Source organism: Arachis hypogaea, chromosome 11 (genome assembly GCF_003086295.3).
Source record: "Arachis hypogaea cultivar Tifrunner chromosome 11, arahy.Tifrunner.gnm2.J5K5, whole genome shotgun sequence".
In the NCBI taxonomy this organism is placed as follows: Eukaryota; Viridiplantae; Streptophyta; class Magnoliopsida; order Fabales; family Fabaceae; genus Arachis; species Arachis hypogaea.
Genome location: NC_092046.1, coordinates 84615823 through 84687911, shown reverse-complemented (window position 1 = coordinate 84687911; position 72089 = coordinate 84615823). Strand labels below are relative to the sequence as shown.

General features: G+C 39.1%; 3 non-coding genes across 3 annotated transcripts; all 3 read left to right on the top strand.

The window, feature by feature from the left end:
• Positions 1-25868: 25868 nt before the first annotated feature.
• Positions 25869-25976, top strand: LOC112724331 (small nucleolar RNA R71). The gene has a single exon (XR_003163499.1). It is a non-coding gene; the product is annotated as a small nucleolar RNA R71 (small nucleolar RNA).
• A 20721-nt stretch (positions 25977-46697) lies between these two features.
• LOC112724619 (small nucleolar RNA R71) lies at positions 46698-46805 on the top strand. The gene has a single exon (XR_003163774.1). It is a non-coding gene; the product is annotated as a small nucleolar RNA R71 (small nucleolar RNA).
• A 12798-nt stretch (positions 46806-59603) lies between these two features.
• Positions 59604-59711, top strand: LOC112725649 (small nucleolar RNA R71). The gene has a single exon (XR_003164742.1). It is a non-coding gene; the product is annotated as a small nucleolar RNA R71 (small nucleolar RNA).
• The last annotated feature ends 12378 nt before the right edge of the window (positions 59712-72089 follow it).

The following is a 72089-nucleotide window of genomic DNA, read 5'->3' as shown; positions in this document are numbered from 1 at the left end:
TGCGTTGGAAAGTAGACATCTTGGTCTTTCTAGCAATGTATAATTGTCCATACTTTGCCCCAGATTTGATGGCCCAAACTCGCGTTCAACGCCAGCCAGAGACCATTTTCTGGCGTAAAACGCCAGAACTGGCACCAGAACTGGAGTTAAACGCCCAAACAGGAATCCAAGCTGGCGTTTAACTCCAAAAAAGGCCTATGCACATGTAGAGCTCAATGCTCAGCCCAAGCACACACCAAGTGGGCCACGGAAGTGGATTTCTGCACTCTCTGCACTTAGTTACTCATTTTCTGTAAACCTAAGTTACTAGTTTAGTATAAAAACTACTTTTAGAGATTCATTTTGGTAACTTATGACATTTTACATCTCATATTGTATCTTCTACAGCATGAGTATCTAAACCCCATAGGTGGGGGTGAGGAGCACTGTTGTGTCTCAATGGATTAATGCAATTACTACTGTTTTCTTTTCGATCACGCTTGATTCTGTTCTAAGATACTCACTCGTACTTCAATACAAAGAATATGATGATCCGTGACACTCATCATCATTCTCAACTTTATGAACACGTGCTTGACAACCACTCCCATTCTATCTGAGCTCAACGTAGTCATTGGGCGACAGATTGAGTGCATATCTCTTGGGTCTCTGATCCACAGATTTGACTTACCTCTCCTGACAACAGAGCATTCAAATCCATGAGATTATAACCTTTGTGGTAGAGGCTAGACCCAATTGGCAGCATTCCTGAGATCCAGAAAGTCTAAACCTTGTCTGTGGTAGTCCGAGTAGGATCTGGGATGGGATGACTGTGACGAGCTTCAAACTCACGAATGTTGGGTGCAATGACAGTGTGCAAAAGGATAGAGAGATCCTATTCTGACACAAGTGAGAACCGACAGATGATTAGCTATGCGATAGCTGTGCCTGGTATTTTTCATCCGAGACGAGAGATCCGACAGTTGATTAGCCGTACAGAAACTATACCTGGACCATTTTCACTGAGAGAACGTATGGTAGCCATTGACAACGGTGATCCACCAACATACAGCTTGCCATGGAAGGAAGCCATGTGTGATTGGAGAAGAAGACAGTAGGAAAACAGAGATTCAGACGACAGAGCATCTCCGGAACCTCAACCTGTTCCTCATTACTGAATCACAAGTATCATTCATTTCATGTTATTTACTTTTCATAAACAAAATCATTTTTATCACTAATCTTCTGACTAAGATTTACAAGATAACTATAGCTTGCTTTAAGCTGGAAATCTCCATGGGATTGACCATTACTCACGTAAGGAATTACTTGGACGATCTAGTGCACCTGGTGGTTAGTTGTGCAAAGTTGCAAATGTGTGATTGCAATTCCGTGCACCAGTGTCCTATCTCTAGAGCATGTAGAGCTCATCCATGAGAGGACAGGAAGAAGATTCACTGTAAGGGACAAAATTCTGAGCCCATACTCACCTCCGTAAGGAGCTAAAGGTTAAGTTAGTGACGTTAACGAAGCACTTGTTGGGAGGCAACCCAACCTTACACAACTATATTTATTTTCTTTCATTTTGTTTTTCTTTCAGTTGTTAGAGTCATGATCATATGCATCAGTCAAGAGACAGAATTTCACAGCAGTAAAAACAGAGCACTCTGGATGGAGTGTCAAAGTTGAACGCAAGTGAGGAAGCCCCCATTGGGTGTTTGATGCGGGCGGAAATTGGCGAGTTAAGAATGATTATAAAATATGCGTTGCAAGTATAGTTCTCAACCAACCAGAAATCCGCTTATCAATTTAGAAGGGTGTCACAGAAATTAAAATTAAAATACTGGGAGTATGAATCCCAGGTCGTCTCCCAACGAGTTGCAGAAAAGTGTGCTATTTTATTAATCAGATATTTTCAAAAAGGTTTGAGTTGAATGGCAGAAAATTAAATTAGAGAATTTATATAAATTTAAATAAAAGCCTTGACTGGGAGTTGATTAGCTGGAAGCCCTATTCTTGTTGGAGTACTCTCAAGATTAATTGACAATTGAGGGTTATTATGTTTAGTTGCCCCTCACTGAGTAAGGGAAAGTTAAACAAGTTGGAATGCTGTTCTATCCACAAGTTCCAATCCGCTCTTAGGGGGATTGGTATTAGTGACTAGAGAGCAATCCAACAATAAACCCAATTACAATCTTTCTCTTGAGCATCCTAACTCGAGGATTCCTTTCAATCAACTCCCCATCAAGTTAGGGAACTACTCGCTCATTGTAAATGCAAAATTCATAACATAAGAAAGGGAATTAAAGAAAGACATGATAAATAATAATCAAAAGATTAATTAAAAATAAAAGTGATTCTTGTATTAATAAATGCTAAAATAACCCAATAGTAAAATTAAGTAAATTAAGGAACATGGAAGAGTAAGAGACAAGTAAAGAGAACGAACTAGAATGTCGAAGTCTTGATGAGGCAATAACTCTTCTCAATATCCCAATGCAAAAACAATGAAAATAACAAATCCTAAAAACTATGAATGTGTAGAGAGAAAACCTAGGGGAGAGGAAAACTAGATCTAAAAACTAAAAACTATGCGGAATGAATGTTGTTCTTGGTTTCTGCATGTTCTCTGGCTCTAGTCTGCTTTTCTGGGCCGAAAACTGGGTCAAAATAAGGCCCGAAATCGCCCCCAGTGATTCTGCAGATTATGCAGATCGCGCATGTCACGCGGTCGCGTCATCTATGCGGCCGCGTCATTCACCTTTCTGCTTTGCCACGCGGTCGCGTCATCCATGCGGCCGCGTCGCTTCTTGCTGGTCATCTCTTCAATTTCTTGTGTTCCTTCCATTTTTGCAAGCTTCCTCTCCAGTCTCTGACTCATTCATGCCCTATAAAGCCTAAAACACTTAACACACAGATCACGGCATCGAATGGAATAAATGAGAAATAAAATACATAATTAAAAGTCTCTAGGAAGCAAGTTTTCAATCATGCAATAACTTTAGGAAGGAATTATAAATGCATGCTTATTTAATGAATAATTGGGTAAAGATCATGATAAAACCACATAATTAAACACAATATAAACCATAAAAGAGTGGTTTATCAGCGTTCAATGCCCATTATGGGCAGCATTGCTGGCGTTGAATGCCAGCCAGGGAGCAGCCCCTGGGTGCTCAAATGCCAATACAGAGAAACAGGAAAACTGAATTTCCTAGCCTCTCAGGACCTGTGGGTCCTACAACATCTTCACCTACCCTACCTACCCCACTTACTTTCACACCTCCCCATACACACTTCCCTATAAACCCTAGCCCAATCACATCCATACCACCTCCCCATGACCATCATAACTCCCACCTACCCCCACCCACTTCAAAATCAAATTTTCCACCCAAAACCCACCCTATGGCCAAACCCAAGCCCTACCCACTCCTATAAATACCCCTCTCCATAACCTTTCATACACACACCTCTCTTACCCTAATACACCCACAAGGCCAAGCCCTTTCTCTCCCTCTTTCTACTTCTATTTTCTTCTTCTTCTACTCCATTCTTCTCTCATACTTATTTTTTCTTGAGGACGAGCAAAATTTTAAGTTTGGTGTGAGAAAAGCATAGCTTTTTACTTTCCATTACCATTCATGGCACCTAAGTTTGGAGACTCCTCTAAGAAGAGGAAAGGAAAAGCAGTACCCACTCCCTCTGAATCTTGGGAGATGGAGAGATTCATCACAAAATCCTACCAAAGCCACTTCTATGAAGTAGTGGCTGAGAAGAAAGTGATCCCTAAGGTCCTTTTCAATCTCAAGAAGAATGAGTATCTGGAAATGGGAAGAGAGATTTGGAGAAGAGGTTGGGAAGTCCTAACCAATCCCATCCAGGATGTTGGGATTCTCATGGTGCAAGAGTTCTATACTACTGCATGGGTTACAAAAAACCATGACACTAGTGTGAACCCAAATCCAAGGAATTAGGTCACCATGGTCCGAGGAAGAATCTTAGATTTCAGCCCGAAAAGTGTAAGGTTGGCGTTCAACTTTCCTTTATTACAAGGAGATCCTCATCCTTATACTAGGAGAGTCAACTTTGATCAGAGATTGGATCAAGTACTCTCTGACATCTGTGTAGAAGGAGCATAGTGGAAAAGGGGTTCCCAAGGCAAGCCCATTCAACTAAGAAGGGTTTACCTTAAGCACATAGCTAGAGGATGGTTGGAATTCATCTAAAGATCTATCATCTCTACTAGCAATCAGTCAGAAGTGACTGTTGACAGAGCCATCATGATTCATTGCATCATGATTGGAACTGAGTTGGAAGTACATGAGGTGATTTCTCAAGAATTATACAAGGTAGTTGAGAAGCCTCACACCAATTCCAGGTTGGCATTCCCACACCTCACCTGTCATCTATGCAATTCAGCTGGAATTGTCATAAATGGAGATGTTTCCATTGAGGAGGATAAGCCCATCACTAAGAAGCAGATGGAGCAAACTAGAGAGCATGCACAAGAGCACGTGCAGCAACCTCTGTATGAGATCCCTGAGATGCCTCAAGGGATATATTTTCCTCCCCAAAGCTATTGGGATCAATGGCAAACTTCTCTTGGAGAATTGAGCATTAACATGGCAGAATTGAGGATGGAGCATCAAGAGCATATTACCACCCTCAATAAAATCAGAGAAGATCAAAGAGCCATACGGGAAGACCAAAGGGCTATGAGGGAAGAGCAACAATGGCAAAAGGATGATATAGAAGAGATCAAGCATCATATTGGATCCTCAAGGAGGAGCACTAGACGCTACCCTTAAAGGTGGATTTGTTCTCTTTACACCCCTTTCCTGTTATTTTTCTGTTTTCAGTCTGTTTATTTATTTGTTCTCTTGTTCTAGTTGCATGATCATTTGTATTGATGTCTTTAAGTTGTAAAATATTCCATATATCTCTCACCTTGCTTAAATAAAATTTTCTATAAAGAATTGAGAGATGCATGAATTTCAAGTTTCAAATAAGAATAGTTTAATTATGTTGATGTGGTGTCATTTGCTTTTGTTTTCTGAGTGTATGATTAAATAGTGATTCACTTAATGCAACTCGTACGCACGGTACGTGGATAAGGGTGCGCATGCGCACGGTACGCGTACGCACCGATGGGTGCACATGATTCACTTAATGCAACTCGTAGCTAGTGATTTTAGAAGCCATGTGAGCCCAATCCAACTCATTTCTAATGCTATTTAAGCCAAGGATTGAAGGGGAATTAACATACTTTTTATCATTAGTTTAGTTTAAGTTAGTTTTGGAGCGAGAGTTAGTTTCTAGAGAGAGAAGCTCTCACTTCTCTCTAGAATTAGGATTAGGTTTTAGATCTAGATCTACTTCTTCTTCTCTCTTCTAATTTCCCTTTCCTTTCCTTAATTGCTCTCTTGTAGTTGTAGAATTCTTCTTCTCTTGTAATTCCTTTGTATTGTTAGTTGTAGTTTATGAACTTTCTTTTGTAGATCTACATTTCTTCTTCAATTCAATTGGAAAGTTCTTTGTTGTTTCATGATTGTTTTCCTTTTCTATTGTTGATCCCTTGCTATTCTAGTTAGACCTCTCTTTAATTCTTACAATTCATGTTGTTTACTTTTATTGCCTTCTATGTGTTTGTTAAAATGCTTCTTTTAGTTATGAGTTTACTTTTCTATTGTTTTGCCTTTCTATTGTTAATCTCTTACTTTTGAGTTGTAGGTTCCTTTAATTCTTGCAATTTACTATACTTTTCTTTTGTGCCTTCCAAGTGTGTGATGAAATGCTTGGTTTGATTTTAGAGTAGATTTTAGTGCTCTTGGCTTGGGAAGGTAACTTAGGAACTCTTGAGTTACTAATGTCTAAGTGATTGACGATTGGGAGCCATTAACTCTAGATCTCACTAATTGATTTGGTGGAGAACTAGGACTTATGGACTTGGATTGATATAGCTCACTTGACTTTTTTCTACTATTAGTTAGGGGTTGACTTAGTGGAATTGATCCTTGCCAATTCTCATGTTGTAGTTAGTGATAAGGATAGAGATCCTTGACCACCAACCTTTGCCAAGACTTTTCTAGTTGTTAGTTTATTTTCATTGCCATTTATCTTTCATGTCTCTTATCCCCAAAAACCCCAAAACATACCTCATAACCAATAACAAGACACTCTATTGCAATTCCTATGGAGAACGACCCGAGGTTCCAATACTTCGGTTTATAAATTTAGGGGTTTGTTTTAGTGACAAACAATCTTTTGTATGAAAGGATTGTTGTTTGGTTTAGAAACTATACTTGCAACGAGAATTTATTGTGAATTCTAAACCACACAAAAGTCCTCTCATCAAAATGGTGCCGTTGCCGGGGAGTTGCAATGGTGTTGTGTTGTTGGTTATTGTATATATGTGAATATTGTGAATAGCTTTATTTTTGGATTGCTTGTTAGTTTTTGCTAGCTTTAGGAATTTGTTTCATTATTTCGTATTAGCTTTTGTTTCTTATTTTCTCTTTTCATCATGAATTCTCACTTTGGCGATGAGTTTGGTTCTAATTATGTTGTAGGAAATAAGGGTTACAATGAGGATGTGTATCAAGAATGGGACAATCAAAGGTGGGAGGAGCCATATGCATATGATCAATCTTCATGGCAACAACCTCCACCAATACACTATGAACAAGAGCCATTCTATGATGCATATCAATCCAATGGCTATGGTGAATCTCCTTGTGACTTTCAAAAACCGCCACCATATGCCTATGAGCCATATCCTCAACATGAACCTCAGCCATACTCACAAGCCTCTTTTCACCAAACATCTCCATGTGACCTTGATCCATATCCACCATACCAACTACATTTTGAACCATATGAGCCATACATGGAACCACTATTCCAATATCCATACTCCCAAGAACCACCTCAATACACACCACTATACCCTTACCAAGAAGAACCACCTTCCTATTATGAACCCTTTCTCCAAGACAATGAACCCTCTTATCCACCCCAATCTCTAATGGATGAAATCCTTAGCCTCATACTTCAAGGGCAAGGAGAAATGCAAAGGGAGACACTAGAATTTGTGGCTACCTTGACCAAGGTGGTAAGCACTTTAGCCTCCCAATACTTGAGCACTCAAAGCACTCCCATGGTCACATGTGGAGAATTAATTGAAAAGCATAGCATGAAGGAGAGATTGGACACTCCGGTGGAAAATGAGGGATGCCACTTTGTGTTAGAACAATTGGAGGAGCCTATGATCATTGAAGAAGATGAAGAAGTGGTTGAAGACTTAGGAGATAAGGAACCTCCATGGGAACCTAGAGTTGAAGACAACCTATCCAAGAAGATTGAATTGGATGTTGAGGGGGAGAGTGCACAACCTCTAAGAGAATTATTGAATGAAGACTTGGAAGGAATGGAGGAAAAATTGAGTTTCCTTGGTGATGAAGATCATGCATCCAACTTTCTTGGTGGTGAATCCTTTGAATTTGAAGAACCTTCTCCCAATGAGATAGAAAGCGATGTGGAGGTAGATTTCTCTCAACCTCCCATTTATGATTTGAGTGACGGAGAAGAGTTAGAAGAAATTGATGAACAAAGGATTGAAGTTGAAGAAATTTGTGAAGAGGTGGAGGTAACCAAGGAAGAACACAAGGGAGTAAAGCTTGCTAGCACATTGGAGATACCTCTCCCCAAGCCACCACCATCCATTCTTTCATTCAAGTGGGTAAATTCCTTATACTAAAGCTTTATTATTCTCCTTGAATATGGTTTGCTTGAGACGGATGGTCAACTTAGACATATTTGTGGCTTTAAGAGCAAAAGGGAGATTGTTAGTGGTTGGAAATATCATTCTAAGCTCATGGTGGTTGCACGTTTAAGGTTGAATAGTAATGGTTGGTGTAGAAGCCAATTGCAAGGGTATAGGATGTTGTTTGGTTGCTTAAATGAGAATTTCAAGATTATGCAACCCAAATAGAATAATGATAATCAACTCAAAGATGGGTGTGGCAACAAGATATGGGATCCGGGAATACATGAGGATCAATTTCGGGAGCCCATGGTTTGTGAAGAACTCCATCAAAGCTTGGAGCTACTGATTTTAAATGATGGAGCTTATTGGAAAATCAAGCATTGGTGGATGTTCAAGGATAGATTTAAGCACAAGCCACCTTGATGAGGAGCTCCCCCATAAGTCCAACTTAAGGACAATAAACAAAAGTGCTAGGTGGGAGACATCCTACCATGGTAAATTCTTTTCATTTTTTCCTTTTTGTACATATTGGTAAAGTAGGTTTAATTCCATGTTTTGATTAGTTTGTTGAGTTTATTTGGTAGTTTAGTATTTTAAATAAGGTTTTATGGTGTTTTGGTAGCTGTTTGGAGGTTTGGAATGCTTGGATTGGTGCAAAAACTTGGAAAAAATTTTGAAAATCAGAACACCATCCACGCGTACGCGCACTGTACACGTACGCGAGCCTCAAGCATTTTCGACTATCCACGCGCACGCGTACATGGCGCGTACGCGTGGATTCAAAAATTTCACCCCCAGCCAAAAACCCGAGAGTTAGGCCTGCACTGTGCGAATATTGGGCCTAAGGCACAAACCAACCCGCGCGTACGCATCCATCATGCTAATTGTGCAATGTGCGCGTACGCACGCTGTGCGCGCGCCGACAGCGCCACCTGCCCTCCTGGTACATATTCCAGAGAGTTGGGCCAATCTTGGGCTGACACTATGCGCCCAGCCTAGCCCACGCGTGCGCGCACCTGGCGCGTATGCGCCCTTTGGCCAAACTGCACATCGGCGCGTAAGCGTGCATGACGCGTCCGCGCCGGTTAAAAAAAAGAGTTTTTTTCTCCTCTTCCATTTTCTTTTGTTTATCGCATTCGTATACTTCTATTCTTTACATTTCAATTTTGTTTTTATAGCTTGTTTTCATTTTTTCTAAGTTCCTCATTTTAATAATGGTGTTGTATTTTCCTACTCAATTGTTGAGAATTTCTTGCATTATTTTGGTGCCTCTGGACTTGTTTGATATTGATGAGTGTTGAAACTTTTAAATCAATGCTTAATCTTGTCTGACTCTTGTGTCTTTGTGCATTGATATGACCTCATACTGCCTTCATGACCCACTTTTTCTTATTTGAACTTGATGCTCAATATGCTCTTCATGCTTTGACTTTACTCTTGCATCAAGCTTAATGATATGCCTTAAGCTTACATTGTTTTCTCACTAACATGTTGTAGCTACCATGTAGTAGAGAACTTTACTCTTATTTGGCATTAGCCCCGCCTATGTTCTACTTGCTTTGCTATCTTTGTTGTAGGCTTAATTCTCTTTCTTTTTCTTTCCTTTTAGGTTGTCCACTAAGAAAGAAGGAAAAGGAAAGTTTCTAAATGGGGCAACAACCAAGTCATCCGCACAACCTTTTGAAGAAGCTCATCAATTGTAGCAACCCATCCACATTGCTCTTCTTTGCATGCACCGAGAACGGTGCAATCTTCAAGTGTGGGGAGGTCGTCCGACCGATCTCCATGGGTAACAATTTCCTTTCACCACCAATTCTTAGTTTTCTTTGTTAGATTAGTTATTGCATTGCATGATAAGTTTCATGTTAGCTAGAATTTGTATATATTTTACCACTTCTTTCTTACTAGGACTACTTGGTTAGAATGATGATTTCTTTTCCAAGAAACCGTTTTAGGGCACCTTACCAATTTGAAAAATTTTTTTTGAACTTGCTTGAAAGAATTTATTTTGGAACATAGTTTTTGAGCTAAGAACACAAGCATGTGTAGGGATGGCAACGGGTCCCCCATGGGGGCGGGGACATGCCCCCTGCCCCCTGCCCCCGCCACCCATAATCCCTCCCCGTCCCCGCCTCATCTCCATGACAGGTAACGGGGACTCCGTATCCGCCGGGGAACGGAGTCTCCGCGGATATCCGCGGATTTTTGAATAACAATTTTAATTCAATTCCAATCTATGAATAGAAATAATACAATTATGTAGAACAATCAAATAATTTAAATTACATCATAAATAACCCATATTGGTTTCTAATTTCCATCACTTCGAAATCATCTTCCAGAAAAATACAATTCACAGCATAATAAAATAAAAAATATTCATACATTATATTAATAAAAACTACACAGAAGATATATAAATCAAACATTAACAATATATATAAATCAGAATAACATTTACATATATATCATAGATGATGATGATGATTATTAGGCAAAAAATCAAAACTTTTTGAATGATTATATAATTAAAAGAATGCAAACAGGTTATTGGCTATTGATGATGGCAGATCTGAAGAAAATGGATGCAGAACCATAGTTGGTGATGACAGATCTGAAAATGCTGGTGATGGCAGAGGCAGGGCTGGAACAGCTTCGTCTTCACAGAGCAGAGACGGCGACGCGTTGCAGAGGCGGCGACGCTGGTGCAGGCGGCGACGCTGGTGCAGGCGGCGACGCTGGTGCAAGCGGCGACGCGGGTGCCGGCAGCGGCAACGCTGTGAGAAGCAAGCATGGAGCGACATCGGCGACTCAGTGAGAGAAAGAAGGTGAGCGGCGACAAGGAAGGAAGGAAGAGGAAGAAAGACGGGGAAGGTGAGACCTGAGACATGATTAAGCTTGGGTTGTGAGACTGAGTGTGAACTGATGAGAGAGTGAGTGAGTGAGACAGAGGCGGCGTGAGAAATTGAAAATTAGGTTTTCTGATTCTATTATAACACACACACACACACACACACACACACACACACACACACATATATATTTATAAGGTTATTTATGTAATTTCATGTATACGGGTATTATGCGGGTATCACGGGGCGGGTACCACTCTCCCCGCCCCCGCCCCGTCTATTAAACGGATACCCGCCCCCCGTCCCCGCGGGGAGAAAATTACCCCCAAATCTGTCCCCCGGCAGGTAAATCCCCGCGGATACCCGCCTCGCCGGGGGAAATCGCCATCCCTAAGCATGTGAGTTTTGAGCCTAATGGTGTGGTTACATCTTATAACCACTTATTTTCCTTCTTGTGTGCATTATTCTCTTTCTATGATTGTAATCTTTGATTTGTTTGATTCTTTATGTCCATTATTTTGTGTATTCATGCATTTATCTGATTGAGGCCATCATTTCATTTAGCTCACTTATCCAAATAGCCTTACCTTTTATCTTCCATTGTTAGCCAATTTGAGCCTACGATTAACCCACTTTGTTCTAATTTTAGCATATTACAAGCCTTAAAGCGAAAAATAATAAAAGTCCTTATTTGGATCTTTGATTAGCTTAGGCTAGTGAGTGTGAGTATCATTCAAGTGTGGGAAATCTTGGGACATTGGGGGAATAAAAGGGTAGTTTGGTATTTTTATTGTAAATATTGGGAATTGGGTACATGCTCATTTATTGATTAAATGTATAGACCTTATGCATTGATGTTCTTGTATATAGTTGGAAAAAAGAAAAAAAATGAGAAAAACAAAAGAAAGGAAAGAAAAAAAATATATGTAGATATAAAAAAAATAGAAAAAGAAAGAAAAATAAGAAAAATAATAAAAAAGGGGGACAAAATGCCCCAAAGTAAAGTCCAATAAGAGTCAATGCATAAGTGTTGTAAAAATCAAAAGAAAATGCATGAGTATGTGAAAAAGTGAAGGATGGGTAGTTAGGTTAGTACCTAATTGTATAGGTTGCTATATAGGTTAGGTGGGAAGTTTAAGGTAATCAAAGATTCAAATTTCAAGTCCACTTGACCAAATATGCATCTGATGAGCGGATACTTTATACGCTTTTTGGGGTTAATTTCATGTAGTTTTTAGGATATTCTAGTTAGTTTTTAGTTTATTTCCATTAGTTTTTAGGAAAAATTCATAATTCTGGACTTTACTATGAGTTGTGTATTTTTCTGTAATTTCAGGTATTTTTCTGGCTGAAATTGAGGGAGTTGAGCAAAAATCTGATTCAGGCTAAAAAAGGACTGCTAATGTTGTTGGATTCTGACCTCCCTGCACTCAAAGTGGATTTTCTGGAGCTACAGAACTCGAAATGGCGCGCTTCCAATTGCATTGGAAAGTAGACATCCAGGGCTTTCCAGCAAAATATAATAGTCCATACTTTGCTCAAAGATAAATGGCGTAAACTGGCATTCAACACCAGTTCTCTGCCCAATTCTGGCGTCCAGCGCCAGAAACGGATTAAAAGTTGGAGTTCAACGCCAGAAATGGATCCAAACCTGGTGTTGAACGCCCAAAACAGCCTTATGCACGTGAATTGTTTAAGTCTCAGCCCCAGTACACACCAAGTGGGCCCCAGAAGTGGATCTCTGCACCACCCATCATAGTTTACTCATTTTTTGTAAACCTAGGCTACTAGTTTAGTATTTAAACAACTTTTAGAGACTTATTTTGTATCTCATGATATTTTAGATCTGAACTTTGTACTTTTTGACGGCATGAGTCTCTAAACTCCATTGTTGGAGGTGAGGAGCTTTGCTATGTCTCAATGAATTAATGCAAGTATTTCTGTTTTCTATTCAAACATGCGTGTTCCTATCTAAGATATCCATTCGCGCCTAACTATGGAGAAGGTGATGACCAGTGACACTCATCACCTTTCTCAATCCACGAACGTGTGTCTGACAATCACCTCCGTTCTACATCAGATTGAATGAATATCTCTTAGATTCCTTAATCAGAATCTCCGTGGTATAAGCTAGATTGATGGCGGCATTCATGAGAATCCGGAAAGTCTAAACCTTGTCTGTGGTATTCCGAGTAGGATTCAGGGATTGAATGACTGTGACGAGCTTCAAACTCACGAGTGCTGGGCGTAGTGACAGACGCAAAAGGAGGGTAAATCCTATTCCAGCATGATCGGGAACCTCAGATGATTAGTCGTGCTGTGACAAAGCATTTGGACCATTTTCACAAGAGGAGGGGATGTAACCATTGACAACGGTGATGCCCCAACATACAGCTTGCCATAGAAGGACGTGCGTGCGTGAATCAGAGGACAAAGGAAAGTAGAGATTCAGAAGACAAAGCATCTCCAAAACTCCGACATATTCTCCATTACTGCATAACAAGTAACCTTTAACCCATGCTCTCTTGTTTATTCTCAATTCAACTGATAAATACAATTGACTTCCTGACTAAGAATTGCAAGATAACCATAGATTGCTTCAAACCAACAATCTCCGTGGGTTTCGACCCTTACTCACGTAAGGTATTACTTGGACGACCCAGTGCACTTGCTGGTTAGTGGTACGAGTTGTGAAAAGTGTGATTCACAATTCGTGCACCAAGTTTTTGGCGCCGTTGCCGGGGATTGTTCGTGTTTGGACAACTAACGGTTTATTTTGTTGCTTAGATTAGGAAAAAAAAATTCTCCTTTTTGTTTTGAGTCTCTTATTGTTGTCGTATTAGAATTTTAGAATCCTTATTTTCCTTTTCTTAAAATCTTTTTCAAAAAAAAAAAAGAAAATAATTTTTCTATTAAATCCTGTGCCAAACTTTAAGTTTGGTGTTTTCTTGTTGATTTTTTTGTGTTTTTCGAAAATTTTAGTTTGATTTTCTAAAAATTTTAAGTTTGGTGTTCTTCCTTCATGTTCTTGTGTTCTTGTGAGTCTTCAAATTGTTCTTGAGTTTTCCTTGTGTCTTGATCTTAAAATTTTTAAGTTTGGTGTTCCTTGGTGTTTTTCCCTCCAAAAAAATTTTTGAAAACAAGGAGCATTAGATCTAAAAATTTTAAATCTTGTGCTATCTTATTGTTCTTCTCTCTCTTCTTAAAATTCAAAAATATCTTTACTCTCTATTTTAAAGCATCTTTTTTCAAAATCTACTTCTAAAATTCAGATTTTTATTTCAAAATTTAAAACTCTTCTTTTTAAAATCATCATATCCTTTTCAAAATCTCCTAATCACTTTCTCTCTCCTCACTTTTTCGAAAATCTTTCACTCATTTTTATTTATTTTATTTTGATTTATTTTGTTTTCGAAATAAATAAATAAATAAATAAATAAAAATATTTTTTCTATTTTACACCATCTCCATTTCTCCATCATGGACCTAAGCGGAAATGAACAGTCCAGGAGGACTCTGAGGTCATATTCTAACCCCTCTACGGCTTCATATGGGAGTAGTATCTGCATACCCTCCATTGGAGTCAGTAGCTTTGAGCTGAATCCTCAGCTCATTATCATGGTGCAGCAAAGTTGCCAATATTCCGGTCTTCCACAGGAAGAACTTACAGAGTTTCTGGCACAGTTTTTACAAATTGCTGACACAGTACATGATAAAGAAATAGATCAGGATGTCTACAGATTATTACTGTTTCCATTTGCTGTAAAAGATCAAGCTAAGAGGTGGTTGAATAACCAACCTAAAGCTAGCATAAGGATATGGAAATAGCTGACAGACAAATTCCTGAATCAATACTTTCCCCCAAAACGGATGACACAGCTAAGGCTGGACATCCAAGGCTTTAAACAAGGAGATAATGAATCTCTTTATGATGCCTGGGAGAGATACAGAGAGATGCTACGAAAATGCCCCTCTGAAATATTTTCAGAGTGGGTTCAGTTAGACATCTTCTATTATGGGCTTGCAGAGGGAGCTCAGATGTCTCTAGATTACTCAGCTGGTGGATCTATCCACATGAGAAAGACAATTGAAGAGGCTCAAGAGCTCATTGATACAGTTGCCAGGAATCAGCATCTGTACCTAAGCAGTAACCCTTCCATGAAAGAAGAGGTTAAAACAGTAACTGCTGAACTCAGCCCTGTAGAACAAGCTGCTGAATTCAATCAGCAATTGGATTTTCTAACAAAGCAGTTAGCCGAATTCAAGGATAAACTACAAGAGACAAGGATGGGTAATATAAATATGGAAGAACAATTGAAGCAAACAAACCAGCAGCTGTCAAGACAAATAACAGAAGAATGCCAAGCAGTTCAATTAAGAAGTGGGAAAACAGTAAATACCCCACCCCAAGGCAGCAAAGAGCTAAGGGATGAGTAAACCACCCAAAATTCACCTGAGGACAGTAAGAGCCCAGGGAAAAGTAATTCTGGCGTTAAAACGCCAGAAATCTGGTGGAAGGCTGGTGCTGAACGCCCAGACCATACCCAAGACTGGCGTTCAACGCCAGTAACAAGCAAGGACTTGCGTTCAACGCCAGAAACAAGCAAGGATCTGCCGTTGAACGCCCAAAATGGGCAAGACCTGGCGCTGAACGCCCAAAATGGGCACAGTTCTGGCGTTCAGACGCCAGGAACAGACAAGGAGCTGGCGTCCAATTTCACTCCAGCTTCTAACCCTGGCACTCAATTGCCAGTGAGGGATCAGACACACATAAATACTGATAACAACCCCTCTAAAAAGGCTTCTTCAACCACTTCTGTAAGCAATAAACCTGCAGCAACTAAGGTTGAGGAATATAAAGCCAAGATACCTTATCCTCAAAAACTCCGGAAAGAGGAGCAGGATAAGCAATTTGCTCGCTTTACAGATTACCTCAGGACTCTTGAAATAAAGATTTCATTCGCAGAAGCACTTGAGCAAATACCTTCTTATGCCAAGTTCATGAAAGAGATCTTGAGTCATAAAAAGGATTGGAGAGAAACAGAAAGAGTTCTCCTCACTGAAGAATGCAGTGCAGTCATTCTGAAGAGCTTTCCTGAAAAGCTTAAAGACCCTGGGAGTTTTCTGATACCATGCATATTAGAAAGTAATTGCACCAAGACAGCTTTATGCGATCTTGGGGCAAGCATCAACCTAATACATGCATCCACTATCAGAAAGCTTGGTTTAACTGAAGAAGTTAAACCAACCCGGATATGTCTCCAACTTGCTGATGGCTCCACTAAATACCCATCAGGCGTGATTGAAGACATGATTGTCAGGGTTGGGCCATTCGCCTTTCCCACAGACTTCGTTGTGTTGGAAATGGAGGAGCACAAGAGTGCTACTCTCATTTTAGGAAGACCCTTCCTAGCAACTGGACGATCCCTCATTGACGTCCAACAGGGGGAAATAACCCTGAGAGTCAATGATGATGAGTTTAAGTTGAACGCTGTCAAAGCCATACAGCATCCAGACACATCAACAGACTGCATGAAAGTTGATCTTATTGACTCCTTGGTAGAAGAGATCAACATGGTTGAGAGTCTCGAATCGGAGTTGGAAGACATCTTTAAAGATGTTCAGCCTGATTTGGAGGATTCAGAGGACATGAAAGAGCCTCTGAAATCTCTTCTGGAAGAGGAAAAACCTCCTAAACCCGAGCTCAAGCCATTACCACCATCCTTGAAATATGCATTTCTGGGAGAAGGTGACACTTTTCCAGTGATCATAAGCTCTGCTTTAAATTCACAAGAAGAGGAAGCACTTATTCAAGTGCTAAGGACACACAAGACAGCTCTTGGGTGGTCCATAGGTGACCTTAAGGGCATAAGCCCAGCTAGATGCATGCACAAAATCTTATTGGAGGATAATGCTAAACCAGTGGTTCAACCACAGAGACGGCTAAATCCAGCCATGAAGGAAGTGGTGCAGAAAGAGGTCACCAAATTACTAGAGGCTGGGATTATTTATCCTATTTCTGATAGCCCCTGGGTGAGCCCTGTCCAAGTCGTCCCAAAAAAAGGAGGCATGACAGTGATTCATAATGAAAAAAATGAACTGGTTCCTACAAGAACAGTTACAGGGTGGCGCATGTGTATTGACTACAGAAGGCTCAATACAGCCACCAGAAAGGATCATTTTCCTTTACCATTCATAGACCAGATGCTAGAAAGACTAGCAGGTCATGATTATTATTGCTTTTTGGACGGCTACTCAGGCTATAACCAGATTGCAGTAGATCCTCAAGATCAAGAGAAAACAGCATTCACATGTCCATCCGGAGTGTTTGCTTATAGAAGGATGCCGTTTGGGCTGTGTAATGCGCCTGCATCCTTCCAGAGATGCATGCTCTCTATTTTCTCTGATATGGTGGAAAAATTTCTGGAAGTCTTCATGGATGACTTCTCAGTATATGGAGACTCATTCAGCTCCTGTCTTGATCACTTGAAACTTGTTCTGAAAAGATGCCAAGAGACCAACCTAGTTTTAAACTGGGAAAAATGTCACTTCATGGTGACTGAAGGGATTGTTCTTGGGCATAAAATCTCAAACAAGGGAATAGAGGTGGATCAAGCAAAAATAGAGGTAATTGAAAAATTACCACCACCTGCCAATGTTAAGGCAATCAGAAGCTTTCTGGGGCATGCAGGATTCTATAGGAGGTTTATAAAGGATTTTTCAAAAATCGCAAAACCTCTAAGCAATCTGCTAGCTGCTGACACGCCATTTGTGTTTGACACAGAGTGCCTGCAGGCGTTTGAAACGCTGAAAGCTAAGCTGGTCACAACACCAGTTATTTCTGCACCAGACTGGACATTACCATTTGAGCTAATGTGTGATGCCAGTGATCACGCCATTGGTGCAGTGTTGGGACAGAGGCATGACAAGCTTCTGCACGTCATTTATTACGCTAGTCGCGTTCTAAATGATGCCCAGAAAAATTACACAACCACAGAAAAAGAATTACTTGCAGTGGTTTACGCCATTGACAAGTTCAGATCATACTTAGTAGGATCAAAAGTGATTGTGTATACTGATCATGCTGCTCTTAAATATCTACTCACAAAGCAAGATTCAAAACCCAGGCTCATCAGATGGGTGTTACTTCTGTAAGACTTTGATATAGAAATAAGAGACAGAAAAGGGACAGAGAACCAAGTGGCTGATCATCTGTCCTGGATAGAGCCAGTAGAAGGGACGCCCCTCCCCTCTCTTGAGATCTCTGAGACTTTTCCGGATGAGCATTTATTTGCCATTCAGGAAACACCATGGTTTGCCGATATTGCAAACTATAAAGCTGCAAGGTTCATACCCAAGGAGTACAACAGGATACAAAAGAAGAAATTAATTACTGATGCAAAGTACTACTTGTGGGATGAACCCTATCTCTTTAAGAGATGTGCAGACGGAATAATCCGTAGGTGTGTGCCTAGAGAAGAAGCACAGAGGATCCTGTGGCATTGCCATGGATCTCAATATGGAGGCCATTTTAGAGGTGAGCGAACAGCCACCAAGGTCTTCCAATGTGGCTTCTATTGGCCCACACTCTATAAAGATTCCCGAGAGTTTGTACGTAACTGTGACAGTTGCCAAAGAGCTGGTAATCTGCCTCATGGTTACGCCATGCCTCAACAAGGAATTGACTTCATGGGACACCTTTCCCACCATCATACTCAAACACTTATATTCTGGTGGCAGTTGACTATGTATCAAAATGGGTTGAGGCCATTGCCACACCCACTAATGATACTAAAATAGTGCTGAAGTTCCTCCAGAAACATATCTTTAGCAGGTTTAGTGTCCCTAGAGTACTAATCAGTGATGGGGGCACTCACTTCTGCAATAAACAGCTTTACTCTGCCATGGTTTGGTATGGAATTCGCCATAAGGTGGCTACTCCATATCATCCACAAACTAATGGGCAAGTTGAAGTCTCTAACAGAGAATTAAAGAGAATCCTAGAACGGACAGTAAGTACCCGTAGAAAGGATTGGGCACGGAGCTTGGATGATGCTCTGTGGGCTTACTGAACAGCATTCAAGACCCCTATAGGGACCTCTCCATACCAACTTGTGTATGGTAAGGCATGTCACCTGCCCGTGGAACTGGAACATAAAGCCTACTGGGCAACCAGATTCCTAAACTTTGATGCCAAATTAGCAGGAGAAAAAAGATTGCTCCAGCTAAATGAGCTAGAGGAATTCAGATTCACAGCTTTCGAAAATGCCAAGCTTTATAAAGAGAAATAAAAAAAGTGGCATGACAGAAAGCTGTCATCTAGAATCTTTGAGCCAGGACAGAAGATTCTGCTGTTCAACTCTAGACTCAGGCTATTCCCCGGGAAATTGAAATCCCGGTGGAGGGGACCATACGTGATTACAAGTGTATCACCATATGGTTATGTGGAGCTTCAAGATATTGATTCTGATAAGAGGTTCATTGTCAATGGACAGAGAATCAAGCACTATCTTGAAGGCAACGTTGAGCAAGAGTGCTCAAGGCTGAAGCTAGACTAAAAGCTCAGCAAGGTCCAGCTAAAGACAATAAAGAAGCGCTTGCTGGGAGGCAACCCAGCCATGGGGCATCAATCCTCTAAGCATTTTGCCCTATTTTTATTTTTATTTGTTTATATAGAGTTCATTGATAACAAGGTAAAGAATCAATTGCATAAGTTCACAGGGTTACAGAAGGAATCTGCACACAAAACAGAGAAAAAGAGCTCACTGGCAAGAAAACGCCAGTAAGAGCCTATTTTGGGTGTTCAGCGCCCAAAAAGGGCAGCCAGTGGGCGCTGAACGCCAGTAAGGATAGCAATCTGGCGTTCAACGCCAGAAAAGGGCAACAACTGGGCGTTGAACGCCCAGGAGAGCGGCATTTGGGCGTTGAACGCCCAAAACAGGCAGTGTTTGGGCGTTCAAACGCCAGGATGGCAGGGAGGAGGTAAATTCAATTTTTCTTCATATTTTTCATTTTAATCTTAATTTTCATGCTTCAATTCATGATTTCTTGCATAAACATGTTAAGAACCCTGATTTCTAAAATCCCTAATTTCTAAAGACCCTACCTTAAAAATATCAAATGTATCTTAATCCATAAGCACAAACCCTCTTTTGCAAATTCAATCCAACTCTTTTTCAAATTTTCAAAACAAATCTATTTTTTCAACTAATATCTTTTTCAAATCTCCACATTATCTTTTTCAAAATCTAGATTTATCTTTTTCAAAAATTTTTCATATCTTTTCAATTTTAAACTATATCCTCTCTTATCATATCTTCTATCTTATCTTTTCCAAATCAATCTTTTTATCATATCTTTTCAAAATTTACGAACCCACCCCCTCCCTTTATATATGGGTTCGGCCTCCACCCTCCTCCATCAACAATTGCACCTACCTCTCCTTCTATCCCTCTCTTTTCTTTTCTTTTGCTTGAGGACAAGCAAACCTCTAAGTTTGGTGTGTTTATCCGCGATCACTAAGATCATGGCTCCTAAAGGAAAACAACCCACTCCAAGAGGCAAGAAAGAGAGCGTTCCAAAACCACTTTGGAATCAAGGGAAGTTCTTATCTAAAGAACATTCAGACCATTATAACAAAATAATGGGTCTGAGATCAGTGATCCCGGAAGTTAGATTCGATCTGAAAGAAGATGAATATCCGGAGATCCATGAGCAAATTCGAATCAGGAACTGGGAAGTCCTAGCTAATCCTGAAACGAAAGTAGGGAGGAACATGGTTCAGGAGTTCTATGCTAATATGTGGCAAACTGACAAGCAAAAACTATCTGGGACTGCTTTCTATGACTATCGGACCATGGTCAGAGGAAAGATTGTTCATACCCACCCTGACAGGATCAGGGAGATTGGTGCACGAAATTGTGATCCATGTCCTTTGTACTCGTGTGAGAGTAACAATATATAATTGTATTGAATCCTCATTATGGCTCTATGTGTGGACACAACTTCGATACAACTAACCAGCAAGTGCACTGGGTCGTCCAAGTAATACCTTACGTGAGTAAGGGTCGAATCCCACGGAGATTGTTGGTATGAAGCAAGCTATGGTCACCTTGTAAATCTCAGTCAGGCGGATTTAAACATGATATTTTATTAGATTCAAATAAACAATAAAAGGGATAGAGATACTTATGTAAATCATTGGTAGAAATTTCAGATAAGCGAATGGAGATACTTTTCGTTCCTCTGAACCTCTGCTTTCCTGCTATCTTCATCCAATCAGTCTCACTCCTTTCCATGGCTGGCTTTATGTGATACATCACCACTGTCAATGGCTACTTTCGGTCATCTCTCGGGAAAATGATCCAATGCCCTGTCACGGCACGGCTAATCGTCTGGAGGCATCACCCTTGTCAATGGCTTCATCTTATCCTCTCAGTGAATAATATGCTCACGCACCCTGTCACGGCACGGCTATTCATCTGTCGGTTCTCGATCATGCCGGAATAGGATTTACTATCCTTTTGCGTCTGTCACTAACGCCCTGCAATCGCGAGTTCGGAGCTCGTCACAGTCATTCAATCATTGAATCCTACTCGGAATACCACAGACAAGGTTTAGACTTTCCGGATTCTCTTGAATGCCGCCATCATTCTAGCGTATGCCACAAAGATTCTGGTTAGGAGATCTAAGAGATACTCATTCAGTCGAAGGTAGAACGGAAGTGGTTGTCAGGCACGCGTTCATAGGGAATGATGATGATTGTCACGTTCATCACATTCAGGTTGAAGTGCGAATGGATATCTTAGAAGAGAAATAAGAAGAATTGAATAGAAAACAGTAGTACTTTGCATTAATCTTTGAGGAACAGCAGAGCTCCACACCTTAATCTATGGAGTGTAGAAACTCTACCGTTGAAAATACATAAGTGAAGGTCCAGGCATGGCCGAGAGGCCAGCCCCTCTGATCTAAGAACCAGGCGTCCAAAGATGGTTTACACTGATCAAAGATGCCTAATACAATAGTAAAAGGTCCTATTTATAATAAACTAGTCACTAGGGTTTACATGAGTAAGTAATTAATGAATAAATCCACTTCCGGGGCCCACTTGGTGTGTGTTTAGGCTGAGCCTAAGTGTTGCACGTGCAGAGGCCATTTGTGGAGTTGAACGCCAGTTTCTGTGCCAGTTTGGGCGTTCAACTCTGGTTTTGGATCCTTTTCTGGCGCTGGACGCCAGATTTGGGCAGAAGGCTGGCGTTGAACGCCAGTTTACGTCATCAATTCTTGGCCAAAGTATGGACTATTATATATTGCTGGAAAGCCCTAGATGTTTACTTTCCAACGCAATTGGAAGCGCGCCATTTCGAGTTCTGTAGCTCTAGAAAATCCATTTTGAGTGCAAGGAGGTCAGAATCCAACAGCATCAGCAGTCCTTTTTCAACCTCTGAATCTGATTTCTGCTCAAGTCCCTCAATTTCAGCCAGAAAATACCTGAAATCACAGAAAAACACACAAACTCATAGTAAAGTCCAGAAATGTGAATTTAACATAAAAACTAAGGAAAACATCCCTAAAAGTAACTAGATCCTACTAAAAACATACTAAAAACAATGTCAAAAAGCGTATAAATTATCCGCTCATCACAACACCAAACTTAAATTGTTGCTTGTCCCCAAGCAACTAAAAATCAAAATAGGATAAAAAGAATAGAATATACTATAAATTCCAAACTATCAATGAAACAGAGCTTCAATCATATGAGCGGGACTTATAGCTTTTTGCCTCTTGAATAGTTTTGGCATCTCACTTTATCCATTGAGGTTCAGAATGATTGGCATCTATAGGAACTTCAGATTTCGAATAGTGTTATTGACTCTCTTAGTTCAGTATGATGATTCTTGAACACAGCTTCTTTATGAGTCTTGGCCGTGGCCCTAAGCACTTTGTTTTCCAGTATTACCACCGGATACATAAATGCCACAGACACATAATTGGGTGAACCTTTTCAGATTGTGACTCAGCTTTGCTAAAGTCCCCAATTAGAGGTGTCCAGGGTTCTTAAGCACACTCTTTGTTTTTGCTTTGGACCTTGACTTTAACCGCTCAGTCTCAAGTTTTCACTTGACACCTACACGCCACAAGCACATGGTTAGGGACAGCTTTGTTTAGCCGCTTAGACCAGGATTTTATTCCTTTAGGCCCTCCTATCCACTGATGCTCAAAGCCTTGGGATCCTTTTTATTTGCCCTTGCCTTTTGGTTTTAAGGGTTATTGGCTTTTTCTTCTTGCTTTTTCTTTTTCTTTCTATTTTTTTCTATTCTCTTTTTTTTTTCGCCTATTTTTTTCTTTTTCTTTTTTTTGTTTTTTTTCTGCAAGCTTTGTTCTTTGCTGCTTTTTCTTGCTTCAAGAATCATTTTTATGATTTTTCAGATTATCAAATAACATGTCTCCTAGTCATCATTCTTTCAAGAGCCAACATATTTAACATTCTTAAACAACAACTTCAAAAAACATATGCACTGTTCAAGCATACATTCAGAAAACAAGAAGCATTATCACCACATCAATATAATTAAACTAAGTTCAAGGATAAATTCGAAACTCATGTACTTCTTGTTCTTTTGAATTAAAACATTTTTCATTTAAGAGAGGTGATGGATTCATAGGACATTTATAACTTTAAGACAAAGTTACTAACTACTAATGATCATGTAATGAAGACACAAACATAGATAAGCACATAACATAGAAAACGAAAAACAGAAAAAGTAAGAACAAGGAATGAGTCCACCTTAGTGATGTCCTTGAGCTCTTCTATGTCTCTTCCTTGCCTTGGATGCTCCTCCTTTATTGCTTTTAGATCTTCTCTGATTTCATGAAGGATGATGGAGTGCTCTTGATGTTCCACCCTTAGTTGCTTCCAATAATTGTGTGGAAGAAAATGTATCCCCTGAGGTATCTCAGGGATTTCTTGATTTGCAGTCAAATGTTCTACCACTGAGCTATAGATCCTTTACATAATTGTTTTACCACACCAAACTTAGAATGTTGCTCGCCCTCGAGCAAATGAAGAAGAAGATGTGGAAATAAAAACTAGGATTATGAGGAGGTAAAGTGGGGATCCTGCGGGGTCCACAGATCCTGAGGTGTCAAGGCATTTACATCCCTGCACCAATTTAGGCATGCAAAATGCCCTTGCACACAACTCTGGGCGTTCAGCGCCAGGTTGGTGCCCATCTTGGGCGTTCAACGCCCCTTTGCTGCCATTTCTGGCGTTGAACGCCAGAACCATGCTTGTTCTGGGCGTTCAGCGCCAGGATGCTCCTATTCTGGGCGTTCAGCGCCAGAACTATGCTCTGTTCTGGCGTTTGAACGCGAGACAGATGCTCCTCCAGGGTGTGATTTTTCTTCTGCTGTTTTTTTTTTCGTTTTTGAATTTTTTTTGTTTATTTTGTGACTCCACATGATCAAGAACCTAAGAAAACATGAAAAACAATAAAAATAAGAATTAGATAAACATTGGGTTGCCTCCCAACAAGCACTTCTTTAATGTCAATAGCTTGACAGTGGGCTCTCATGGAGCCTCACAGATGTGTAGAGCTTTGTTGAGACTCTCCAACACCAAACTTAGAGTTTGGATATGGGAGTTCAACACCAAACTTAGAGTTTGGTTGTGGCCTCCCAACACCAAACTTAGAGTTTGACTGTGGGGGCTCTGGTTGACTCTGCTTTGAGAGAAGCTTTTCAAGCTTCCTCTCCATGGTTGCAGAGGGAGATCCTTGAGTTTTGAATACAAGGGAGTTCTCATTCCATTGAAGGACTATTTCACCTCTGTCAACATCAATCACAGCTCTTGCTGTGGCCAGGAAAGGTCTTCCTAGGATGATGGATTCATCCTCTTCCTTTCCAGTATCCAGGACTATGAAATCAGTAGGTATGTAAAGGCCCTCAACCTTTACTAATACATCTTCTACTTATCCATAAGCCTGTCTTCTTGAGCTGTCTGCCATCTCTAGTGAGATTTTAGCAGCTTGCACCCCATAGATTCCCAGTTTCTCTATTACAGAGAGGGGCATGAGGTTTATTCCTGAACCAAGGTCACACAGAGCCTTAAAGATCATGGTGCCTATGGTACAAGGGATTATGAACTTTCCAGGATCCTGTCTCTTCTGAGGCAATGTCAATTGATCCAGATCACTTAGTTCATTGATGAACAAGGGAGGTTCAACTTCCCAAGCATCAATGCCAAACAATTTGGCATTCAGCTTCATGATTGCACCAAGAAACTTGGCAGTTTGCTCTTCAGTAACATCCTCATTCTCTTCAGAAGAGGAATACTCATCAGAGCTCATGAAGGGCATAAGGAGGTTCAATGGAATCTCTATGGTCTCTAGATGAGCCTCAGAGTCCTTTGATTCCCCAGAGGGAAGCTCCTTATTGATCACTGGACGTCCCAGGAGGTCTTCCTCCTTGGGATTCACGTCCTCTCCTCTCCTCACAGGTTCGGCCATGGCGCTTATGTCAATGGCCTTGCACTCTCCTTTTGGGTTCTCTTCTGTATTGCTTGGGAGAGTACTAGGAGGAATTTCAGTGATCCTTTTACTCAGCTGGCCCACTTGTGCTTCCAGATTTCTAATGGAAGACCTTGTTTCATTCATGAAACTTACAGTGGCCTTAGATAGATCAGAGACTAGATTTGCTAAATTAGAAGCATTTTGTTCAGAGTTCTCTGTCTGTTGCTGAGTTGATGATGGAAAAGGTTTGCTATTGCTAAACCTGTTTCTTCCACCATTATTAAAGCCTTGTTGAGGCTTCTGATCCTTCCATGAGAAATTTGGATGATTTCTCCATGTTGAGTTATAGGTGTTTCCATAAGGTTCACCTAAGTAATTTACCTCTGCTATTGCAGGGTTCTCAGGATCATAGGCTTCTTCTTCAGAAGATGCCTCTTGAGTACTGTTGGATGCAGCTTGCATTCCATGCAGACTCTGAGAGATCATATTGACTTGCTGAGTCAATATTTTATTCTGAGCCAATATGGCATTCAGAGTATCAACTTCAAGAACTCCCTTCTTCATAGGTGTCCCATTATTCACAGGATTCCTTTCAGAAGTGTACATGAACTGGTTATTAGCAACCATGTCAATGAGTTCTTGAGCTTCTGCAGGCGTTTTCTTTAGGTGAATGGATCCACCTGCAGAAGTGTCCAGTGACATCTTTGATAGCTCAGATAAACCATCATAGAATATATCCAGGATGGTCCATTCTGAAAGCATGTTAGAAGGACACTTTTTGGTCAACTGTTTGTATCTTTCCCAAGCTTCATAGAGGGATTCACCTTCTTTCTGTCTGAAGGTTTGAACATCAGCTCTAAGCTTGCTCAGCTTTTGAGGAGGAAAGTACTTGGCTAAGAAAGCCGTGACCAGCTTATCCCAAGAGTTCAGGCTGTCTTTGGGTTGAGAATCCAACCATAATCTAGCTCTGTCTCTTACAGCAAAAGGGAAAAGCATGAGCCTGTAGACTTCAGGATCTATTCCATTAGTCTTAACAGTATCACATATCTGCAAGAATTCAGTTAAGAATTGAAAAGGATCTTCAGATGGAAGTCCATGAAACTTGCAGTTCTGCTGCATTAGAGAAACTAATTGAGGTTTAAGCTCAAAATTGTTTGCTCCAATGGCAGGAATGGAGATGCTTCTTCCATGTAAATTGGAATTAGGTGCAGTAAAGTCACCAAGCATTCTCCTTGCATTGTTGTTGGGTTCGGCTGCCATCTCCTTTACTTGTTCGAAATTTTCAATCAAGTTGTCTCTGGATTGTTGTAATTTAGCTTCTCTTAATTTTCTCTTCAGAGTCCTTTCAGGTTCTGGATCAGCTTCAACAAGAATGCCTTTTTCTCTGTCCCTGCTCATAAGAAAGAGGAGAACAAAAGAAAAGAAGAGGAATCCTCTATGTCACAGTAAAGAGGATCCTTATTGTTAGTAGAAGAAAAGAAGAAGAAATTCGAACACAGATAGAGTAGGGGGTTCGAATTTGGTGATGATGTGAGGAAGTAATGTTAGTTAATGAATGAATAAATAGAATAGGATGAGAGAGAGGGGGGGAATTTTCGAAAATTATTTTTGAAAAGGAGTTAGTGATTTTTAAAAATTGGTTTTTGAAAGTTGTTAGCATTTTTTTTTTTCGAAATTTTTGAAATTAAAAATAAAAAATAAAAATAATTAGTTAATTAAAAAGAAATTTTTGAAAAAGGGGAAGATATTTTCGAAAATTAGAGAGAGAGAGTTAGTTAGGTGGTTTTGAAAAAGTTAAGAAACAAACAAAAAGTTAGTTAGTTAGTTGAAACAAATTTTGAAAAGATAAGAAGTTCGGAAGTTAGAAAAGATATTTTGAAAAGATATTTTTTGAAAAAGATAAGATAAGAAGATATTTTTGAAAAGATATGATAAAATTAGTTTTGAAAAAGATTTGATTTTTAAAATCTCAATTAATGACTTGATTCATAAGAAATCACAAGATATGATTCTAGAACTTAAAGTTTGAATCTTTCTTAACAAGCAAGTAACAAACTTCAAATTTTTGAATCAAAACATTAATTGATTATGTTATTTTCGAAAATTATGATATAAAATAAGAAAAAGGTTTTTGAAAATTATTTTTTTGGAATTTTCGAAAATAACCATGAATTTTGAAAAAGATTTTGAAAAAGATAAGATTTTCAAATTGAAAATTTGATTTGACTCATAAGAAACAACTTGATTTTAAAAATTTTTGAAAAAGTCAATCCAAATTTTCGAATTTGATGAGAGAAAAAAAAGGAAAGATATTTTTTTGATTTTTGAAATTTTTATGAAAAACATGAAAATTATGCAATGCATGAAATTTTTAGATCAAAACATGTGATGCATGCAAGAATGCTATGAATGTCAAGATGAACACCAAGAACACTATGAATGTCAAGATGAACATCAAGAACAAAATTTTGAAAAATTTTAATGCAAAGAAAACATGCAAGTGACACCATGAATGCATGAAATTTTCGAAAAATGCAAGATGCATATGCAAGTGACACCAAACTTATAATGTGACTCAAGACTCAAACAAGAAACAGAAAATATTTTTGATTTTTATGATTTTCTAATTTTTTTTTTATTTTTATTTATATTTTTCGAAAAACTATTTTGGAAAAGAAAAATAAGGATTCCAAAATTTTCAATATGAATTCCAGGAATCTTATGCTCTAAAGCTCCAATCAAAGGGTCAGGCATGGCTTAATAGCCAGCCAAGCTTTAGTATGTAACTCAGACATGACACGCCTGACATTCCTTACATTCAATAGCCAATTGGCTAAGAAAGATAAAGAAGCTCTTCTCTTGGGTATAAGGATTGAGACATGGCTTTACAGCCAGCCAGGCTTCAACATGCTTCATGAAACGCTAGAATTCATTCTTAAAAATTCTGAAGCCATAGGATAATTTATTTTTGAAAACAAATTTTTTTTTTTTTTGAAAACAGATGAGAAAATTTTAGAAATATTTTTGAAAAATTTTTGAAAAGAAAACAAAAAGAAAGTTACCTAATCTGAGCAACAAGATGAACCGTCAGTTGTCCAAACTCAAACAATCCCCGGCAACGGCGCCAAAAACTTGGTGCACGAAATTGTGATCCATGTCCTTTGTACTCGTGTGAGAGTAACAATATATAATTGTATTGAATCCTCATTATGGCTCTATGTGTGGACACAACTTCGATACAACTAACCAGCAAGTGCACTGGGTCGTCCAAGTAATACCTTACGTGAGTAAGGGTCGAATCCCACGGAGATTGTTGGTATGAAGCAAGCTATGGTCACCTTGTAAATCTCAGTCAGGCGGATTTAAACATGATATTTTATTAGATTCAAATAAACAATAAAAGGGATAGAGATACTTATGTAAATCATTGGTAGGAATTTCAGATAAGCGAATGGAGATACTTTTCGTTCCTCTGAACCTCTGCTTTCCTGCTATCTTCATCCAATCAGTCTCACTCCTTTCCATGGCTGGCTTTATGTGATACATCACCACTGTCAATGGCTACTTTCGGTCATCTCTCGGGAAAATGATCCAATGCCCTGTCACGGCACGGCTAATCGTCTGGAGGCATCACCCTTGTCAATGGCTTCATCTTATCCTCTCAGTGAATAATATGCTCACGCACCCTGTCACGGCACGGCTATTCATCTGTCGGTTCTCGATCATGCCGGAATAGGATTTACTATCCTTTTGCGTCTGTCACTAACGCCCTGCAATCGCGAGTTCGGAGCTCGTCACAGTCATTCAATCATTGAATCCTACTCGGAATACCACAGACAAGGTTTAGACTTTCCGGATTCTCTTGAATGCCGCCATCATTCTAGCGTACGCCACGAAGATTCTGGTTAGGAGATCTAAGAGATACTCATTCAGTCGACGGTAGAACGGAAGTGGTTGTCAGGCACGCGTTCATAGGGAATGATGATGATTGTCACGGTCATCACATTCAGGTTGAAGTGCGAATGGATATCTTAGAAGAGAAATAAGAAGAATTGAATAGAAAACAGTAGTACTTTGCATTAATCTTTGAGGAACAGCAGAGCTCCACACCTTAATCTATGGAGTGTAGAAACTCTACCGTTGAAAATACATAAGTGAAGGTCCAGGCATGGCCGAGAGGCCAGCCCCTCTGATCTAAGAACCAGGCGTCCAAAGATGGTTTACACTGATCAAAGATGCCTAATACAATAGTAAAAGGTCCTATTTATAATAAACTAGTCACTAGGGTTTACATGAGTAAGTAATTAATGAATAAATCCACTTCCGGGGCCCACTTGGTGTGTGTTTGGGCTGAGCCTAAGTGTTGCACGTGCAGAGGCCATTTGTGGAGTTGAACGCCAGTTTCTGTGCCAGTTTGGGCGTTCAACTCTGGTTTTGGATCCTTTTCTGGCGCTGGACGCCAGATTTGGGTAGAAGGCTGGCGTTGAACGCCAGTTTACGTCGTCAATTCTTGGCCAAAGTATGGACTATTATATATTGCTGGAAATCCCTGGATGTCTACTTTCCAACGCAATTGGAAGCGCGCCATTTCGAGTTCTGTAGCTCCAGAAAATCCACTTTGAGTGCAAGGAGGTCAGAATCCAACAGCATCAGCAGTCCTTTTTCAACCTCTGAATCTGATTTCTGCTCAAGTCCCTCAATTTCAGCCAGAAAATACCTGAAATCACAGAAAAACACACAAACTCATAGTAAAGTCCAGAAATGTGAATTTAATATAAAAACTAAGGAAAACATCCCTAAACGTAACTAGATCCTACTAAAAACATACTAAAAACAATGTCAAAAAGCGTATAAATTATCCGCTCATCAGAGATCTTAAAGCTACCTCAGCTGAAAGATGATCCAGACTCCTTCAACAGGAGAATGATGAGAACAGACAAGGGCCTGGATAAGATTCTAGAGGACATATGTATCCCTGGAGCCAGGTGGACCACCAACACAAAGGGCGTCCCAAATCAACTCAAGAGAGAAGATCTCAAACCAATCGCCAGAGGATGGCTGGACTTCATTGGGCATTCTCTGTTGCCCACTAGCAACCGTTCTGAAGTCACTGTTAAAAGAGCAGTGATGATCCATTGCATTATGATGGGAAAAGAAGTGGAAGTTCATCAGCTAATCTCAGCTGAACTCTACAAAATTGTTAACAAAAATTCTAAAGAGGCCAGGTTGGCTTATCCAAGCGTGATTTCTCTGCTCTGCAAGGACGTCGGAGTAAGGATGGGAATAACTGAGTATATCTCAGTTGAGAAACCAATCACCAAAGCATCAATGGAAAAACAACAAGCACAGGATGATCCCACCAAGAAGAAAACACAGGAATTTCTCCCAGAAATCCCTCAATCTGAATACTGGGAGTATCTTGAGACGTCTTTTACCAAGATACGGGAAGCTATGGAACAAATAATAAAAGAACAGAAGGAACACAGTCAAATTCTTACCTATATGTTTAAAGAACAAGAGGATCAAGGGCGTGACTTAAGGGAATTGAAGCGCCAGAAGTTATCTCTTGAAGGACCAAGCACCCCACGGATCAGAGGAACATCCACTTCCCAGAACAAAGGTTGTTAAATTCCAATTTCTGCTTTAACTCTATGATAGTGTCATTATAGAAGTTCACCTTAGGAGTCATATAGTAGTAATTAGTATCTATTTTGATTTTATCTCTAATTAAGCCATAGTTTATTTTTCTCATCATTAGCAAACATGAATAAAATAGTAGATCTTTTGAATAAGAGGCAATAAAATTTCGAGTTTTAATAAGAGAAATTCTAATTAGTTACATGTGGTGGCAATACTTTCTGTCTTCTGAATGAATGCTTGAACAATGCATATGTCTTTTGAATTTGTTGTTTAAGACTGTTAAATATGTTGGCTCTTGAAAGAATGATGAACATGAGACATGTTATTGATAATCTGAAAAATCATAAAAATGATTCTTGAAGCAAGAAAAAGCAGCAAAAAAAAAAAAGCCAATAGCCCTTAAAACCAAAAGGCAAGGGTAATAAAAAGGATCCCAAGGCTTTGAGCATCAGTGGATAGGAGGGCCTAAGGGAATAAAATCATGGCCTAAGCGGCCAAACCGAGTTGTCCCTAACCATGTGCTTGTGGCGTGAAGGTGTCAAGTGAAAACTTGAGACTGAGCGGTTAAAGTCAAGGTCCAAAGCAGAAATAAGAGTGTGCTTAAGAACTCTGGAGACCTCTAATTGGGGACTTTAGCAAAGCTGAGTCACAATCCAAAGGGTTCACCCAATTATGTGTCTGTGGCATTTATGTATCCGGTGGTAATACTGGAAAACAAAGTGCTTAGGGCCACGACCAAGACTCATGAAATAGCTGTGTTCAAGAATCATCATACTGAAATAGGAGAATTAATAACACTATCTGAATTCTAAGTTCCTATAGATGCCAATCACTCTGAGCTTCAATGGATAAAGTGAGATGCCAAAACTGTTCGGAAGCAAAAAGCTACTAGTCCCGCTCATCTAATTAGAATCTGAGCTTCACTCAAAAACTCTGACATATTATTGCTTCTCAACCTATTAGTCTTCTATTTTATTTGTCTAGTTACTTGAGGACAAGCAACAGTTTAAGTTTGGTGTTGTGATGAGCAGATATTTTATACGCTTTTTGGGGTTAATTTCATGTAGTTTTTAGGATATTCTAGTTAGTTTTTAGTTTATTTCCATTAGTTTTTAGGAAAAATTCATAATTCTGGACTTTAGTATGAGTTGTGTGTTTTTCTATAATTTCAGGTATTTTTCTGGCTGAAATTGAGGGAGCTGAGCAAAAATCTGATTCAGGCTGAAAAAGGACTGCTAATGCTGTTGGATTCTGACCTCCCTGCACTCAAAGTAGATTTTCTGGAGATACAAAACTCAAAATGGCGCGCTTCCAATTGCGTTGGAAAGTTGACATCTAGGGCTTTCCAGAAATATATAATAGTCCATACTTTGCTTAAGAATAGATGACGTAAACTGGCGTTCAACGCCAGTTCTCTGCCCAATTCTGGCGTCCAGCGCCAGAAAAGGATTAAAAGTTGGAGTTCAACGCCAGAAATGGATCCAAACCTGGCGTTGAACGCCCAAAACAGCCTTATGCACGTGAATTGTTTAAGTCTCAGCCCCAGCACACACCAAGTGGGCCCCAGAAGTGGATCTCTGCACCACCCATCATAGTTTACTCATTTTTTGTAAACCTAGGCTACTAGTTTAGTATTTAAACAACTTTTAGAGACTTATTTTGTATCTCATGACATTTCAGATCTGAACTTTGTACTTTTTGACGGCATGAGTCTCTAAACTCCATTGTTGGGGGTGAGGAGCTCTGCTATGTCTCAATGAATTAATGCAAGTATTTTTGTTTTCTATTCAAACATGCGTGTTCCTATCTAAGATATCCATTCGCGCCTAACTATGGAGAAGGTGATGATCAGTGACACTCATCACCTTTCTCAATCCACGAATGTGTGTCTGACAATCACCTCCGCTCTACATCAGATTGAATGAATATCTCTTAGATTCCTTAATCAGAATCTCCGTGGTATAAGCTAGATTGATGGCGGCATTCATGAGAATCCAAAAAGTCTAAACCTTGTCTGTGGTATTCCGAGTAGGATTCAGGGATTGAATGACTGTGACGAGCTTCAAACTCGCGAGTGCTGGGCGTAGTGACAGACGTAAAAGGAGGGTGAATCCTATTCCAGCAAGATCAGTAACCTCAGATGATTAGCCGTGCTGTGACAGAGCATCTGGACCATTTTCACAAGAGGAGGGGATGTAACCATTGACAACGGTGATGCCCCAACACACATATTGCCATAGAAGGACGTGCGTGAGTGAATCAGAGGACAAAGGAAAGCAGAGATTCAGAAGACAAAGCATCTCCAAAACTCCGACATATTCTCCATTACTGTATAACAAGTAACCTTTAACCCATTCTCTCTTGTTTATTCTCAATTCAACTGATAAATACAATTGACTTCCTGACTAAGAATTGCAAGATAACCATAGATTGCTTCAAACCAACAATCTCCGTGAGATTCGACCCTTACTCACGTATGGTATTACTTGGACGACCCAGTGCACTTGCTGGTTAGTGGTACGAGTTGTGAAAAGTGTGATTCACAATTCGTGCACCAGCATCCTACCTTGACCCTAGCCCCATGTATGCATGCATGAAATAAATGTTGATTTTTAGATGAAAAACAAATCTCGAAAAGCATGATTAGGAGAGAATTGAGAGAATCGACCCTATACACTTGAGCGACTAGAGTGCAAACACTTCCGGTGAGGGTTCGATGCTCAATTCCTTGATTCTCGGCTTTCTTGAGCGTTCTTCTTGCAAGCCTACTTGAACTTCATTTTGATATTTGAATTGGTAGGATTCATAAATTGTTATCTGTCTTGGAGATTGATTTACTTCTAACCAAGTAGGTAGAATCATTTTGCATTTAGTTGCATTCATATAGATAGATGCATATAGTTTCTTTGCATTGAATAAATGTCATACCCCTTACTTCATTCTTGGTTCAAGCATGAGGACATGCTTGGTTTAAGTGTGAGGAGGTTAATAAACCCCATTTTTAGAGTTTATCTTGTGCTTAATTTAGGGAATTTTATGACCTTTTACCCACATTTATTCAATGAAATTGCATGGTTTCATGATTGTCTCCTAATTTGTGCTTAAGTGTGAAAATATGCTTTCTAGGTCTTAAAATAGCTAAATTTAATTTGCCTTGATTCCATTAGATGCCTTGATATGTTTGTTAAGTGATTTCAGATTTAGGAGGCAAAGATTGGATCAAGGGAATGAAGGAAAAGCATGTAACAATGGAGAACTCATGAAGAAATGAAGGAATCACAAAAGCTGTCAAGTCGACCTCTTCGCACTCAATCGACCATAACTTGAGCTACAGAGGTTTAAATGATGCGGTTCCAGTTGCGTTGGAAAGCTAACATCTAAGGCTTCGAAATGATATAAGATTTACCATAGTTGCATCACGGATAAGAGCGTGCACATGCACGGTACACGTACGCACCGATGGGTGCACATGATTCACTTAATGCAACTCGTGGCCAGTGATTTTAGAAGCCTTGTGGGCCCAATCCAACTCATTTCTGTTGCTATTTAAGCCAAGGATTGAAAGAGAATTAACATACTTTTGATCATTATTTTAGTTTATGTTATTTTTGGAGGGAGAGTTAGTTTCTAGAGAGAGAAGCTCTCACTTCTCTCTAGAATTAGGATTAGGTTTTAGATCTAGATCTACTTCTTCTTCTCTCTTCTAATTTCCCTTTCCTTTCCTTAATTGCTCTCTTGTAGTTGTAGAATTCTTCTTCTCTTGTAATTCCTTTGTATTGTTAGTTGTAGTTTATGAACTTTCTTTTGTAGATCTACATTTCTTCTTCAATTCAATTGGTAAGTTCTTTGTCGTTTCATGATTGTTTTCCTTTTCTATTATTGATCCCTTACTATTCTAGTTAGATCTCTCTTTAATTCTTACAATTCATGTTGTTTACTTTTATTGCCTTCTATGTGTTTGTTAAAATGCGTCTTTTAGTTATGAGTTTACTTTTCTATTGTTTTGCCTTTCTATTGTTAATCTCTTACTTTTGAGTTGTAGATTCCTTTAATTCTTGCAATCTACTATGCTTTTCTTTTGTGCCTTCCAAGTTTTTGATGAAATGCTTGGTTGGATTTTAGAGTAGATTTTAGTGCTCTTGGCTTGGGAAGGTAACTTAGGAACTCTTGAGTTACTAATGTCCAAGTGATTGACGATTGGGAGCCATTAACTCTAGATCTCACTAATTGATTTGGTGGAGAACTAGGACTTATGGACTTGGATTGATATAGCTCACTTGACTTTCCTCTACTATTAGTTAGGGGTTGACTTAGTGGGATTGATCCTTGCTAATTCTCATGTTGTGGTTAGTGATAAGGATAGAGATCCTTGACCACCAACCTTTGCCAAGAATTTTCTAGTTGTTAGTTTATTTTCATTGCCATTTATCTTTCATGTCTCTTATCCCCAAAAACCCCAAAACATACCTCATAACCAATAACAAGATACTCTATTGCAATTCCTAGGGAGAACGACCCGAGGTTCCAATACTTCGGTTTATAAATTTAGGGGTTTGTTTAAGTGACAAACATTCTTTTGTATGAAAGGATTGTTGTTTGGTGTAGAAACTATACTTGCAACGAAAATTTATTGTGAATTCTAAACCACACAAAAGTCCTCTCATCACCTGCCATAGAAGAAGATCATTCACAAGCAAAGAAGACAGTAGTACCAGAGTTAATTCAAAAAGGCAAAGCAACTCCAATCCTCAACTCTATTTCTATTACTGATTTTAATATATACAATATATTCCTTTCATGAATTGCTCTTGCATCAATCCAACAACCTTCTTATTGCCTGACTAAGAGACCTGCAAAATAACCATAGCTTGCTTCAAGCCAACAATCCTCGTGGGATCGACTAGGGGTGAGCACGGGTCGGTTTGGTTCGGGGTCAAGATAAAATTAGAACCGAACTAATCAAAATATAATTGGTTCGGTTTGGTTCGGATTTGTATTTTTTTTGCATGTACCCGAACCAAACCAAACTGATTAAGAACGGATTGATTTGGTTCGGGTAATTGGGTACCCGATGACTTTGAAATTCATAAAAAATCTAAATTTTTATCTTAAAAATTCAACAAGTACAATAAACATATAACATTAATATAAATAATCTAAACATATTAAACACCAAATACATTAAAAACTAAACTTATTAAAATCCAAACATATTAATAGTGAATAATCTCACTAAAACCCACTAAAAGCCATATACATTTTTTTTATTTTTTTATTTAATTAATATATGATCAGGTTCACGGGTTGGTTCGGATTCCGCACCCCCAGAACCGATACCCGAACCAATCACTAACAAAGGCCATTGGTTTGGTTCGAGTTGGACCCGATTACCTGTTGGTTCCAGAACCAATTTAATTGGTTCGGTTCGGATTCGAACAGATAATGGGGTACTCGCTACCCGTGCTCACCCCTAGGATCGATCCTGACTCGCTCAGGTATTACTTGGATGACCCAGTGCACTTGCTAGTACTGCTATACGAAAGTGTGAGGATCGTACGCACCAGCGACTAGGGGGAGTTGACAGCATTTTTTATTCTTGCTCTAGGCTTCTTCAAACTGCTCCGAATTTCACCTAAAATCATAAAAACACAAGAAAAACTCAAAGTAGCATCCAAAGGTGAACTTTGCACTAAAAGATACTAAAACTTAATAAAATCTAACTAAAAACAATATAAAAACAACTAGAAAAAGGGTATAAGATGCTCACACATCAATTACCAAGCTGAGAACCTCTGGATCTCATTCCATATATATGTTGTCATTTTTCAGATGCAGGTCGAGATGCGCCTCAGTGAGCATCTGGAGTTCCCTCTGCAAGCGAAGTTGGTTATTCCGGGGTTATTGTATTTTGTTTTATGCTATGTATATATAGATTCTCTACCCTATATATTATGTTTTGTCCCTTTTAGGGATGGACTTGGAGAAATAGGTGTTTTGTCATATATTTTGTGTTATTCTTTTTGGGTTATATATATGTATATGTATACTCTGGTCGGCCTTTGCTTCACAAGCCGGGCCCAAAGCTTGTTATTTGTACCTTTGGAACTCTGATCTTATATATACATTATCTTTTTCACACGATCTCACCTACCTTTCCACATTTATCCGAGCGAGTGATACGATTTCTGTTTCATTTTTGATAAACTTCTCTTTCAAGGCTCCTAGTTACGATTTCCTTCAATTATATATGTATTTTTACTTTTAGAGGTCGTAGCACTTCACCATCTCTAATATACGTCCTAGGTGTAAAGCTTTATGTGGTAGGGTGTTACAATAGGCATGAAGAGAAGAGCTATCTCAACCACTTCAACATCACAACCACAGCCTAACAAGACCAGGACAACAACCAAAAGGCCCAGAGGCAAGCCTAAGAGAATAACTAATCCCAACATTTTAGCCTAAGCAATATCACAGCCCAAGAACTCAGCCCCAATAGTATCACAACCCAAGAACTTAGCCCTTCTAGCATCTCAGCCCAATCCCAGCATATCTTCCACACAACCACCACCTCAGCCGAAGCATAAAGAGAGATAAACTTTAAGCCAACTAGTTGGGGAAAAATTCCAATTCTCTGAGTCATTTTGGAGCACTTCATGTTTTTCCATGGTGAAGTTAATGGCAAAGTTGATTCAAAGAAAATGGGGACATCTCTAGGAAATTTGGCCTTTGGTGATATTTTGATATTAAGTTAGAATACATATGATGTTGTTTAGTTTAAGTTAGACTATATGTGTTAATGTTATGCTTATTCTGTTAGCTTTATATAGCTTGGACCAGTTATCCATTTGGTGATATTTTGGTTGTAAATTAGACAAATTTGGTGTTGGTTGGTTTCATTGGCTTGGACGATTTATACATGATATCTTTCGGTGTTATGAAATTCATTAATACATCTCTATGAAGAAACTTAAAACAAGAAATTAGAGCATATGTTGTGTATATATGACAGGAGAATTACGGAAAACAAAATAAAAGAACATGCATAATTGCCAAAATGAAATTCGAAATTCATTTCAAATCAAACATTCTACGTAATTGTCATCATATACACATGATGCACAACTTAGTTCAAGTGAAACAGGGCAAATATCTAAAAAACCCTAATCCAATTCACCCATCTAACTCTAAACACAGACTTAAAACAACAAACCCCCAATAACTAATGAATGTTAAATATCGATTTAGAAATTCACAAGTTATAAAGCTCGAATTCGTTGTAGATATAATCGGAGTTCAACACTATCAAAGCTTGATTCAAAAGATGTCATAATTCAAATCAATAACTGAGAGTTTAGGATCGGGTCATTTCCTTTGAACTCACAATATAGTGCATTAGAATTGGCTATAAAAAAACAAATGTTTTGTGTGATTATGAAAAATTAAATTGCAAGAAATTAAAGAAGCAAGCTATAACTAAATTTAAAAAAAAATAGAATCAATGAGTAAGTAAACAACTAACTAAGCTAGCATGAGATAAAAGAGAAACAATTAAAATGAGAATTATACTAAGAAGCAACTAAATTAAACTAGAAATGATTAAGACAATAATTAATAAAAGAGTTTTGGCTAGGGTTGAGTGTTAAGAAAGATTATCCTTGTCATTAATCATAAATATGGTAATTGTTAAGAGTTAATTCCACTTCTTCATCCTCTACACATTAAGAAAAGTCAAGTAGGCATAATTGTTCTTAATTCAAAAACTCTAACCAACTAACTAATTGAACCTAGTAAAAGGTTAATGTTATTGAAAATAAGATCAACTATTAACTCTAGATTACCAATCAAACATGGACATTAATGACTCAAGACCATTCAATTTCTCAATCCCAAGTGAAGAAAGAGAAAATATACTCCATAACTAATGTAAATATTTCATCAAACACTTAGTGTGCATAAAAACAAAATATCATAATTTGTAAGAATAAACAAAATCTACAACTATCCACCATAAGAACTCAACACTAAACTTAAATAAGCATAAATGAAAATAAAATATCAAATACTCAACATTAAACTCAAATAAGTATAAATGAAACATAAAATATCAAATTCATTCATAAGAAACTAGGAATTCACATAGTTTATAAAGTAGAAAATGAAGCAAAGTAAACTAATAAGAAATTCTAAGTAAAGTAGTGTAGAGGAATAAGAAAATTAAGGAAAACTAAAGTTAAACAAGGTTAAAATCTAAAAATAAAGATAAAATTAAAGTAAAACCCTTAGAAATGTCAAAAACAAGTATGTATGAGTGTCTCCTTTGTCCTCCTCTCAAGTCTTGCTTCATATTGGCTTAAAAGTGATCTAAAATGGGCCAAAATAACCTCCAAATTACAAGTCACGTGTCATTTTAAATGAGACATGCGATCAGACATGTGCGTGTGCACAAGTCTTCCTCCTTCGCTTTTTTTACGAAATCTCCGCTTTTGCATGCTTTCATCTATCTTCCCAAACTATCCTGCCTCCTAAACCTTAAACAACTTTAATAAATATATTAAGGCATCGAATAGAATAAAAGTGAAATTAATTTGACAATTTTGAAAGCCTAAAAAGTATTTTTAATTAATTAAGCTCAATTAGGAGGAATTTCACAAAAGCATGCAATTAGAAGGACTACATGCAAGCAAAATTGATAAATTTCACTCTTTTCAATCTAGAAACTATAGTAAAATATAGATTTATCAATAACCCTAAACCAAATTATTAGACTTTAGCCAGATTAAAACACATACCTCAACCAAGATTCAAGGGCATTACACATGGTTGCCTTACTTTGGAAAAATTCTACAACCATTAATAAAGAAACCCAACCCACCCAACAAGCCCTAATGTAGAAACAACCTTCAGCTTCCAGTATGCAGGTTTGATTCTTGTTTTCAAACATGAAACCTTTCTCCTCAACCTTAAAATTTGTGAATCCTCTACGTCTAGCTCTGAGTCTACATAGCAGAAAAAAATGCATCCTTATTAAACTTGAAAAAACCGACCACTGTTAAACCTCAACCCACAATACCAATAAGTCAAATGAAAAATTACATAACATACCTCAAAATAGATGCAGCGCTAGAATCTACGATCGGAGTTCTCCTTTTTCCCTGAAGTTCGAAAAATCGACCTTTCATCATGGGAGCAAAGTAGCTCCCTCCTAAGTGCAGAAGATCGAGTTCGAGAAGAGGTTGAGGTTTGGGAAGTGGTACGCGGAATCGTGATTACACTTTAATTATGTAAAATTCATTGCTCTTTCTTTCCCTGGAAATGGCGCCAAAAACATGATGCCAAGACCATGGTTCACAACTCCGTGTAACTAACCAGCAAGTGCACTGGGTCGTCCAAGTAATACCTTACGTGAGTAAGGGTCGAATCCCACGGAGATTGTCGGTATGAAGCAAGCTATGGTCACCTTGTAAATCTCAGTCAGGCGGATATAAAACAGTAATAGGTTTTCGAAAATAAATAATAAAATAGGGATAGAGGTACTTATGTAAATTGTTGGTAGGAATTTCAGATAAGCGAATGGAGATGCTTTTCGTTCCTCTGAACCTCTGCTTTCCTACTATCTTCATCCAATCAGTCTTACTCCTTTCCATGGCTGGCTTTATGTGATACATCACCATTGTCAACGGCTACTTTCGGTCATCTCTTCGGAAAATGATCCAATGCCCTGTCACGGCACGGCTAATCGTCTGGAGGCATCACCCTTGTCAATGGCTTCATCTTATCCTCTCAGTGAAAATGATCAACGCACCCTGTAACGGCACGGCTATTCATCTGTCGATTCTCGATCATGCTGGAATAGGATTTACTATCCTTTTGCGTCTGTCACTAACGCCCTGCAATCGCGAGTTTGGAGCTCGTCACAGTCATCCAATCATTGAATCCTACTTGGAATACCACAGACAAAGTTTAGACCTTCCGGATTCTCTTGAATGCCGCCATCATTCTAGCTTACGCCACGAAGATTCTGGTTTGGAGATCTAAGAGATACTCATTCAATTCTAATGTAGAACGGAAGTGGTTGTCAGGCACGCGTTCATAGGGAATGATGATGATTGTCACGTTCATCACATTCAGATTGAAGTACGAATGGGTATCTTAGAAGCAAAACAAGATGAATTGAATAGAAAACAGTAGTACTTTGCATTAATCTTTGAGGAACAGCAGAGCTCCACACCTTAATCTATGGAGTGTAGAAACTCTACCGTTGAAAATACATAAGTGAAGGTCCAGGCATGGCCGAGATGGCCAGCCCCCTAAAACGTGATCAATAGTCTCCTAAGATGAACAATGGATTAAAACTGAGACCAAAGATGGTCAAAAAGACGTCTAATACAATAGTGAAAGGTCCTATTTATAATAAACTAGTCACTAGGGTTTACATGAGTAAGTAATTGATGCATAAATTCACTTCCGGGGCCCACTTGGTGTGTGCTTGGGCTGAGCTTTAACTTTCCATGTGTAGAGGCCATTTGTGGAGTTGAACGCCAGGTTTTGATCCATTTCTGGCGTTCAACTCTGGTTTTGGATCCTTTTCTGGCGCTGGACACCAGAATTGGGCAGAGAGCTGGCGTTGAACACCAGTTTGCGTCGTCTATTCTTGGCCAAAGTATGGACTATTATATATTGCTGGGAATCCCTAGATGTCTACTTTCCAACGCAATTGGAAGCGCGCCATTTCGAGTTCTATAGCTCCAGAAAATCCACTTTGAGTGCAGGGAGGTCAGAATCCAACAGCATCAGCAGTCCTTCTTCAACCTCTGAATCTGATTTCTGCTCAAGTCCCTCAATTTCAGCCAGAAAATAGTTGAAATCACAGAAAAACACACAAACTCATAGTAAAGTCCAGAAATGTGAATTTAACATAAAAACTAATGAAAACATCCCTAAAAGTAACTAGATCCTACTAAAAACATACTAAAAATAATGTCAAAAAGCGTATGAATTATCCGCTCATCACAACACCAAACTTAAATTGTTGCTTGTCCCCAAGCAACTGAAAATCAAATAGGATAAAAAGAAGAGAATATACTATAAATTCCAAATTATCAATGAAACATAGCTGCAATCATATGAGCGGGACTTATAGCTTTTTGCCTCTTGAATAGTTTTGGCATCTCACTTTATCCATTGAGGTTCAGAATGATTGGCATCTATAGGAACTCAGAGTTCAGATAGTGTTATTGATTCTCCTAGTTCAGTATGATGATTCTTGAACACAGCTTCTTTATGAGTCTTGGCCGTGGCCCTAAGCACTTTGTTTTCCAGTATTACCACCGGATACATAAATGCCACAGACACATAATTGGGTGAACCTTTTCAGATTGTGACTCAGCTTTGCTAGAGTCCCCAATTAGGGGTGTCCAGGGTTCTTAAGCAAACTCTTTTTTTGCTTTGGACCTTGACTTTAACCGCTCAGTCTCAAGTTTTCACTTGACACCTACACGCCACAAGCACATGGTTAGGGACAGCTTGGTTTAGCCGCTTAGGCCAGGATTTTATTCCTTTAGGCCCTCCTATCCACTGATGCTCAAAGCCTTGGGATCCTTTTTATTTGCCCTTGCCTTTTGGTTTTAAGGGTTATTGGCTTTTTGCTCTTGCCTCTTGGTTTTAAGAGCTTTTGGCTTTTTCTGCTTGCTTTTTCTTTCTATTTTTTTTTCGCCTATTTTTTTTTTCTGCAAGCTTTGTTCTTTGCTGCTTTTTCTTGCTTCAAGAATCATTTTTATGATTTTTCAGATTATCAAATAACATGTCTCCTAGTCATCATTCTTTCAAGAGCCAACATATTTAACATTCTTAAACAACAACTTCAAAAGACATATGCACTTTTCAAGCATACATTCAGAAAACAAGAAGCATTGTCACCACATCAATATAATTAAGCTAAGTTCAAGGATAAATTCGAAACTCATGTACTTCTTGTTCTTTTGAATTAAAACATTTTTTCATTTAAGAGAGGTGATGGATTCATAGGACATTCATAACTTTAAGCCAAAGTTACTAACTACTAATGATCATGTAATGAAGACACAAACACAGATAAGCACATAACATAGAAAACGAAAAACAGAAGAAATAAGAACAAGGAATGAATCCACCTTAGTGATGGTGGCGTTTCCTTCTTGAGGAACCAATGATGTCCTTGAGCTCTTCTATGTCTGTTCCTTGTCTTTGTTGCTCCTCCCTCATTGCTTTTTGATCTTCTCTTATTTCATGAAGCATGATGGAGTGCTCTTGATGTTCCACCCTTAGTTGTCCCATATTGGAACTCAATTCTCCTAGGGAGGTGTTGGTTTGCTCCCAATAGTTTTGTGGAGGAAAGTGCATTTGAGGCATTTTCGGGATCTCATGGTGATGAGCTTCATACGCCTCTTGAGCTCCATGATTGGGCTCTCTTGCTTGCTCCATCTTTTTCTTAGTGATGGGCTTATCCTCTTTAATGAGGATATCTCCCTCTATGTCAATCCCAGCTGAATTGCATAGGTGGCAAATGAGGTGAGGAAAGGCTAACCTTGCCATAGTGGAGGACTTGTCAGCCACCTTGTAGAGTTCTTGAGGTATAATCTCATGAACTTCCACCTCTTCTCCAATCATGATGCTATGGATCATGATGGCCCGGTCTATAGTAACTTCAGACTGGTTGCTAGTGGGAATGATTGAGCATTGAATGAACTCCAACCATCCTCTAGCTACAGGCTTGAGGTCCAATCTTCTTAGTTGAACCGGCTTGCCTTTGGAGTCAATCTTCCATTGAGCTCCTTCTACACATATGTCCATAAGGACTTGGTCCAACCTTTGATCAAAGTTGACTCTCCTTGTGTAGGGGCGTGCGTTCTCTTCCATGTTTGGCAAGTTGAACGCCAACCTCACATTCTCCGGACTAAAATCTAAGTATTTCCCCCGAACCATTGTAACATAGTTCTTTGGATCCGGGTTCTTACTTTGATCATGGTTCTTGGTGATCCATGCATTAGCATAGAACTCTTGAACCATTAGGATGCCGACTTGTTGGATGGGATTTGTTAGAACTTCCCAACCTCTTCTTTGAATTTCATGTCGGATCTCCAGATACTCATTTCTTTTGAGTTTGAAAGGGACCTCAGGGATTACCTTCTTCTTGGCCACAACATCATAGAAGTGGTCTTGATGGGCTTTGGAGATGAACCTTTCCATCTCCCATGACTCGGAGGTGGAAGCTTTTGTCTTCCCTTTCCCTCTTCTAGAGGATTCTCCGGTCTTAGATGCCATCAATGGTAATGGAAAAACAAAAAAGCTATGCTTTTACCACACCAAACTTAGAATATTGCTCGCCCTCAAGCAATAAACAAAAGAATAGAAGAAGAAGAAGAAGAAGAAATATGGAGAGGGAGAGGGAGATGTGGTTTCGGCCAAGAGGAGAAGAGATGGTTGTGGTGTGTGAATTTGAAGAAGAATGGAGGGCTTTATATAGGGAAGGGAGGGGGGAAGGTTTCGGCCATATGGGTGGGTTTGGGTGGGAAATTGGTTTTGAATTTTGAAGGTAGGTGGGGTTTATGAGGTAGGTTTATGGGGAAGAGTGGATGGATGTGAGTGGTGAAGAGGTGATGGGGAAGAGAGATTGAGGTGATTGGTGAAGGGTTTTTGGGGAAGAGTGTTTATGGGGTTGTGTGAAAGAGAGTGGTGAGAAGAAGTAAGTGGAGGTAGGTGGGGATCCTGTGGAGTCCACAGATCCTGAGTGGATCCTGTGGGGTCCACAGATCCTGAGTGGATCCTGTGGGGTCCACAGATCCTGAGGTGTTCAAGGATTTACATCCCTGCACCCATTAGGCATGTAAAAATGCCTTTGCACACAACTCTAAGCGTTCAGCGCCAGGTTGGTGGCCATTTTGGGCGTTCAACGCCCATTTGTGTGCCATTTCTGGCGTTGAATGCCAGAACCATGCCTGTTCTGGCATTCAGCGCCCAGAAGCTGCTCATTTTGGGCGTTCAGCGCCAGAACCATGCTCTGTTCTGGCGCTGAACGCCAGACAGATGCTCCTCCAGGGTGTAATTTTTTCTTCTGCTGTTTTTGATTCCGTTTTCAATTTTTATATTTATTTTGTGACTCCACATGATCATGAACCTATAAAGACATATAACTAAGAAAAATATAGTTAGATAATAATTGGGTTGCCTCCCAGCAAGCGCTTCTTTAATGTCAGTAGCTTGACAGTGGGCTCTCATGGAGCCTCACAGATGTGCAGAGCTTTGTTGAGACTCTCCAACACCAAACTTAGAGTTTGGATATGGGAGTTCAACACCAAACTTAGAGTTTGGTTGTGGCCTCCCAACACCAAACTTAGAGTTTGACTGTGGGGGCTCTGGTTGACTCTGCTTTGAGAGAAGCTTTTTATGCTTCCTCTCCATGGTTGCAGAGGGAGATCCTTGAGTTTTAAACACAAGGGAGTCCTCATTCCATTGAAGGACTATTTCACCTCTGTCAACATCAATCACAGCTCTTGTTGTGGCCAGGAAAGGTCTTCCTAGGATGATGGATTCATCCTCTTCCTTTCCAGTATCCAGAACTATGAAATCAGCAGGGATGTAAAGGCCTTCAACCTTTACTAACACGTCCTCTACTTGTCCATAAGCCTGTTTTCTTGAACTATCTGCCATCTCTAATGAGATTTTAGCAGCTTGCACCCCATAGATTCCTAGTTTCTCTATTACAGAGAGGGGCATGAGGTTTATTCCTGAACCAAGGTCACACAGAGCCTTAAAGATCATGTTGCCTATGGTACAGGGTATTATGAACTTTCCAGGATCCTGTCTCTTCTGAGGCAATGTCAGTTGATCCAGATCACTTAGTTCATTGATGAACAATGGAGGTTCAACCTCCCAAGTATCAATGCCAAATAATTTGGCATTCAGCTTCATGATTGCACCAAGAAACTTGGCAGTTTGCTCTTCAGTAACATCCTCATTCTCTTCAGAAGAGGAATACTCATCAGAGCTCATGAAGGGCATAAGGAGGTTCAATGGAATCTTTATGGTCTCTAGATGAGCCTCAGAGTCCTTTGGTTCCTCAGAGGGAAGCTCCTTATTGATCACTGGACGTCCCAGGAGGTCTTCCTCCTTGGGATTCACGTCCTCCTCTCCTTCTTTGGGTTCGGCCATGGTGCTTATGTCAATGGCCTTGCACTCTCCTTTTAGATTCTCTTCTGTATTGCTTGGGAGAGTACTAGGAGGGATTTCAGTGATCCTTTTACTCAGCTGGCCCACTTGTGCTTCCAAATTTCTAATGGAAGACCTTGTTTCATTCATGAAACTTACAGTGGCCTTGGACAGATCAGAGACTAGATTTGATAAATTAAAAGCATTTTGTTCAGAGTTCTCTGTCTGTTGCTGAGTGGATGATGGAAAAGGCTTGCTATTGCTAAACCTGTTTCTTCCACCATTATTAAAGCCTTGTTGAGGCTTTTGATCCTTCCATGAGAAATTTGGATGATTTCTCCATGATGAGTTATAGGTGTTTCCATAAGGTTCACCTAAGTAATTTACCTCTGCTATTGCAGGGTTCTCAGGATCATAAGCTTCTTCTGCATAAGAAGCCTCTTGAGTACTGTTGGATGCAGCTTGCATTCCATGCAGACTCTGAGAGATCATATTGACTTGCTGAGTCAATATTTTATTCTGAGCCAATATGGCATTCAGAGTATCAACTTCAAGAACTCCCTTCTTCATAGGCGTCCCATTACTCACAGGATTCCTTTCAAAAGTGTACATGAACTGGTTATTAGCAACCATGTCAATGAGTTCTTGAGCTTCTGCAGGCGTTTTCTTTAGGTGAATGGATCCACCTGCAGAAGTGTCCAGTGACATCTTTGATAGCTCAGATAAACCATCATAGAATATATCCAGGATAGTCCATTCTGAAAGCATGTCAGAAGGACACTTTTTGGTCAACTGTTTGTATCTTTCCCAAGCTTCATAGAGGGATTCACCTTCTTTCTGTCTGAAGGTTTGAACATCAGCTCTAAGCTTGCTCAGCTTTTGAGGAGGAAAGTACTTGGCTAAGAAAGCCGTGACCAGCTTATCCCAAGAGTTCAGGCTGTCTTTGGGTTGAGAATCCAACCATAATCTAGCTCTGTCTCTTACAGCAAAAGGGAAAAGCATGAGCCTGTAGACTTCAGGATCTACTCCATTAGTCTTAACAGTATCACATATCTGCAAGAATTCAGTTAAGAACTGAAAAGGATCTTCAAATGGAAGTCCATGAAACTTGCAGTTCTGCTGCATCAGAGAAACTAATTGAGGTTTCAGCTCAAAGTTGTTTGCTCCAATGGCAGGAATGGAGATGCTTCTTCCATGTAAATTGGAATTAGGTGCAGTAAAGTCACCAAGCATCTTCCTTACATTATTATTATTTTCGGCTGCCATCTCCTCTTTCTGTTCGAAAATTTCTGAAAGGTTATCTCTGGATTGTTGTATTTTAGCTTCTCTTAGTTTCCTTTTCAGAGTCCTTTCAGGTTCTGGATTTGCTTCCACAAGAATGTTTTTATCCTTGCTCCTGCTCATATGACAAAGAAGAGGGCACAGAAAAATAATAATAATAATAGAGATCCTTTATACCACAGTATAGGGATCCTTGTGTGAGTAGAAGAAGAGGGGGAGACAAAGAATGTAATATAATGGAAGAAACACAACTGTGAGGAGGGTTGAGATGTGAGATAAGATGTTAGTAGATGAATAAATAAATAGAAAAAGATGAGAGAGAAGGAATTTTCGAAAATAATTTTTGAAAAAGAGTTAGTGATTTTCGAAAATGGTTTTTGAAAAATGTTAGTATTTTTCGAAAATTTTTAAAATAAAAAATAAAATTAAGAATAATTAGTTAATTGAAAAGAAATTTTTGAAAAAGAGGGAAGATATTTTCGAAAATTAGAGAGAGAGAGAGTTAGTTAGGTAGTTTTGAAAAAGTTAAGAAACAAGCAAAAAGTTAGTTAGTTAGTTGAAACAAATTTTGAAAAGATAAGAAGTTAGGAGGTTAGAAAAGATATTTTGAAACCAACTTTTTGAAAAAGGTAAGATAAGAAGATATTTTAGAAATTAGTTTTGAAAAAGATTTGATTTTTAAAATCTCAATTAATGACTTGATTCATAAGAAATCACAAGATATGATTCTAGAACTTAAAGTTTGTATCTTTCTTAACAAGCAAGTAACAAACTTCAAATTTTTGAATCAAAACATTAATTGATTATGTTATTTTCGAAAATTTGATATAAAAATAAGAAAAAGATTTTTGAAAAAAATATTTTTGGAATTTTCGAAAATAACTAAGAATTTTTGAAAAAGATTTGATTTTTGAAAAAGATTTTGAAAAAGATAAGATTTTCAAATTGAAAATTTGATTTGACTCATAAGAAACAACTTGATTTTAAAAATTTTTTAAAAGGTCAACTCAAATTTTCGAATTTGATGAGAGAAAAAGGGAAAGATATATTTTTTTTATTTTTGAATTTTTATGATGCAAGAGAAAAACACTAAAATGATGCAATGCATGAAATTTTTAGATCAAAACATGTGATGCATGCAAGAATGCTATGAATGTCAAGATGAACACCAAGAACACTATGAATGCCAAGATGAACATCATAGACACAATTGTGAAAAACTTTTAATGCAAAGAAAACATGCAAGACACCAAACTTAGAATTCTTTAATGCTTAGACACTAAGAATTCAAGAATGCATATGAAAAACACCATACAACACAAAACAAAAAAAATCATCAAGATCAAATAAGAAGACTTACCAAGAACAACTTGAAGATCATGAAGAACACTATGAATGCATGAAATTTTCGAAAAATGCAAGATGCACATGCAAATGACACCAAACTTATGACATGACTCATGACTCAAACAAGAAACACAAAAAATGTTTTTGATTTTTATGATTTTCTAATTTTTTTGGATTTTTTCAAAAATTATATGAAAAAGAAAAAATAAGGATTCCAAAATTTTTAACATGAATTCCAGGAATCTTGCATTCTTAGTCTAAAGCTTCAGTCCAGGAATTAGACATGGCTCACTAGCCAGCCAAGCTTTCAATGAAAGCTCCGGTCCAAAACACTAGACATGGCCAATGGCCAGCCAAGCTTCAGCATGTAATTCAGACATGACACGCCTGACATACTCATTCCCAAAGGAATTAGACATGGCTTTACAGCCAGCCAGGCTTCAACATGTTTCATGAAACACTAGAATTCATTCTTAAAAATTTTGGATAAAATTTTTGAAAACATTTTTATATTATTTTTTCAAAAACAAATGAGAAAATTTTGAAATATTTTTGAAAAATTTTTGAAAAGAAAACGAAAAGAAAGTTACCTAATCTGAGCAACAAGATGAACCGTCAGTTGTCCAAACTCGAACAATCCCCGGTAACGGTGCCAAAAACTTGGTACGCGGAATCGTGATTACACTTTAATTATGTAAAATTCATTGCTCTTTCTTTCCCTGGAAATGGCGCCAAAAACATGATGCCAAGACCATGGTTCACAACTCCGTGTAACTAACCAGCAAGTGCACTGGGTCGTCCAAGTAATACCTTACGTGAGTAAGGGTCGAATCCTACGGAGATTGTCGGTATGAAGCAAGCTATGGTCACCTTGTAAATCTCAGTCAGGCGGATATAAAACAGTAATAGGTTTTTGAAAATAAATAATAGAATAGGGATAGAGGTACTTATGTAAATTGTTGGTACGAATTTCAGATAAGCGAATGGAGATACTTTTCGTTCCTCTGAACCTCTGCTTTCCTACTATCTTCATCCAATCAGTCTTACTCCTTTCCATGGTTAGCTTTATGTGATACATCACCATTGTCAACGGCTACTTTCGGTCATCTCTCGGGAAAATGATCCAATGCCCTGTCACGGCACGGCTAATCGTCTAGAGGCATCACCCTTGTCAATGGCTTCACCCTTGTCAATGGCTTCATCTTATCCTCTCAGTGAAAATGATCAACGCACCCTGTCACGGCACGGCTATTCATCTGTCGGTTCTCGATCATGCTGGAATAGGATTTACTATCCTTTTGCGTCTGTCACTAACGCCCTGCAATCGCGAGTTTGGAGCTCGTCACAGTCATCCAATCATTGAATCCTACTTGGAATACCACAGACAAGGCTTAGACCTTCCGGATTCTCTTGAATGCCGCCATCATTCTAGCTTACGCCACGAAGATTCTGGTTAGGAGATCTAAGAGATACTCATTCAATTCTAATGTAGAACGGAAGTGGTTGTCATGCACGCGTTCATAGGGAATGATGATGATTGTCACGTTCATCACATTCAGATTGAAGTACGAATGGGTATCTTAGAAGCGAAACAAGATGAATTGAATAGAAAACAGAAGTACTTTGCATTAATCTTTGAGGAACAGCAGAGCTCCACACCTTAATCTATGGAGTGTAGAAACTCTACCGTTGAAAATACATAAGTGAAGGTCCAGGCATGGCCGAGATGGCCAGCCCCCTAAAACATGATCAATAGTCTCCTAAGATGAACAATGGATTAAAACTGAGACCAAAGATGGTCAAAAAGACGTCTAATACAATAGTGAAAGGTCCTATTTATAATAAACTAGTCACTAGGGTTTACATGAGTAAGTAATTGATGCATAAATTCACTTCCGGGGCCCACTTGGTGTGTGCTTGGGCTGAGCTTTAACTTTCCACATGCAGAGGCCATTTGTGGAGTTGAACGCCAGGTTTTGATCCATTTCTGGCGTTCAACTCTGGTTTTGGATCCTTTTCTGGCGCTGGACGCCAGAATTGGGCAGAGAGCTGGCGTTGAACGCCAGTTTGCATCGTCTATTCTTGGCCAAAGTATGGACTATTATATATTTCTGGGAAGCCCTGGATGTCTACTTTCCAACGCAATTGGAAGCGTGCCATTTCGAGTTCTGTAGCTCCAGAAAATCCACTTTGAGTGCAAGAAGGTCAGAATCCAACAGCATCAGCAGTCCTTCTTCAACCTCTGAATCTGATTTCTGCTCAAGTCCCTCAATTTCAGCCAGAAAATACCTGAAATCACAGAAAAACACACAAACTCATAGTAAAGTCCAGAAATGTGAATTTAACATAAAAACTAATGAAAACATCCCTAAAAGTAACTAGATCTTACTAAAAACATACTAAAAACAATGTCAAAAAGCGTATGAATTATCCGCTCATCAGGAAGCCATGCGATAGAAGCCCTAGTTCCTTGATTGAAGTGTTGTATATAAATTTACATTTTCTTATTTCATTTTTTATTTATTAGTTTTATTTATTTTTATAACTGCCAGTAACAAACACAGAAATTTTTGTACGTAAAAAGTCAAAAGGACGATTTTAATACCAAATAACATATTGAGAACCATTTTGAATAAAAAATAAGGTTAGATTTTTTAGCATTGAGAACCATCATCGTGGCACACGTGTCCTTCCATCACCGTTTAGCATTGTCATTCTCATTGCTCAGCACTGTCATCCATAGCAGGAAGTGGTAGCGTGGTCTTCAGCGAGTCAGCATTGTGGTCAGTGCCGTGCCACTGTGGTGCTCCATTTCTCCCTTCATCAGTGCACGTCCAGAGTTCCAATGGAGCCTCAGCGTCATGTATGAATTTGCTTCATTGATTTTATTCAATTTTTTTGTTCTATTTATGTTTTTGTTTAGTTTTTTTGTATGAATTTACTTCGTTGATTTTATTCAATTATTTTTGTTATGTTTATGTGTTTGTTTGAAATTTTTTTTGTTTTGTTTACGAGGGTTAAAAAATTTTAAATTTTGTTTTTATGATTTTTGTTTTTAAATTCTGTTTATGATGTTCTAGTTCTGTTCTTGTAAATTTCAAATTCTACTTTTATTCTATTTTTTGTTACTGCAGTTTGGTTTTTTTAATCTATTTGTAAACTCAGTAGTTAATACTGTGATTCTATTTGCAAATTTAGTTCTCACTACTAATTTATTGGTTAGTTTTGATTATTTGATTATAAATTCTAATTAATTAGTACTATTTTGCTGGGTAATTGTTCCGAGGGTTACCTAAAACTGAAGGTCAATCTCGGATGAGATCTGCTGTGGTAGGCGGAGATGTCGTGTCCGACTTGTTGGATCTGGTGGAGCTGAAGATGATGCTAATCCTTCGTCACCGGAGAGTGGTGGTACCTGCAAGAGACTCCGATGCTTAAGTTAGCATGGGCTTTAAGCAGATTTTTTGTAGAATCAGAGTATGAGTTATACCTGGGTGCTCCAGTGTATTTATAGTAGTGTAGGCTGACCTTTCCAGATACGATAAGTTAGTTATCTTATCTTATCTTCTGAGTGAAGTCATCCTATCTTTAAAGGGAACCGCACTTATCTTTCTAGATTTTAGTTGCCTTTAGATTGGGCTATGTCCCTTTATTTGGGCCTGCTTGGGCTTTCTGTAGCGATTTGGCCGAACTCTTTGAGAAGAGGTCGGGAATTCCAGACCTGAAGAGGTCGGTCGACTTGTCTTTAATCAGCCCGGGTCGTACAGCTCGACCCAGGACATGAACAGTGCCCCTTCTTGAGCGCGGTCTTCCTTTTGGAGTCGTGTCCTTTTTTAGACTTCGATCTCTTTGTTGGAGAAGCCGACCTCGAGCATTTTATAGAACTCCTACTAGTGGCTTGAATGCGGAACGTTTCCTCTTTTAATTATTGCGCATGTTTTTGTTTCCTTGGAAACGTGCGAGGGTTTAATGCTTATTAACTCCTTTTGCCGTTCCTTCTTTCCCTCTTTTGCATCTTTATTTTGAATTTCAAAACTTCTTTCAGTTTCTCCTCTCTTACTCGCTGTAACTCTTTCTCTTCTGCTTACCCTTTCGCTGTTGCATCTTTGCGCTTTCTTTTTCTCGAAAGGTAATTTGCTAGTGTCGTTTCGGTTGTTTGCTTCAATCTCTGATCAGTTATCGTCTCCTTCTTCTCTGCAGGTTGGTTTACTTTCCACAACGTTCTTTTTCGTGTTTGCATTGTTTTGATTTTGAAAAGTTTTGATCATGCTTGGGTTCATGTTGGAAAGTTTGAATCTTTCTGCGTTGGCTGTGCTTGATCATTCTGTAACGTGTGCTTTGATGCTATTTAGGGTTATGTTTTGTTGCTTGTCCCTATGACTTCTTTATCTGTAGATGGTGCACGATATTGTGATCACACTTTTCACAACTCCGCACAACTAACCAGCAAGTGCACTGGGTCGTCCAAGTAATACCTTACATGAGTAAGGGTCGATCCCACAGAGATTGTCGGCTTGAAGCAAGCTATGGTCATCTTGTAAATCTTACTCAGGCGGATTCAAATGGTTATGAGGTTTTGATAATTAAAAGATAAATAAAACATAAAATAAAATAAAATACTTATGTAATTCATTGGTGGGAATTTCAGATAAGCGTTTGGAGATGCTTTGTTGCTTCTGAACCTCTGCTTTTCTATTATCTTCTTCCAATCATGCGTGCTCCTTTCCATGGCAAGCTATATCATCCTCTCGGATGAAAAATACCATGTACGGTTTCTGCACGGCTAATCAACTGTCAGATTTCTCGTCTCGGATGAAAAATACGAGGTACAGCTACCGCACGGCTAATCATCTGTCGGTTCTCACTAGCGTCGGAATAGGATCTCTCTATCCTTTTGCACACTGTCACTGCGCCCAACAATCGCGAGTTTGAAGCTCGTCATAGTCATCCCTTCCCAGATCCTACTCGGAATACCACAGACAAGGTTTAGAATTTCCGAATCTCAGGAATGCTGCCAATTAGTTCTAGCCTATACCACGAAGGTTCTAATCTCACGGACTCGGTCCGTGAATCAGAGACCCAAGAGAATATACTCTGGCTGTCATCCAATGACTACATTGAACATCATGTAGACCGCTTGTGGTTGTCAGGCACGCGGATCTTGGCTAAGCGAGTAACAAAGATAATGGGTGATTGTCACGGGTCACCCCTTCATTCTGACTTAACTGAATTAACTACGAGAGTATATCTTAGAGAAGAAGTAAGCATGAATTGAAAGAGAAACAATAGTGCTTGCATTAATTCATGAAGAACAGCAGAGCTCTGCACCTTAATCTATGAGGTGTAGAAACTCCACCGTAGAAAATACATAAGAGAAAAAGGTCTAGGCATGGCCGAATGGCCAGCCTCCAAGTCCAAAGATGATAATATCATAATCTCCTAATACAATAGTAAAAAGTGTTATTTATACTAAACTAGTTACTAGGGATTACAGAAAATAAGTAACTAAGTGCAGATTGTGCAGAAATCCACTTCCGAGGACCACTTGGTGTGTGCTTGGGCTGAGCATTGAGCATTACACGTGCATAGGCCATTTCTAGAGTTAAACGCCAGCTTGGATGCCAGTTTGGGCGTTTAACTCCAGTTCTGGTGCCAGTTCTTGCGTTTTACGCCAGAGAAGGGTCTCTGGTGGGCGTTTGAACGCCAGTTTGGGCCATCAAATCTCGGGCAAAGTATGGACTATTATACATTCCTGGAAAGCCCAAGATGTCTACTTTCTAACTTAATTGAGAGAGCGTCAATTGGGTTTCTGTAGCTCCAGAAAATCCACTTCGAGTGCAGGAGGGTCAGAATCCAACAGCATCTGTAGTCCTTTCTCAACCTCTGAATCAGATTTTTGCTTAGGTCCCTCAATTTCAGCCAGAAAATACCTGAAATTATAGAAAAACACACAAACTCATAGTAAAGTCTAGAAATGTGATTTTTTGCATAAAAACTAATAAAAATATAATAAAAAGTAACTAAAATATACTAAATACTATGTAAAAATAATGCCAAAAAGGGTATAAATTATCCGCTCATCACAACACCAAACTTAAATTATTGCTTGTCCCCAAGCGACTAAAAACAAAATAGGATAAGAAGAAGAGAATATACAATAAATTTCAAAATATCAATGAAGATTAGTTTCAATTAGATGAGCGGGACTAGTAGCTTTTTGCTTCTGAACAGTTTTGGCATCTCACTTTATCCTTTGAAGTTCAGAATGATTGGCATCAAAAGGAACTCAGAATTCAGATAGTGTTATTGATTCTCCTAGTTTGGTATGTTGATTCTTGAACACAGCTACTTTATGAGTCTTGGCCGTGACCCTAAGCATTTTGTTTTCCAGTATTACCACCGGATACATAAATGCCACAGACACATAACTGGGTGAACCTTTTCAGATTGTGACTCAGCTTTGCTAGAGTCCCCAGTTAGAGGTGCCCAGAGCTCTTAAGCACATTCATTTTGCTTTGGACCACGACTATAACCGCTCAGTCTCAAGCTTTTCACTTGACACCTTCACGCCACAAGCACATGGTTAGGGACAGCTTGATTTAGCCGCTTAGGCCAGGATTTTATTCCTTTGGGCCCTCCTATCCATTAATGCTCAAAGCCTTGGATCCTTTTTACCCTTGTCTTTTGGTTTAAAGGGTTATTAGCTTTTTCTGCTTGCTTTTTCTTTTGCTTTCTTTTTCTTTATTTTTTTCGCCATTTTTTTTCGCAAGCTTTTTGTTTTTCACTGCTTTTTCTTGCTTCAAGAATCAATTTTATGATTTTTCAGATTATCAATAATATTTCTCTTTTTTCATTATTCTTTCATGAGCCAACAATATTAACATTCATAAACTTCACTATCAAAAATATTCATTGTTCAAGCATTCATTCAAAAAATAAAAAGTATTGCCACTACATCAAAATAATTAAGCTAATTTCAAGATAAATTTCGAAATTCATGTACTTCTTTTTCTTTTTTTTCAGAAAACATTTTTCATTTAAGAAAGGTGAAAGATTTATGGAACATTCATATCTTTAATACATAGACACTAAACACTAATGATCATATAATAAAGACAAAAATATAGACAAAACATAAAGCATAAAAACCAAAAAATAGAAAAATAAGAACAAGGAAATTAAAGAACGGGTCCACCTTAGTGACGGCGGCTAGTTCTTCCTCTTGAAGATCCTATGGAGTGCTTGAGCTCCTCTATGTCTCTTCCTTGCCTTTGTTGCTCCTCTCTCATGGCCTTTTGGTCCTCTCTGATTTCATTGAGGATAATGGAGTGCTCTTGGTACTCCATTCTTAATTGCTCTATGTTTGAACTCAAATCTCCTAAAGAGGTGTTGAGTTGTCCCAATAGTTGTGTGGAGAAAAGTGCATCCCTTGAGGCATCTCAGGGATTTCTTGATGAGGAATTTTCTCATGCTCTTGTTGAGGTCCATGAGTAGGCTCTCTTGTTTGCTCCATCCTCTTCTTAGTGATGGGCTTGTCCCCTTCGATGAGGATGTCTTCCTCTATGACAACTCCGGCTGAATTGCATAGGTGACAGATGAGTGAGGAAAGGCTAACCTTGCCAAAGTGGAGGGTTTGTCAGTCACCTTGTATAGTTCTAGAGATATGATCTCATGAACTTTTACTTCCTCTCCAATCATGATACTATGGATCATGATAGCCCGGTCTACAGTAACTTCAGACTGGTTGCTAGTAGGAATGATAGAGCGTTGGATGAACTCTAACCATCCTCTAGCCACGGGCTTGAGGTCAAGCCTTCTCAGTTGAACCGGCTTGCCTTTGGAGTCTCTCTTCCATTGCACTCCTTCCACACAGATGTCCATGAGGACTTGGTCTAACCTTTGATCAAAGTTGACTCTTCTAGTGAAAGGATAAGGATCTCCTCTCATTATTGGCAAGTTGAATGCCAACCTTACAGTTTTCGGACTGAAATCCAAGTATTTCCCCCGAACCGTTATGAGCCAATTCTTTGGGTTCGGGTTCACACTTTGATCATGGTTCTTAGTGATCCATGCATTAGCATAGAACTCTTAAACCATTAAGATTCTGACTTGTTGGATGGGGTTGTGAGAGCTTCCCAACCTCTTTTTCGAACCTCACATCGGATCTCCGGATATTCACTCTTTTTGAGCATGAAGGGGACCTCGGTGATCACCATTTTATTGGCCACAACTTCATAGAAGTGGTCTTGATGGACTTTTGAGATGAATCTCTCTATCTCCCATGACTCGGAGGTGGAAGCAATTGCCTTCCCTTTCCTCTTTCTAGAGGTTTCTCCGGCCTTAGGTGCCATTAATGGTTATGGAAAAATAAAAAGCAGAGCTTTTTCCCACACCAAACTTAAAAGGTTTGCTCATCCTCGAGCAAAAGAAGAAAGAAATGAGGAGAAGAAGAAGAAATGGAGGAGATAGAGGGGTGTTTTGGATTCGTCCAAGGGAGGGTTTAAGTGTTTATGATGTGTGAAATTGAAGGTGGTAAGGAGGGGTATTTATAGGGTAAGAGAGAGAGGGAAGTCGTGCATGAAGGGGTTGGGTTTGGGAGGGAAATGTTTTGAATTTGAATGGTGACATAGGTGGGGTTTTATGATGGGTTTTTGGGGAGTAGTGGATGGATGTGAGTGGTAAAGAGATTATGGGGAAGAGGGTAGGATTTGATAGGTGAATGGTGTTTAGGAAATAGGTATTGATGTGATTGGTCAAGGGTTATTCTGGGAAGAGTGTTATGGAAAGGTGTGAAGATGAGAGAAGAAGAGGTGGGGTGGGTGGGGATCCTGTGGGGTCTACAGATGCTGAGGTGTCAAGGAATTCTGGTCCCTGCACCTTTCTGGCGTTTAAACACCCTTTGTGTGCCATTTCTGGCATTTAATGCCATCTCTGCTACCTTTTCTGGCATTAAACGACAGGCTGATGCCCTTTTCTGGCGTTTAACGCCAACCAGACACCCTTTTCTGACGTTAAACGACAGTTTGTCTGCCAATTCTGGCGTTTAACGCCAGCCAGACATCCAGACACCCTTTTCTGGCGTTAAACGCCAGTCTGTCTGCCAATTCTGGCGTTTAAAGCCCAGAATGCTACCAGACTGAGCGTTAAATGCCCATTCTGCTATCCTTACTGGCGTTTAAACGCCAGTAAGCCTATCCTTCAGGGTGTGCTATTTTTTATGCTGTTTTTTATTCCGCTTTAATTCTGCAGCTATTTTTGTGACTCCACATGATCATCTACCTAAAGAAAACATAACATGACAATGGAAAACAAATGTCTATAAAAATAAATATAATTAAATAACATTGTGTTGCCTCCCAATAAGCGCTTTTTTAATGTCAATAGCTTGACAGTGAGCTCTTAGAGAGCTTCACAGAGACTCAGAGCTTAATGGTGGCCTCCCAACACCAAACTTAGAAGTTAAGTGTGGGGGCTCAATTTGACTCTGTATTGAGAGAAGCTTTTCATGCTTCCTCTCCATGGTTACAGAAGAAGATCCTTGAGCCTTAAACACAAGGTAGTCCTCATTCAATTGAAGGACTAACTCTCCTCTGTCCACAACAATCACAGCTCTTGCTGTGGCTATGAAGGGTCTTCCAAGGATAATGGATTCATCCTCTTCCTTCCCAGTGTCTAGGATTATGAAGTCAGTAGGGATGTACATGCCTTCAACCTTTACTAAGACATCCTCTACAAGTCCATAAGCCTGTTTTATTGATCTGTCTGCCATCTCTAATGAGATTCTTGCAGCTTGCACCTTAAAGATCCCTAGTTTCTCCAATACAGAGAGTGGCATGAGGTTTATTCCTGACCCCAGGTCACACAAAGCCTTCTCAAAGGTCATGGTGCCAATGGTACAAGGTATTAAGAACTTTCCGGGATCAGTTTCTTCTGAGATAATTTCAGTTGAACCAAGGCATTCAGTTCATTGATGAGCAATGGAGGTTCATCCTCCCAAGTCTCATTACCAAATAACTTGGCATTCAGCTTCATGATTTCTCCTAGATACTGAGCAACTTGCTCTTCAACAATATCTTTATCCTCTTCAGAGGAGAAATACTCATCAGAGCTCATGAATGGCAACAGTAAGTTCAGTGGAATCTCTATGGTCTCTGTATGGGCCTCAGACTCCTTTGGTTCCTCATTAGGGAACTCCTTAGTGGTCAGTGGACGTCCATTGAGGTCTTTCTCACTGGAAATCACTGCCTCTTCCTCCTCTATAGGTTCGGCCACTTTGGGTATATTGATGGCCTTGCACTCTCTCTTTGGATTCTCTTCTGTATTGCTTGAGAGAGTACTAGGAGGGATTTCAGTAACTCTTTTACGCAGCTGACCCACTTGTACCTCCAAATTTCTGATGGAGGACCTTGTTTCAGTCATGAAACTAAGAGTGGTCTTAGATAGATCAGAGACTATGGTTGCTAAGTCAAAGAGGCTCTGCTTAGAATTCTCTGTCTGTTGTTGAGAAGATGATGGAAAAGGCTTGCTATTGCCAAACTTATTTCTCCCACCATTATTATTATTGAAACCTTGTTGAGGCTTCTGTTGATTCTTCCATGAGAAATTAGGATGATTCCTCCATGAAGGATTGTAAGTGTTTTCATAGGATTCTCCCATGTAATTCACCTCTTCCATTGCAAGATTCTCAGGGTCATAAGCTTCTCCTTCAGAGGAGGCTTCTTTAGTACTGCCAGATGCAGCTTGCATTCCAGTCAGATTCTGAAAAATCATATTGATTTGCTGAGTTAATATTTTATTCTGAACCAATATGGCATTCAGAGTATCAATCTCAAGAACTCCTTTCTTCTGAGTCATCCTATTATTCATAGGATTTCTTTTAGAAGTATACATGAACTGGTTATTTGCAACCATTTCAATGAGTTCCTGGGCTTCTGCAGGTGTTTTCTTCAGATAAAGAGATTCACCAGCAGAGTGGTCCAATGACATCTTGGACAATTCAGATAAACCATCATAGAATATATATAAGATGCTCCATTCTGAAAGCATGTCAGAAGGACACCTTCTGATCAATTGCTTGTACCTTTTCCAAGCTTCATAGAGGGATTCACCTTCCTTCTGTCTAAAGGTTTGGACTTCCACTCTAAGCTTGCTCATCTTTTGAGGTGGAAAGAATTTGGTCAAGAAAGCATTGACCAACTTCTCCCAAGAGTTCAGGCTTTCTTTAGGTTGTGAATCCAACCATATCCTAGCTCTGTCTCTTACAGCAAAGGGGAAAAGCAGAAGTCTGTAGACCTCGGGATCAACCCCATTGGTCTTAACAGTGTCATAGATTTGTAAGAATTCAGCTAAGAACTGATGAGGATCTTCCAATGGAAGTCCATGAAACTTGTAATTCTGCTGCATTAGAGAAACTAATTGAGGCTTAAGCTCAAATTTGTTTGCTCCAATTGCAGGAATTGAGATGCTTCTTCTATAGAAGTCGGAAGTTGGTACAATAAAGTCACCAAGCATCTCCCATGCATCTCCACCATTGTTGTTGGGTTCGGCTGCCATGTCTTCTTCTTTTTCAAAAATTTCTGTAAGGTCCTCTCCAGAGTATTGTGCTTTAGCTTCTCTTAGCTTCCTCTTCAGAGTCCTTTCAGGTTTAGGATCAGCTTCAACAAGAATGTTCTTATCCTTGTTCCTTCTCATATGAAAAAAAAAGAGAACAAAGAGAGAAGAGGAATTCTTTATGTCACAGTATAGAGATTCCTTTATGTGAGTATAAGAATAGAAGAATAGAAGAATGAGGTAGAGAGAGAATAAGAATAATTCGAACACAGAGAGAGCGAGAGGGTTCGAATTATGAGTAGAAGAGAAGTGTTAGTAATTAAATAAATAAATAGAAAGAGATGAGAGAGAGAGAGTATATTCGAATATTAATTAAAAGAAAAGAAAAATATTTTTGTTTTTATTTTAATTACAAGTTAGAATTCGAAATTTAAGAAAGGAAATAAAATAAAATTAGAATTTAAAATAATTAGTTAATTAAAAAGAATTTTGAAAAAGTAGTTAGTGATTTTTGAAAATTAGAAGTGGAGAAGTAGTTAGGTGGTTTTCAAAAAGATAAGAAATAGTAAACTTTTTAAAATTAAAACAAACAAGTCAATTGGTTAATGGAAAAAGATTTGAAAATAATTTTTGAAAAGATGAGAAGTTAGAAAAATATTTTGGAATTAAATTTTAAAAAAGATATAATTGAAATTTATTTTTAAAAAGATTTGGAAAAGAAATTTAAAAAGATTTGATTTTTTAAAATTAAAGTTGATGACTTGGCTAACAAGAAACTAAAAGATATGATTCTAGAATCTAAAGATTGAACCTTTCTTAACAGGAAAGTAACAAACTTGAAATTTTTGAATCAAAACATTAATTGTTAGTAAAGTTTTCGAAAATGTGAAATAAAAATAAGAAAAATATTTTGAAAATTTATTTAAAAAATTCGAAAATATTAAAAAAATTGAAAAAGATTTGATTTTTGAAAAAGATTTGAAAAGATAAACTTTTTAACTTGAAATTTTGGCTTGACTAACAAGAAACAACTAAATTTTAAAAATTTTTGACCAAGTCAACCCAAAATTTTGAAATTTATGAGTAAAATAAGGAAATATATTATTTTTGATTTTTTAAATTAATGAAGGAAGAGAAGAACAACAAAATGACACAAAACATAAAAATTTAAGATCAAAACAAATAATGCATGCAAAAACATTTTGAATGTTAAGATGAACACCAAGAACACTTTGAAGATCATGATGAACATCAAGAACATATTTTTTGAAAATTTTTAAGGAAAGAAAGACATGCAAGACACCAAACTTAGAAATTTTTAATGTTTAGACACTATGAATTCGAAAATGCATATGAAAAACAACAAAAAGCACAAAACAAGAAAATCACAAGATTAAACAAAGAAAATCAACAAGAACAACTTGAAGATCAAGAAAGAACACAATGCATGAATTTTCGAAAAATTTTTTAAGAAAATTAAAAGAATGCAATTGACACCAAACTTAAAATTTGACACAAGACTCAAACATGAAACACAAAATTTTTTTTATGGTTTTATTAATTTTTTTGTATATTTTTTCGAAATTATTTTGGAAAAAGAAATTAAAGAAATTCAAAATTTTTAATAAGAATTCCAGGATTCATGCAATGTTAGTCTAAAGCTTCGATCCAAAAGAATTAGATATGACCAAATGGCCAGCCAAGCTTTAGCATAACAATTACAGACATGTCCTTTCTACAATAGAAAGTGAAAACCTCAGTCCAAAAGATTAGACATGGCTTAACAGCCAGTCAGGCTTCAACATATCTCAAGAAGCTCTAGAATTAATTCTTAAAAATTTTTATGAATTTTTTTCGAAAACTAATAATAAAAGTTTTTTTTTTGAAAATAAAAATAAAAAGCTTAAACATAAAATAAAATTACCCAATCTAAGCAACAAGATGAACCGTCAGTTGTCCAAACTCGAACAATCCCCGGCAACGGCGCCAAAAACTTGGTACACAAAATTGTGATCAACTTTTCACAACTCCGCACAACTAACCAGCAAGTGCACTGGGTCGTCCAAGTAATACCTTACGTGAGTAAGGGTCGATCCTACGGAGATTGTCGGCTTGAAGCAAGCTATGGTCATCTTGTAAATCTTAATCAGGCGGATTCAAATGGTTATGAGGTTTTAATAATTAAAAGATAAATAAAACATAAAATAAAATAAAATACTTATGTAATTCATTGGTGGGAATTTCAGATAAGTGTTTGGAGATTCTTTGTTGCTTCTTAACCTCTGCTTTCCTATTGTCTTATTTCAATCATGCGTGCTTCCTTCCATGGCAAGCTGTATGATCCTCTCGGATGAAAAATACCAGGTACGATTTCTGCACGGCTAATCAACTATCGGATTTCTCGTCTCGGATGAAAAATACCAGGTACAGCTATCGCACGGCTAATCATCTATCGGTTCTCACTAGCATCGGAATAGGATCTCTCTATCCTTTTGCACACTGTCACTGCGTCCAACATTTGCGAGTTTGAAGCTCGTCACAGTCATCCCTTCCCAAATCCTACTCGGAATACCACAGACAAGGTTTAGACTTTCCGGATCTCAAGAATGCTGCCAATTGGTTATAGCCTATACCACGAAGGTTCTAATCTCACGGACTCAGTCCGTGAATCAGAGACCCAAGAGAATATACTCCGGCTGTCATTCAATGACTACGTTGAACATCATGTAGACTGCTTGTGGTTGTCAGGAACGCGGATCTTGGCTAACCGAGTAACAAAGATAGTGGGTGATTGTCACGGGTCACCCCTTCATTCTGACTTAACTGAATTAAGTACGAGAGTATATCTTGGAGAAGAAGTAAGCGTGAATTGAAAGAGAAACAATAGTGCTTGCATTAATTCATGAAGAACAGCAGAGCTCCGCACCTTAATCTATGAGGTGTAGAAACTCCAGCGTAGAAAATACATAAGAGAAAAAGGTCTAGGAATGGCCGAATGGCCTGCCTCCAAGTCCAAAGATGTTAATATCATAATCTTATAATACAATAGTAAAAAGTGCTATTTATACTAAACTAGTTACTAGGGATTACAAAAAATAAGTAACTAAGTGTAGATAGTGCAGAAATCCACTTCCGGGGCCCACTTGGTGTGTTCTTGGGCTGAGCATTGAGCTTTACACATGCATAGGCCATTTCTAGAGTTAAACACCAGCTTGGATGCCAGTTTGGGCGTTTAACTCCAGTTCTGGTGCCAGTTTTGGCGTTTTACGCCAGAAAAGGGTCTCTGGTGGGCGTTTGAACGCCAGTTTAGGCCATCAAATCTCAGGCAAAGTATGGACTATTATACATTGCTGGAAAGCCCAAGATGTCTACTTTCTAACGCAGTTGAGAGCGTGACAATTGGGCTTCTGTAGCTCTAGAAAATCCACTTCGAGTGCATTAGGGTCAGAATCCAACAGCATTTGCAGTCCTTTCTCAGCCTCTGAATCAGATTTTTGCTCAGGTCCCTCAATTTCAGCCAGAAAATACCTGAAATTGTAGAAAAATGCACAAACTTATAGTAAAGTCAAGAAATGTGCTTTTTTGCATAAAATTAATAAAAATATAATAAAAAGTAACTAAAACATACTAAAAACTATGTAAAAATAATGCCAAAAAGGGTATAAATTATGCACTCATCAGTAGATCTTTGAATTTTGTCTGTAGCCTTGAAATGATGAACTGTACTTCTGCAAAAGGGTTGTATCTTTTAACGATTTCTTTGTGTGATCTTTGTTTTGACGATGGTGGCTTTCCTGCTGTTTTGTGTAAAACGCTTTTTGCTAGAGAAGGATATTCGATCTTTTTTTGTGTTTTTAGGATTTAGGCTGCAAGATTTTTCCTGAATCCTTACTCTGTTACTGCCTCCAAAGGATGCCCCTAGACCTTGGTGTGAGTCCTGGGGTTTCCTTTTACTGTTGTATCTGACTTCTAACATTCGTATGCTTTTGCCCGAGCTATCTCTATATTTGTCTGAGCTATTTTCTTGAGCTGTTTGATTAGTAACCCATTTTTTCTTTTTTCTCACTGTAGGACTAGTTTGACCCATGTCTTCTCACAAAAATATTGTTGAGACGTCCACCAAAGTCCCCGAGGGCATGTCTGACTTGCTGGACTCCCTCGTCTTGATATGTGTTTCTATGGTTGATTCTGAGTATTGCGTGTAGCTTAGGAGACATCACAGGGTTTGTAGTAGTGGAGATCAGGAGAAGAATTATGAGTTGATAGCGCCTGACCCTGATAAGAGGGTTTATTTTCCTTCTTTGACTCAGGGAGAACGCCCCTTCTTTTATGCTTATGACTACTTTTCTAGCCAAATGAACATCACTATTCCTTTTACTTCCTTAGAGACCGATTTGTTGTGGTCCTGTAATGTAGCTCCTTCTCAACTTCACCCGAACTCGTGGAGCTTCATAAAAATCTTCCAACTGTTGTGCCAAGAACTGGATGTCCGACCTTCTCAAACTCTCTTTCTTTACCTTTTTGTTTTGACGAAGCCTGGGGCAGCTAAGAAGAAGGCTTCCTGGATTTCTTTCCGAGCTGCCCAGGGAAAGAAAGTTTTTTCTATGTACGACGAATCTTTTAAGGATTTCAAAAATTATTATTTCAAGGTCCGAGCTGTTGAAGGAGCTCGGCCTTTCTTCTTGGAACAGAATAATGAGCCTGCCTTTTCCTTATGCTGGCAAAAGAATGTGGTAGTGTCTAGGTATACTTGGGAAATGCTAGATGAAATCGAGCAGGCCTTCGTACATGTGTTGGAGAAGAATTGGGGGGAATCTCCTCACCTTGACACAAAAAGGTACTTAGGGGATCCCTCCCTACTCCGAGCTAAATTGGGCTATTGCCGATTTCTCTTTATCTTTTTTTGTTTTATTTGCTTGTTTTGTGAATCCATCCCTTTCTTAATTCGTAATTCTAACTTTGTTGCTTTCTTTTTCAGAGATGGTGAAGACCAGTGATTCCATGAAGGCCTTTAAGGGGGCGAAGAAGGTTACTGCGTCCTAGAACATCCCGGCCAAAGGTTCTGGGGAGGGATCTTCGAGTGTTACTCTGAGGAGGTCGACCTTGGACACCTCTGGGCCGAGGAGAGTCATACCGATCCCCCAGGTTCGCCTGGCTTCTTCTGATCCTCCCCAGTCAACCTCTGGTGCCGTCTCTCCTTCTGTTGCCAATCCTCCACCCAAGAAGCAGAAGACTGTTGAACTCTATAATCTGGATGCCCCTGACTTTGATGCTGTGGGGTTTGTTGATAACCATATTTCCCCTTATGGCCGACTTCCTATGGACGATGTGTCCATCCTGCACAACCTGGATTTCATCACCAGTAGTAGTGTTCGGATGGCGCACATGGGTGCAGCTTTGTTTCGCTCAATCGAAGACTCTCCCGTCCATGCAACAAAGGCCTTTATGCTGGAAGCCAAGTCGGAGTATGACAGGATCAAGGGGTTGAAGGATGAGCTAGACGCAAAAGTGGCCAAGTTGGAACTGGATGTAGAGAAAGAGAAATCTAGGGCTGTTGTTACGGAGAATGCTGCGAATCTGGCCAAGGAGATGGCCAAGAAGTCGAAGGAGAGTTATACTCGAACTTATGGCGAGTTACTGGAGGTCAAGGAGAGACTTGTGTCGGCCCATGCTGACTATGCTGAGCTTCAAGGCCACTTTGTGGGCAGTGTGACTGACGCATATGAGAACCTAAAAGCTTAGGTCCGAGTTCTTGCTCCCGGGCTCAACCTAAATCTTTTTAGTTTCGATAACATTGTTGAAAATGGAAAGATTGTCCCTGCGTCGGATGAAGATGAAGAGGAAGGTCCTCCCCCAGAGCCGCCGATCAAAGCTTCTACTACCGCGACTTCTTCAACTGCTGCTGCTGAGGTCAACCACCCCGAGTCTGACCCTGACGTCCAAATCCTAAATCGGGAAGATGGGACGGTAGATGCTACTCCTGTTAAGATCATTCCTCCCTCAACGACCCAGGGTGCCGCCGCTGAGGAGACTTTGGATCCCTTGTGACTTTTTATGTATTCGTTTAGCCCGTTTTGTGAGCTTTTGAACTCTTTTATTTTTTGTAATTGAGCCCTGGTGTGGCCTTGACATTTCAGTTGCTTTTCTTAGCAACTTTATTTAGGAAAAAATGAATGCTTTTGAACTCCTGAGGTCGCCCTTTAGGTGGCCTTCTGAGTTTTTATTGTAGTAGCTTTGTCTCTCTTGGTATGTTTGTTTGCAACCTTTGATCCTTTCAGGAATCTTTAGAGTGTTGGACTTTGCTGTCCGACCTCTTTTGATTGCCTTTGTGTTTGTTCGTTTCCTGCTTTAGTCGGAGTGACCTTTGAGGCTAGCTTTGTTCGATGACTTGCTAGTGTTCTCATGGAACCTTTTTAGTCTGAACAATTCTGATAGCTTTTTGTGAGGTCGTGGCTTTTTAGGTCGAGCTATGTCCTTTTTAGCGCACGCCTTTTGTTGGTCCGACTTCTCTTGTCGATTCTTCTCGAGTTATTTTTAGTAATCCATTTTTAATCAGGGCTGGCTAGGCCTCTTTCTATGGATTACTTTTTATAACTTTGTCGCTTTGATTGATTGGTCTGACTTCTTCATGTCAGTCCATTCTAAGTTATTTTTAGCAATCCATTTTTTCTCAGACCTCGTCAGGCCTCTTTCTATGGATTACTTTTTATAACTTTTGTCGCTTCGGTCGATTGGTCTGACTTCTTCATGTCGGTCCATCCTAAGTTATTTCTAGTAATCCATTTTTTTCAGACCTCGTCAGGCCTCTTTCTATGGATTACTTTTTATAACTTTTTGCATTAATCTATTTTTATCGCTTTTTCATCTTGCCAATTTTCTAGAAGTCGGGCGATGAGTTTAGTTCTCACTTTCCCGACCTTGTCGAAGTCGGGCGGTGAATTCGGTTTTCACCTCGCCGACCTTTGTCGAAATCAGACGATAAATTTGATTTTCATCGTGATCGGGCGGTGAATTTGGTTTTCACCTTGCCGATTTGTAGCTTTGTAATCGAGCGATGAATTTTTGCGTTCAGATTAATGCGTCTTGGTAGAGAGACTTTGTAGAAAATCTGGAAAGTTTTATTCAAATGGAAAATTATGCATATAGGCAAGAATATATACATGTGGGTGTTTAACCCTCTAAGTCAGGCAATTTTACAGATCTTGGCTTGGTGCCTCGTTAAAAAACCTTTTCAGAAAAAAAGTGCACTTTGTCTTAAGATCTTTCCTAACTATAATACCTTCTTAGGTTGCAGGCATGCAACGATCTTGGTAGCTCTCGCCCCCTCGAGTTCGGACACCTTATAGTAGCCTTTTCCCAGTACCTCGGCAACTCGGTAGGGTCCTTTCCAATTAGCTACGAGCTTTCCTTCTCCTGGTCGACTTGTTTCGATGTCATTCGGATTAAAATGAGATTAATGTGGGCAAAACTTCGCCTGATGACTCTTCAATTGTATCTTGAGGCCATTCGACATTTTAACGCCTCATCCCTAATCCGAGCTCTTTCTCGGATTTCTGGAAGTACGTCGAGCTCTTCCCTTTGATTTTGGGATAAAAATTAGTCGTTACAGACATTATGTCAAAAAAAGAATGAGTAAATAGTTAAATTAGTTTCCGAAAGATTACCCAATCTCCAAATTGATCCCCAAAAGAATAAATTAATCAAAAATATCCCCCAAAAATTTAAAAATGGTAACGTTAGTCCTTCGGTCTCCCTTCTGTTAATTCCTTCAGTGACGCCGTTAAATGTTGCTTATGTGGCCATCAGTGTGTCATATCAACATGTCAGGTTGGTGCAGAATGGCTCATGACAAGATATGTTTCGCTATTTATGTCAAACTAGTCCTAGATATGTAAACCCTAATCCCTTCTTCCTGTGAAATGCCATTTTGCTGCAGCATCAAATTGATTCTGCAGAGGCCGAAATTGTTGTGGAACTGCATCATGGGTAGTGTAAGTGGGGGTCGCAATCGACAACTGTCGCAATTACATGGAAGCAATGGTTCGAGCTCGTCGCTACGCTGGAAGAGGAAGAACACAGACCAAGTGTGCTTTTGTGGGTTGAAGACAGTGATCAAGAAGTCTGGGACAATAGAGAATCCAGATAGATTGTTCCATACTTGTCCAAGATACCGGGTGAGTTATGAATATAGTCTTCTTCAAGATCTTAATTATTTGTGTGGGATTTTGAGATTTTTGTAACCTAATATTTTGCAGAAGGGCATCCACTGCAATTATTTTAAGTGGACTGAGGATGATGAGTATGAAGGATTAGATGGTGCAAAGGGAGATGTTAAAACTGATGTAGAAATGGAGAGTGATGTTGTTGTCTTAAACCATAACCTATCATGGAGAATGATGAGCTTAGAAGCTGAAGTTAGAGCACTTAGGATGCAACTGTGTTTTGGATTAATAGTTGTAATTGTGGTTTTATTATTATGTCTATGTTCTTTAGTGCCAAGTGAATCAGTTATTGTGAAATTGTGGATGTTGTGAACCTTCTTAGTTTGCTATTATTTTATATGAACAAACTTCTGAGTAAACCTGTTGATATGCCATGTTCATCTTTTTTTAACTAAGCCCAACCCGCTTACCCAGAAAGCTAACGCGGTAACCCAATTACCCAACCCCTTCTACAAACTATGAGACCTCAGTTCTCTCACTTACCAGCCACCACACCTCAACCCTAGTTTCACTTCCAAGTCCTATCTTCATCAGTTCATCATCATCCAACTCCAACAAAGGCCACCGTCCCTCCCAGTCTACCACAATCGACACCACATCAGAGTTGCTATCACCGGGCAGAAGGACATCTAACGGGCGGCATCGTCGGCGTCGTTTGGTCGTCTGGGAATCTGAACTCTGAAGCTTCCATGGTCGGCATTGTCTGCTCGTCTGGTAAGCTTCTCTGTCAACGCCGTTGGGGATCTGTTCTGCCGCCGTGACCTAGACACCTACTCTGCTCTCTGTTGCGGTGAGTTGCACTGGTTTTTCAACTAATTTTTTTTATTATTTTGTTAATGAACTATATGAATTGATGCAGAGTTTTGTATGTAATGGTTGCTGTATGTAATTCAATTTTAGATTATTTATTTAATTAATTATTTGGTTAATTATATGTAATGGCTGCTGTACTGGTTTTTCAATTTTGGATTCTGGATTTTGAATGCTCAATAGAATTTTGATATAATTTTAGATTCTGAACAACTGTAATTCTCAATTTTACTGTAATTGCGGTAATGGCAGAGGTTTTATTGATATGTGTAAGTACTGTTTGTAATATAACTACAATTGGAAATAAATAAATTTTATTATTATTATTTTTTCTTTTCTTAATCAAATTTTGGAAGTCTTTGGTTAGGTTGGAAAGGGGCTAATATTGTTGTTGGCTCATGATAATTTTGTGATCCAACATAAATTCCTTTCTGAATTCGAGTTTCTAATACTTATGATTACTGCATCCTCAGTTTAATGGTTCCCTCTCCTTATGATTGCTGCATATGGAAGCTGTAACAATCAATTGCCACTGGCAATGTATTGTTCAATGAATCTAAGATTAAGATGAGCTTATGAATAAGACCAAGGAACAAATGTTTGGTCAGCAAATCTTCTGCTATTAAGAAAACTCAGTTTATTGTTGTTATATATTGAATTTTTTAATAATTTTATTCTATATTTAACTAAATCGGTTCAACTACGGTTCGACCCCGGTTGGACCATTGAACCGTTGAACCAATCACTCGACCGGTTCAATGACCGGTCCGGTTCTCGCAACCTTGATTTTTACCTAAAGGGCTATACAAAAAACAGGGCTATCTAATATACCACTACTACCACATTGTCTACAAATGGCAAATTTTGGCCCTAACAAAATAACAAATACTAACTGCCCTATATTTCATGTCTTCAAGTCTTCAAATCATTGCATGTCTTTTTTTCTGGGAGGTTTGAAACTCGGAGTTGGAACAAATGTCATGAAGCTAGCAAGCTTCTTGGCTGTTACGGAGCTACAACTCTTGATGGTTTTAGCAGATACAGCAACTGGTTCTGGAGCAACAAGCTTTGGAGAGGCATTTCCCTTTGCCCTGGCCCTAGTGACATGGAGTTTTGGGGGCCTTCCTCTAACTCTAGTCTACAGCAAACAGTTTTCATCATTGTCTCAAACAAAACAGATTCTTAATCAACTACAAAAGGTGATATTCAGCAGATGCAAGTTACTAATGTTCAATTTAAAACTGAATACAAGATAACCTAAGTAGCATTGGTTGAGGTGTGTGATTGTTGTGTCAGTAGAAGCTGAGCATTTTGACTAACAGAAATTTCAGTCTATTCATCTGGAGTAGCTGGTGGTACTGTAGGGAGTGTCTAAATGGGCTAAGTGTCAACTACGTCGTCTGCTTCCGGACCAGGAGCACCTTGTGGTGGTGGCACGACTACAAGCTGCAATTGCATTAACCTTGCCTTCTCTTGAGCATCGTCTTGCTTTTTCTTGCTGTAAGTTCTCTTGTTGTGGCCCACCTCTCTACAGTACAAGCACCGAATTGGATTATACTTTATTTTCATCTTTGTCTTTGTGCCAGTGAGTCCTTCAGCCTTGTCCTTCCTTCTCTTTGTTGTTGGTCTTCCTGGTTTAGGTTTTATTGGTGGTGGAACAGGTGCAGGAGAACCAGTTTTCTCCCATAGTTCTTATCCCTTGACGGGATTCACATTATATTGGTACATTCTTTTGTACGCCTCCATTGTCAACCATTCGTGGCAATACTCCTCAGCCCTCTTATCATTTTTTCTTGAATGGCTGATATTGCATGCATACAAGGCATTCCTATAAATTTCACGAAAATAAATTTCATTCATTGAAGTATGAAATATGGTATCTATCTACAACTTGAAATGAGTTAGGAGTTGAACCTGTCAATCGCCAATACCTATAGGAGCAAGTATAATTACCCAAGTCTACCACCATATTAGTTGGCCATCCTTGAACTTCGTAGAATACCTCTTTGGCATCACAGGACCAGTGTGGAGCTCAATTTATGGATAACATAATCAGAGATTCAAGCCTACTTTATTGAACCGGAGTAAGGATTCCTTGATAATTCATCAGCTTCAGTCTGTTATCAGTCATGCTTTTCATAACTATTCTTCGCACCTCCTCTGGCAGGCTCAGAATAGGCTTTCCTCTTTCATGCTTGGTCTTTGCATTGAAGGATTCACAAGCGTTGTTGCATATGTTGTCTACCTTTAGCCCTTCACTGAAATAGGCTTTTGTCTAGGCTTCCTTCCGCCACTTGGCTAAATAGTCCCAAGCTTGTTGGTTAATCCTCTTGATTCTAGTCATATTCCTTTCGAACTCAACTGGAGTACTTGATCTTGCACACTTCCAGACCAAGTCTTTAAGCTCGATGCTGCCCCACGGTTTAGAGAAGTTCCGCCACAAATGCTAGACACAAAATCTGTGTGGAACTGATGGCAGGAGTTCTTTCGCAGCAGGTATTAACCCCTGCACCAACAATGAATCCCGAAAAGATATTTAGTCAGTTAAGTCCTTAAAAGAATCATCATTAAATCAGAATGGTCCTTAAAAATTAAATCGCAAGTCAAATTAATCCTCACCATTTGCATGTCTGAGATGAAACATAAGTTCTTTGCTTCGTAGTCTCCCAGGTCTGAGAGGAGCAGGTCCAGAAACCATTTTCAATTGTCTTTATTCTCCACGTCCATGATAGCATATGCAATCACAAAAATGTGATTGTTTGCATCTTGTCCACATGCAGTGAGAAGCTGTCCCCCATGTAACGTTTTCAGGAATGCTCCATCTAACCCTATTAATGGCCTACACCCTGCCTTGAAACCCTTCTTACAAGCATTAAGACAGACATAAAATCTCTCGAATTGAGGTGGATTATCAGTAATGGGAATGATAGCCACTTGAACAGTG